The sequence below is a fragment of the Gopherus flavomarginatus genome, assembly GCF_025201925.1.
Source record: "Gopherus flavomarginatus isolate rGopFla2 chromosome 13 unlocalized genomic scaffold, rGopFla2.mat.asm SUPER_13_unloc_2, whole genome shotgun sequence".
In the NCBI taxonomy this organism is placed as follows: domain Eukaryota; kingdom Metazoa; phylum Chordata; order Testudines; family Testudinidae; genus Gopherus; species Gopherus flavomarginatus.
This window is the reverse complement of record NW_026114610.1, coordinates 2,827,248-2,892,987: the sequence shown is the minus strand read 5'-3', so window position 1 is coordinate 2,892,987 and position 65,740 is coordinate 2,827,248. Positions and strand designations below refer to the sequence as shown.

The 65,740-nt window shown below is 51.3% G+C and overlaps 1 long non-coding RNA gene and 7 other non-coding genes across 9 annotated transcripts; 4 read left to right on the top strand and 4 right to left on the bottom strand.

Moving 5' to 3' along the window:
• The first annotated feature begins 6,179 nt into the window (after window positions 1-6,179).
• On the top strand, window positions 6,180-6,252 carry TRNAF-GAA (transfer RNA phenylalanine (anticodon GAA)). The gene has a single exon. It is a non-coding gene; the product is annotated as a tRNA-Phe (tRNA).
• Window positions 6,253-25,147: 18,895 nt separating this feature from the next.
• Window positions 25,148-25,220, bottom strand: TRNAF-GAA (transfer RNA phenylalanine (anticodon GAA)). The gene has a single exon. It is a non-coding gene; the product is annotated as a tRNA-Phe (tRNA).
• A 4,815-nt stretch (window positions 25,221-30,035) lies between these two features.
• Window positions 30,036-52,252, bottom strand: LOC127041348 (uncharacterized). 2 transcript variants are annotated; one of them, XR_007771632.1, is made up of 3 exons: window positions 51,886-52,252; window positions 49,990-50,092; window positions 30,036-30,567 (listed from the first exon to the last, which is right to left on the bottom strand). It is a non-coding gene; the product is annotated as an uncharacterized LOC127041348 (long non-coding RNA). The 2 variants fall into 2 exon arrangements; XR_007771633.1 differs by having other exon boundaries at window positions 49,990-50,072.
• TRNAS-ACU (transfer RNA serine (anticodon ACU)) lies at window positions 35,335-35,416 on the top strand. The gene has a single exon. It is a non-coding gene; the product is annotated as a tRNA-Ser (tRNA).
• On the bottom strand, window positions 40,961-41,033 carry TRNAK-UUU (transfer RNA lysine (anticodon UUU)). Its single transcript has one exon. It is a non-coding gene; the product is annotated as a tRNA-Lys (tRNA).
• On the bottom strand, window positions 44,633-44,704 carry TRNAC-GCA (transfer RNA cysteine (anticodon GCA)). Its single transcript has one exon. It is a non-coding gene; the product is annotated as a tRNA-Cys (tRNA).
• TRNAS-AGA (transfer RNA serine (anticodon AGA)) lies at window positions 46,670-46,751 on the top strand. Its single transcript has one exon. It is a non-coding gene; the product is annotated as a tRNA-Ser (tRNA).
• Window positions 52,069-52,150, top strand: TRNAS-GCU (transfer RNA serine (anticodon GCU)). The gene has a single exon. It is a non-coding gene; the product is annotated as a tRNA-Ser (tRNA).
• Window positions 52,253-65,740: the final 13,488 nt, after the last annotated feature.

The following is a 65,740-nucleotide window of genomic DNA, read 5'->3' as shown; positions in this document are numbered from 1 at the left end:
CATTGGAGAGTGTCACTAGGGGTAGTGCATAATATGAAGTGTCCTATCATGTTTACTCAGAGCAGATTATGACATAATAGAATAGCTGAAATAGTCTCTTTTATTTGTGTTTTTTTATTTTGAAATTGTTAAGAGCAGCAACTACTTAGCTCAGAGTGAAGCATCTTAACTCATGTTTGTAATCTAAGTGTCTCCTCTTTGCGTGCAACGAGGCAATTTAACACACTCTGACAAACAGGAGATGTGTTTGTTTTGCAACAAAATATTTTTGCAAAGAAATTTCATCCCACTTGTTTTGATTTCGAGAAAGAAAGTGGTTTAGTCTGAATGGAATTTTCTAACAGAAACAGTTTCAATTAAATCTCCCCAGCATCTCAATTCCTGAGCTCTATCCCTGCCTCTGGGGAGTGGGGGTTTGCTGGTTGTTAGAACAAGAGTCAGGACTGGTGGCTTCTATTTCTGGCTCGGCCACTGCCTTGCTGTGTAGGCCCTTGGGTAGGTCACTTCCCTTCTCTGGACCTTAGGCTCCTCCCCATCTGTCCAATGGGAACAGGGACAGTTCTCAAACTCTGGGCAGTTGTGAGCCTGGGTGAGATAAGGGGCGTTAAAACCCTCTGTGAAGGAGAAAAGGGAGTTTCACGGTATTTAGCACCAAGGAATTCTAAAGTTTGCTAAAATGTCTAGTCTGTAGAAACAAGAAATGGTTGGGGCCAAACTTTTTAACCACTTCCTTTTTTAAAGCCCATTCAGGGATGTGAGTCCCTGTCTCTTAGGTACCTGAGATTCTTTGCCAGCAGGAGAGAAGAGGTTCCTGCCTCTGTTTTTGTGGCCTTCTGTGGCCTTCTGTGGCCAGGTGTTGTACCCCAGTTCTTGTCTAAGATCCCTGAAGAAGAACATCTTCCCACCCTTCAACAAGACTGGACCTATCTTTAAAAGGGAACTAAGAGAACTCTGAGACTTACAGGCCTGGTCTACACTATGTGTTTATACCGAATTTAGCAGAGTTAAACCGATTTAACCCTGCATCCGTCCACACAATGAAGCCCTTGATATCGATATAAAGGGCTCTTAAAACTGATTTCTGTAATCCTCCCTGACGAGGGGAGTAGCGCTGAAATCGGTATTGCCATGTCAGATTAGGGTTAGTGTGACTGCTCTGGAAAGCCATCTGAACTCGGATTCACTGGCCAGGTAGACAGGAAAAGCCCTGCAAACTTTTGCATTTCATTTCCTGTTTGGCCAGCGTGGAGCTCTGATCAGCACAGGTGACCATGCAGAGCTCATCAGCACATGTAACAATGCAGTGACCTGAGAATCAAAAAAGAGCTCCAGCATGGACCGCACGGGAGGTAATGGATCTGATCGCTATATGGGGAGAGGATTCCGTCCCAACAGAACTCTGTTCCAAAAGACGAAATGAAAAAACATTTGAAAAAATTTTGAAGGCCATGATGCAGAGAGGCCACACCAGGGACTCAGTACAGTGCCGTGTGAAAGTTAAGGAGCTCAGACAAGCCTACCAGAAAACCAAAGAAGCCAACAGAAGGTCCGGGGCAGGGCCGAAAACATGCTGCTTCTACGCTGAGCTGCACGCAATTCTCGGGGGGGGGGGTCCGCCATCACTACCCCACTCATGTCCATGGATTCCTAGGTGGGATGGTAATCTCAGCCATGGCTGAGGATTCTGCTGACGGGGAAGATGAGGAGGTGGAAGAGGAGGACGAGCTTGCAGAGAGCACACAGCACTCCATTCTCCCCAACAGCCAGGAGCTTTTTCTCACCCTGACGGAATTACCCTCCCAGCCCTCCCAAGCCGCTATCCCACACAATGAAGCCATGGAAGGGACCTCTGGTGAGTGTACCTTTGTAAATATAAAACATGGTTTAAAAGCAAGCGTTTTTTAATGATTAATTTGCCCTGAGGACTTGGGATACATTCGCAGCCAGTACAGTTACTGGAAAAGTCTGTTAACATGTCTGAGATGGAGCGGAAATCCTCCAGGGACATCTCCAGGAAGCTCTCCTGGAGGTATCCAAAAGCCTTTGCAGAAGGTTTCTGGGCAGGGCAGCCTTATTCCGTCCTCCATGGTAGGACACTTGACCACGCCATGCATGTAGCAAGTAATCTGGTATCATTGCATGACAAAGTCTAGCTGCGTATGGTCCCAGTGTTTGCTGGCATTCAGGCAACATCCATTCTTTATCTCGCTGTGTTATCCTCAGGAGAGTGATATCGGTCATGGTAACCTGGTTGAAATTCATGAATTTAATTAAGGGGACAGAGATGGCCATTCCTACTGGGCTGGTTGCCTGTTGCTTAAAAGAAATCCTTCCTTGCAGGTAGCCAAGCAGGGGGAAGGGGAGCGGGTGATTGGCACTAAGCTTTTTCGCGTTTGGCTAGCAGGGATCTTCCCTGCTACCAGCCACGCAATGTGGGGGGACGTGGGGGGGAGGTGTTTAGCAGTGATCTTCCATGATACCAGCCACGCCGTGGGAGGAGGGGTAAAGCGATCATCCCAGAGAATTGGATGGGGGGGTGTGGCTTCTGCTGCTGCATGTTAAGAGGAAAGAAGCAGCACTGAACGGGCTTTGCTTGCTATTTGGTAAAGGAGGGTGCTGGATATATGAAGGTTGCAGAAGCCAAAAGACAATGGCTTACCATGGATGCATGCAAGCTGAATTCTGCTGCCCGGACCTGCATCTGTGAGATCTCTAACACCAGAGACGCAGGCACTCAATATTAAGATGCAAAATGTGACCTTGTAGTGAAATCACATGTGCTATGTAAGGTGAATAGTGTTGTTCACCGTGAAAGAGTATAAGCATTGCTCTGTAAAATGTATCTTTTTAAATACTTCTCTTCCTTTTTTCCCTAGCTCATGCAGCTGCAAATTTTTCAAGCCTCCCTACTCCATCCTGAAGGCTATCTCAGATAAGGCAGCGGAAAAAAAAGATGCGAGACAAAATGTTCTCAGAAATCATGGAAGTGACCCGCACTAGGGTGATGTTCTGCACCCCCTGATGCTGCCTTGACCCCAGACTCACGTCTGCTCACCGCTCGGTTCCAGGATGGCCAGGCTCCTGAGGATGTTCAGGAAGAAGGCTCTGCAGGCGGCCCCAGAGCCTGAGGGAAGCAGCTGCCATCTTCCCCTGCAGCGGAGCGGCCCCACCGTCCCCACTGGCGGGGAAGGAGCTCGCGGCCAGGCCAGGAGGTGGAATTGCCCAGCCTTCTGGAAGAGGAAACCTGCTCCCGGCGCAGGCGCCGAGGTGGGAGAGGCACCATCAAGGCCAAAATGGAGCTGGGCCAGGATGCAGCTGGGCAGGCAGGACCCAGCCCAGGAGCGGAACAGGGCAGGGTGGTTCCGGGGCTTGTTGTGTGGGCAGCAGTGGCCCCAGGAGCCCAGCCCCAATTTCCAGCAGGAGGCATCGCCCTGCCCAGTCAGTGGGGACCGTCCAGCCTTCCCAGGGCAGGAGGTGGAGGATCCCTCTCCCAGCCCCGGCAGCTCAGCCCGCTCCCCATGGGACAGCAGCAATGCCTGGAACTCGGACAGCAGCGAGGCCGACGGACGCTTCTGCTTTATTCCAGATGAGGAGCCAGGCTGGGCTCGGAGGGGTAAGGAAGGGGCTGTGAACACTCCGGGCTCAGGCCCTCGAGCAGTGCTATGGGGGTGGGTCCCCAGCTCAGGTGTCTGGCCTGAGCCACTGAACCCCACTGACACTAGATGCTGCCACTTTAATCCTTGATGCGCCATTGGGTTGGGGGGTGTGTGTGGGAGGCACCTCCCAGGGAGTCCATGATTGTAGGTGGAGGGGTCTCTTTGCTATGGACTCCTGAAGGAGTTGGGGGCTGATGACACTGAGGCTACTTGGAATCAAATACATTTGAGATACAAGTACATAGCCCATATTCATAACTTCAAATACAAAAATGGTACACACATACAGCCAGCATAATTATAACCAGCAAATCATAACCTTGTCATAGACACCTCACACGACAACCTTTGCACAATATTTGCTGCACATATATAACAGTGGTGGCAACAATGATCCCTACGGTCCCAGTTCATATTAATAATGTCACAGAAGGCTATAGAGAAGTGGGAGAGAGACGTCTTCTACCCGGTGTGTCTCGTCCGTTTCTCCCTTGCCGCTTGGGCTGAGGTGGGAAGGGAGCGAAACGTGCCTGGCTGAAGGTTTTGCACTCGGCCTTGAAGGTTAAGCCTGACCCCCCGGCATGGCTAGGTCGGGGTTGTCCTGGGCTCTGGGGGCAGAGGGCTGAGCTGGGAGAAGGGGCAGACGAGGGGATTTTGTCTCTGATAGATAAGGGCTTTGTCAGGAGGAAGTTGTAAGTCACATGCTGGGGGTGTCAGTGAGATTTGAGCTGGGGTAGCAGCAGCAGGGAAGCAGTGTGTGTGGGGGGGGGGGGGCATTCACTTGGTAAAAATGAAACTCCCAAGCCGCTCCCTTTGCTGGAGCAAAAGCCTTTCATTTATCTCCTCAACTCCCCTCCATGAATATCTCCACCCCTCCCCCGGTGCTGAGAGACCCCCCCTTTACTCCCATGGAGATTTGTAATTGTTCTAACTCTTCCTTGGACTTGTCCAAATAGTTTTCCCAGAAAAATGATCAAGGACATTTCAAATGAGAAAAACAAATGAAACCAGAGAAACCCCCACCACACACAGCTTGGGTCTGAATTCTTCTGCTGAAATTTGGAGATAATAAAACTCCTTCCTCTGTTGGCCAGAAACCAAAGCTAGACCTCCCCTGCTGTAGCTGTGACTTCTGCTACCAAACCACCAATGCGCTGACTCCTCTTGTGAGACATTTCTCTGCACAATACTGCTGCTAATCCAGTTATTGACTCCAGGAAACATTTTCCTTAGCCTGGTTCCGTGTGTCACTGGTTTCTATAGCAAAGGCCAGTCCCTGCCCTGTTGCCCAGACATCCTCACTCACATCAAGCTTCAAGTTGAGAATCATTTCCTATTCCTGCTCTGTGGGAGGAGAGACTTTAAAACGTGCTCTCTGTGCGACTGCACATGGCTAAGCAAAGAGAACAAGCCCAAATCCCCCCTGTGCTTTGGGAGCCAGGTTTGCGGTGGGAATTCTGTAGTTCAGATGACTTCACTCCTGGGCATTGTGATCCTTTACCAGTTTCTCTGACATTGGGGCACTTTTATGCTGATGGCTGAGTGGTTAAGGCGTTGGAGTTGAAACCCAATAGGGTTCCCCTATGCAGGTTCAAATCCTGCTCACAGCGAGGCGTGTGTTTTAGCCAGTGTCTTATCCGGGCAATACCTCTGTACAACCCCCTGAGACACTCTCAAGTCTCTCCCCACCCCAAGTAAATCCTCTTCTGCTTCTTTCATAGAGATCCCTGGGACACCACCTCACACTGTGTCCCTGAGGGGTCAGGCAAACTCTCAGCGCCTGTAGCCTCTGCCACTCACCTAGTGCCCCATAGATCAGCCATAACCCCGGTTCTGCTCCTCTCTCTAGTGTGTGAAAGGAGCCAAGTCAGTGACTCCATGGGATTTGTCCCGGACCCCTTTAGGGCCGGCCCTGAAGTGAAGCACTGACTATCACAGTGACAATACAACTGGCCAGCATTGCGGGGAGACTGAGGGAGAACAGGTCTCTTCTCTCCCCTAAGTTGAGCCAGACACTGCTCTCTCCTGACTCTCACTCTAGCAGCTGGACACTAAGGAGCCATTTCCCCACAGGATGTGAATTGAGTGCCCCTGTGGTGCTGGGAGGGGGGCTGGCGCTGCTGCTGGCTCTGGGGCTGGCAGGGGGGTTGATGTCTGCACAGATTCTCAGCTGCCAGACCAGAGGGGACACTTGGGACCTTACCAGACTGTCTCATTGAAGACGAGGTGTTGACAGAGCAATACAGACACTCTCCAGAGCACGGAGCAACATCCGCCCATGCAGCCAGGAAATGAGCATTTCTCACAGCCTGGAGCCAAGGGTGAGGCAGCAGCTACTGTTCCAGCTCCTGGGGGACGGGCCCTGTCAGCCAACAGACACTTCTTACTCACCACAGCTAAGGGCGCCGGGTTCCTCCAGTGGGAGTGTGAAGCAGCCATTCTTTTACTGTCCTTTTTGTGTGCGACTGCTGACAAAAACATCCCAGACAGAGAAGCAACAGGCCAAAATACTCTCATGCAACTGCCAAAGTAGCTCAGTTAGGAGTGTGTTAGACTGAAGATTTAAAGGTCCCTGGTTCAATCCCAGGCTTTGGCAGGCCCTACCATTAGGCTTTGTGCAGAGTTGGCTTGCCCTCTGGGAGCACAGCAGTACCTGCACCCAAGGTGAGTTCCTGACCTTGGGACCTACAGTAGGAAAACACAGAAGGGGCTTGTTGGCCCATCTGGCCTTTAATGATGAGAACTGTCTTTCCCAACATGGTGGGAAGAAAGTGAGGCAGGGCAGCCCTCAGGAATGGTGCCAGAGGGCTGCTAAGCAGGGATTGGGGATGAAAACTTCTCTGTGCAGCTGAACAAGGGCAGTACCAGGAAAGGGGCATCTGTAAAAGTGACCCCACACACCTCTCCTCCTCTGGGCAGCTGGTGCTGACAACTCCAAGGGAAGGCTTAAAAGCCACAGAGCAACTGAGGTCAGGCCTAGAGGAGGGCAGGACCATGCCTAGGTGTGGCCTTGAGACAAGCACAAAAACACCCAACCAGCATGCTCCCTGCCATGCCAAACACCCACTGAAGGTCATCAGCACACAAGGTGACTACTGATGCTCTGTAGCCAACATCACAAGATAGTAGGAAAGCAGGGCCAGCCCCCATGGTGGGGCCTCTGACTGGTCCCACTCAAGGTGCTCACTTTTGCTGTGGGGCAGGAGATTTTACCCCAAGAGGCTTTTCTCGAGCTGGCAAGAAGCAGAGAAACACCCAGGCTCCCAAGATGCTATGTAGGAAGTACCCTCCAGCACAGGGACAGGTGCCCAGGCAGCCGCCCACTTTCTTTGGCAAGTGCCTGGAGCTGCCCCTGTCCCTGTCCCAGGGCAGAGGATATTGGAAGCTGAACATCCAGAGCTTGCAATATAATGGAGCAGGGGGGTGAGGCCTGGCGTTGTTGGCAGAACGGGAAAGCATCAGAGGGTTCTATGGCAACCAGAGGGATTGACGGGCGTCGGTGAGGGAGGAGTTGGGGGCTTTGTTCCAGCTGTCAGGCAAACACCGCAATATCAAAGAGACTAATGGTGCCAAGTTCTGCAGTGTTGCCTGTGGGATTTCCACAAGAGCATCCAGGCTGCGGAGCTGGTCATCCTGTGACTGTACAACCGGATCAAGTGACAGCTGGCCGAGTTCCAGGAGATGAGGCTGCAGCTGGCCGATATGAGCGGGAGCTCCGAGTGAAGGGAGGGGCGGCCTCCCCTGACATTTTTGCAGCCTGCAGGGAATGGAGACCAAGCAGGGGGATGTGGGGACTCAGGGCAGGATGCGCGGATCCCATAGTGCAGGACAAGTGGTTGAGGGCACCAAAAAGTGCACTCAGGGGAGGCGGTGGAGTGGAGGTGAGCTGGGGCAAGGGGCTGGGGGGAGGGCTGCCTGCAGCAAGTAATGGGGGCAGGGGCCTGCAGAGGAACCGCTCCCTGTCCCAGCTCACCTCGTGCTCCCCTCTCTCATTCTCCTCCCCTCCCAGGCTTGCTGCACTAAACTGCTGATTGGCATTGCAAGCCTGGGAGGTGGGAGAAGTGGAGTGGCGCCGGCGTGCTCAGGGGAGAAGGCGGAGTGGAGGTGAGCTGGAATTGGGAGCTGCTGCAGGAGGGGCTGCCTGGCTCTTCCCCATGGCTCCCGTCCCTGCTTTGCCGCAGCCCCGCCACCCCCCCACCCTGCACTCACTGCATGGTAAGTGAAGTGACCCAGCCCCAGCCTGGTCCACTCCCCTGGTTCCCAGCCACTCCGCCGGTGAGTGCTGTGGGGCGGTTCCCCCTCTCCCCCCAAATTTGGGAGCCAGGGGAGGTCTATGGCTCTGGGTCTCTCATCCCTCCATCCTCTCCCCTGCCCCCAATATCCTCTTCGGCTCTGTGGGGCTGGGTCTCTCTCCCTGCCCCTGTGCTCCCCCCTGCACAGCATGTCCTGGGAGTGACTCAGTTTCCCTGGACCAACATTTCACCACTCCACACGTGTCTCTTCTATCCCCCAGCTCCCTCCACTCCACCCCATTTTCCCTGCACCCTAGGCTGGGTCTCTGCCAACCCCCTCTCCTCTCCTCCTGACCCCAATATCCCCTGCCCCTATGGGTCTATGGGGCTGGGTCTCTCCCTCCCCCATTCTCCCCCATCCCCTCCCCCAATATCTCCCTGCCCCAATATCTCCCTGCCCCAGGCTGTGACGTGCCATGATGTGTGTTCGGGCTGTGATGTGTGCTGGGGTCAGGGCTGGCTAATGGGTTTTTACCACCCCAAGCAGCAGGGAAAAAAAACAACCCACGATCGCAATCGGCGGCAGCTCCACTGCGCTGCCTTTTTCTTCAGCGGCAATTCTGTGGCAGGTCCTTCCCTGCGAGAGGGACTGAGGGACCCGCCTCCGAATTGCTGCCGAAGAGCCCAACATGCTGCCCCTTCCTCTTGGCCTCCCCAAGCACCTGCTTACTGAGCTGGTGCCTGGAGCCGGCCCTGGCTGGGGCTGTGACGTGCGCTGGGGCTGTGACGTGCTGTGACCTGCTCACTCCCCAAGGGCAACTCACTCCCTTGAAACCAGCAGGACAGAAGGTGTCATGTGTCCATGGGCGGGGTTATGCAGATGAGCAGTATCTGGTGGCAGTATGGAGAGCAGCGAGATGAACCGAAGGAGCCGGGCAGAGAGAATTCTCTGTGTTTGGACAGAATCCGGTGTAGGGAGTTCGTGTGGGGAGTGCCTGCACCGGAGTCACTTCAGGGCAGTGATTGCCACTGAGCTACGAAGTGACAAAAGGTGTGTGAATGGGGTGTGGTGCCTGGCTGGGAGCAGCTTATGGTGATAAGAAAAGGGGTGGGAGCAAGAGGTCCTGTCCTAGCAGGGGGCGTATACCCTGAAAAGGTGTTTTGTGGGTGCAAGTAGGTTTGGGGGCTTCTTGCAATGACAAGGGGTGTCTGCAGCTAGAACCCTTCTAACCCCACTAGTTTTCTATGTATTGAGGGGGGCAGATTCTGTGATGTCACAGTCCCTGGGAGAGGATTTTGAATCATAACTCCAAAGTGGGAAAACAATTCCCCAGACTCCTGCTCAATCTCCACTAGGAGGCTGGGCTGGGATCTTTAGGGAGGGAAGCACGGGGAAAAACAGTCTCCCCTATGGAACCCAGGAGTCCTGGATCCCAGTCCCCCTGCTCTAGACCCCTTCCACTTCCAGAGCCAAGGATAGAACCCAGGGGTCCTGGTGCCCAGCCCCCTCCCTGCTCTAACCACTAAACCCCACTGCCCTCCCAGGGTGGTGCAGGGGTCATTGGGTCCGTGTCTCAGCTCTGCTAAGAGCCTTGACTGATTTTCCCAAAGTGCTTCCTTCTGAATCTAGCCGACGAAGTGGGGATTCACCCACAAAAGCCCATGCTCCAAATCGTCTCTTGGTCTATAAGGTGCCACAGGACTCTTTGCTGCTTTTACAGATCCAGCACATCTGCCCCCACTGCCCGGTCACTGCCCACCCCGTGTGGGGGCACCAGCACTGCCGAGTCATGATGGGAAATTGTCCAAGCTGGCCCAGGGAGACGTATGTGTCCCTGCTGCCCTCTGCTGGAGGGGCTGAGCCCTGCTCTGTGTGTGTGTGAGTCTGTGACACTGTTTGTATCAGTGTGTTGCTGGGCTAACCAGTAAGAAATGGCTTTGCAGGATTTTGTACACTGCAGCAAGTGACACACACACACACAAAGGGACTCACACAATCCCAAGAACACTCACACACAACACACCCAGAGGGACATGCTAGCCTAATCCCCAAAGAGAGAAACAATCACACCCCCGGCCACACTCACAATCACCCCCCCACACCATAATATTCACAATTGTGCTCAGAGACACGACTGCACGCAGTTCACTCCCACTGCTCCAAATACAAGGACCTCCTGCCCCACACAGCTGGACAGCTACGAATGAGAATGATCCCCTCATGCTAGATCATCTGCTTGGCCCCCCACTCCCTCTCGGGGCACGCTGTGTGGCGTGGCTGGGGATTGTGCAATGGCCCAGCACCAAGCAACACAGAACGGACACCACACGCCCTGCCTCGCCTCACCTGAGCTGCTCTCCAGGTGCATTGGAGCCCAGCACCCCATACCTTGGCACTCCTGCCCCACAGGGGGTGAGCTGCAGCCCCTGCCACACTCTGCAGAGGGGAGAAGGGTCAGGCCAACCAGCTGTTGTAAGATGGGGAAATCACCATCAGGGTCGACAGTATGGGGGCTGTAACATACGGAGAAATGGTTGTCGCACCGGCAGAGGGCAGCAGAGTATGCATATACACACAATTGCAAACAAACACATGCATGAATCCAGCCACACACACACAATTGCTAATATACACAATCACCCGCACAAATCCAGCCAACACCAACACAAGCCTGGGAGCCAGGGGAGCAGAGCAGCCTGGGGCTGGGTCACTCCACTTCCCACAAGAAGTAGCCAGCCCCCCTGGTCCCACGGTGGCCTGAGGCCAGCCCCCTTCTGCTTCCCCCCATGGAGGCCTGGGGCCCCAGCCTGCTCTGCTCCCCTGGCTCCTAAGCTTGGAGGGAGGGAGGAAACCACCCCACAGCACTCGCCGGCAGTGTGGCTGGGAGCCAGGGGAGTGGACCAGGCTGGGGCTGGGTCACTCCACTTACTATGCAGTGAGTGCGAGGTGGGGGGGGACTGGGGCGGATCAGGGGCCAGGGCCATGAGGAAAAGCTGAGCAGCCCCCGCTGCAGCAGCTCCCCACCCCAGCTCACCTCCGCTCCACCTTCTCCCCTGAGCACTCTAGCGCTGCTCCACTTCTCCCGCCTCCTAGGCTTGCTGTGCCAATCAGCTGTTTAGTGCGGCAAGCCTGGGAGGGGAGGAGAATTAGAGCGGGGGCAGCGTGCTCAGGGGAGAAGACGGAGCAGAGGTGATCTGGGACAGGGAGCGGTTCCCCTGCACACACACCCGTCCGTTACTTCCTGCAGGCAGCCCTCTCCCTGCCCCCCCCCAGGCCCCTGCCCCAGCTCACCTCCACTTCACTGCCTCCCCTGAGTGCACTTTTTGGTTCCCCCAACCACTTGGCACCCTAGGTGGCTGACTAGTTCACTTAGTGGTTGCACCGGCCCTGGCCACTGCCTATCAGCAGGATTACTACTCTCCTCCTCCGTGAGATTAAATCTCCGCACCTAGACAGCTAGTCCGTCTGCTGCACCACAGTCCCGCATGCCTGAGCCTCCCTGCCAAAGCCCTGCATTCGGCTCCAGATAATTAAGTCTCACATCTCACTGGGAACTCCACTTCTTGTGCCCCGAGAGTTTCGGCTCCCCTCAGTAGCTGACCTGAGAAACACAGTGTCTGCAAAAGCAGCAAATAATCGTGTGGCACCTTATAGACTAACAGACGTACTGGAGCATGAGCTTTCGTGGGTGAATCCCCACTTTGTTAGGTGCATCAGTGTCTGCCTTTTCCAAAGAAGTGCCTGGAGGGCCTTTTCTCACGTGGCCTAATGGACAAGGCATCTGACTTCAGATCAGGCGACTGAGGGGTCGAGTCCCTTCGTAATTGTGCTTGTGCACTTTTACCATTGTGCTGAAAGTCCTGCTCCCTTCAGGGCTGGAGCCTCTTCTTGGCTGCTCAGACCAATGCTCTGCCTTCAGCTAGAGCCCTGGGAAGGAGTTGGGGGGTGGGCGTCACAAAGGCTGGGGCAGGAGCCCCAGGTGCTTCCAGTCTAGCCTTTGCCCTTCCTGACTTGCCAAAGAAAATGGGCGGCTGCCCGGGCTAGTGTGTAGAGCAGTTTCCCTCTTCCAGATGTGCGCCTGTCCCTGTGCTTGAGGGGGTTTGCTAAATAGGACCTTGGGAGCCTGGGTGTTTCTCTGCTTCTCGCCAGCTGGGGAAAAGCCTCTTGGGGTAAAATCTCCTGCCCCGCTGCAAAAGTGAGCACCTTGAGTGGTAACGGTAAGAGGCCCCACCAGGGGGGCTGGCCCTGCCTTCCTACCATCTCCTGATGTTGGCCACAGAGCATCAGCAGCCGCCCCGCATGCTGGCCTGCGGGTCGCCTTCAGTGGGTGTTTGGCATGGCAGGGAGCAGGCTGGCCGGGGGTCTTTGTCGCTGTCTGCTGGCCACACATAGGCATGGTCCTCCCCTCTCCTGAACAGCCAGAGTTAGTCTGTGTTTGAAAGCAGGGACACAGAAGACTCAAGACAAGAGGGTGAGAAAGACTGAGAAAGGACCTATGAAGACAGCACACACTACAGGGACAGTGCCTGGTTAAGGGATGTGGAGACACCAAATTGCCCCATTTTTCCTGGAGCCCTATGCAGCTGCATACTGCTCCAGCGGCCAGCCTGATCCCTCGGCTGGCTGAGCCGGCCAGGAAAGCTGCCCCTGCTCCGCCTCTTCCCCAAAGCCCCCACCCCTGTTCGGCCCCCATGCCACCTCTTCCCACCCCTGCTCCACTCCATTCCACCCCCACTCCGCCCCTTCCCCTGAGCTACATCCCGGTGGACTGCAGGAGGGATCAGTCTCATCCTGCGCGCACCGGGCTGCGGGAAGTGGAATGACCTGGCCCCAGCCTGCTCTGCTCCACCAGCTCCCAGCCATGCCACTGGTGAGTGCTGGGGGGGCATTTCTACCCACCCCCCAAGTTCCAAGGCTAGGGGCAGAGTGCAGCAGGCTGGGGCCGGATCACGCCACTTCCTGCCGCCCCATGAGTGTGGGGTCGGGCCTGCCCTGCAATTACCGGCCGGCGGGAAGTGGAGTGACCTGGCCCCAGCCTGCTTCACTCTGCCAGCTCGGGCTGGGGGACGGGGGTGCTGTGTAGGGAACCAAAATGTCTAGGGACAACCATGAATAGATCATTTTTCCACAGGGACCGATGGCTGTTAGAGTACAGATATTCAGGCTGCCTATACAGGCCTAGACTTCAAGAACTTAGGTATATTTTTATTACTTAGCCAATGACGGGGTATAAATCGAACCAAAATCCCAGTCTGCCTGTGTCTGGGCCTTCTCTCCCTAGGAGAGTCTGAGCCCTTGTTTGTAGGCTAAGGCCTTTAGCTAAGCAGCAGGGGCAGCCATATGCTGGGAAGCGAACGGTCACATCCTCACCTCCCAAACCCATCACACTGAACTAAGGTGGAGTTGGGCTCTTAGGAAGACGATCCTGTCCCAATAGTGCCCATCATCACCAGATAAAGAAACAGAACTTAAGGAGCAAAGAGTCCTGTGGCACCTTATAGACTAACAGACATATTGGAGCATTAGCTTTCATGGGTGAATACCCACTTCATCGGATGCATGATCTTAAGGGAGCATCTAATTTGGCAAGAAATCCCTTCTCCATGGTTGTGGTTGTGAAACCCTCATTTCTGTAGGGTTTATCTTTATGGCTCCCACTTTTCTATTGTCAATCTGTTTGGTTCTCTAATTGTTTCTGTCTGCTGCAGAATTAATTTTGCTGGGTGTAAGTTAATTAGGGGAGTGGGATGTAATTGGTTAGAGAATTCTGTTACAATAGGTTAGAATTGGTTAGTTACATTTCAGTAAAATGATTGGTTAAGTTCTAGCTGAAAATATTACTATATAAACTGAGGTCAAACAGACAGGGGGCAGAGAAATTAGACTCATGCTTGCTAATGGGAGGAGATGGGAATAGGGAACGGGGAACAGGGACACAGACAAGGCTCTGCAGTGTCGGAGCTGGGAAGGGGGATGTGGGGTAAACACTCTGCAGTGTCAGAGCTCATAGACTCATAGACTTTAAGGTCAGGAGGGACCATTATGATCGTCTAGTCCGACCTCCTGCACAACGCAGGCCACAGACTCTCACCCACCCACTCCTGTAACAAACCCCTGACCTATGTCTGAGCTATTGAAGTCCTCAACTCATTGTTTAAAGACTTCAAGGTGCAGAGAATCCTCCAGCAATTCACCCATGCCCTATGCTGCAGAGAAAGGTGAAAACTCCCCAGGGTCTCTGCCAATCTGCCCTGGAGGAAAATTCCTTCCTGACCCCAAATATGGTGATCAGCTAAACCCTGAGCATGTGGGCAAGACTCACCAGCCAGCACCCAGGAAAGAATTGTCTGTAGGGATGTGAGGTAAACGCTCTGTGTTGTCAGAGCTGGGTAGGGAACACAGGGGAACAGACTCTGTCGATGTATAGAGATAAGCCTGGTGTGAAGGGCTTTGGAATCTGCTTGCTTGGAAACTAACCCCAGTAAACATCCCTTTGTCTGCACTTCGGACTTATGGTCTTTTGCTGCTTGCTGTCTGTGTGACAAGAGCCAGGGAAGTGCCCAGGGGAAGGGAAAGCCAAAGCCCTCTAACTATGGCTCCTTGCTCCTCTCCCTCCAGGCTCAGGGATGGGCAGGACTCCAGGCTCTGCTTGATGGATCCTGGCACAGGGGCTGGTGGGGGAGAAAGGATTGTAGATTCTGACCTGCACTCTGGAGAGGAGGTAATAAGTGAAGGGGCATTTTTGATTCCTACCCTGCTTCAATGTCCCCAGGGCTAGAATTCTACATTCCATAGGGCCAAATGAGGGGGTGAAGCCATCTGGCTAATGAAAACCAGTGCTCTAGGTGAGGCTTGAACTCACAACCTCAGCATAACTCCTCTCAGCACTGCCTTAGAAATACTGTGTGCTAACCAACTGTGCCACTGGAGCACCTGTTAATTCCTAGTCTCTCAGTCTCCTAGGTTGATAAAGGCAAGGAGTCACCCCAAAACATTCTCAGTGGGGTTCAGAGATGGTATCAACAAGCATTGTACTTGGTGGGGTGGATTCTTCTTAAGGCTTCCAGGCACCATTTGACCCTTTTGTTCGTCCCTGTGTAATAACAGAGGTGACTGAGATGCACTGTAGAGTCTTACTGCAGACCAACAGATCTGAGATCACTGATCACCAGCTCTAAGCATTAGTCCTGCTTTGGGACAGTGTCTCTCATCCAACAAACTACTCAGTCTGCGCTAGCAGTGAGGCTCCCTCACTAACAGCTGAAATCAGGGAGAGCTGTGTGAAGTGCAGGGACCTAGGGGTGCCTGAACAGGGGCGAACAACGCCCCAGGACTTTTAAAAATGGGAGGGCTCTGCCTTGCCACTCTGTAATGACCGTAAGGGTGAGTGAGGTTGGGGAGGGGGCCGAGAGCAGTGAGCGGGAGGAGGGGTCTTGGGGGAAGAGGCAGTGTAGAAGTGGAGGTGAGCTGGGGCAGGGGACTGGGGGGTGCAGGGAGAGGGCTGCCCGCAGCAAGTAACGGGGGTGGGGGCATGCAGGGGAACTGCTCCCTGTCCCAGCTCACCTCTGCTCCGTCTTCTCCCCTGAGCAAGCTGCCCCTGCTCTAATTCTCCTCCCCTCCCAGGCTTGCGGCACTAAACAGCTGATTAGCACCGCAAGTCTGGGAGGCGGGAGAAGTGGAGCGGCGCCAGCGTGCTCAGGGGAGAAGGCAGAGCGGAGGTGAGCTGGGGTGGGGAGCTGCTGCAGGGGGGGCTGCCTGGCTCTTTGCCATGGCCCCCGCCCCTGCTCCGCCCCAGCCCTGCCCCCCCACCCCGCCCCTGCACTCACTGCATGGTCCACTCCTCTGGCTCCCAGCCATGCCGCCAGTGAGTGCTGTGGGGCAGTTCCCCCCTCCCCCTAAACTTGGGAGCCAGGGGAGCAGAGCAGCCTGAAGCCCCAGGCCTGTGTGTGGGGAAGCAGAGGGGGGCTGGTCCCAGGCCTCTGTGGGGGACAGGGGGCTGGCTACTTCCTGCAGGAAGTGGAGTGACCCGGCCCCAGCCTGCTATTGCACAATCCCCAGCCAGGCCGCACAGCGTGCCCCGAGAGGGAGTAGGGGGCCAAGCAGATGATCCAGCACGAGGGGGTCATTCTCACTGGTAGCTGTCCAGTGGCAGTGAGTTCAACAGGCCTTGGCACATGCTGTGTGGGGCAGGAGGTCCTTGTATTTGGAGCAGTGGGAGTGAGCTGCGTGCAGTTGTGTCTCTGAGCACAACTGTGAATGTTATGGTGTGTGTGTGTGGGCGTTATTGTGAGTGTGGCTGAGGGTGTGATTGTTTCTCTCTTTGGGGGTTGGACTAACATGTCCCTCTGGGTGTGTTGTGTGTGAATGTTCTTGGGATTGTGTGAGTCCCTTTGTGTGTGTATGGCAGTCACTTGCTGCAGAATACAAAAATCCTGCAAAGCCATTTCCTACTGGTTAGACCAGCAACACACTGATAGAGTGTCACAGACGCACACACACACAGAGCAGGGCTCAGCAGAGGGCAGCAGGGACACACACGTCTCCCCTTGGTCAGCTTGAACAATTTTCCATCAGAACCCAGCACAGTGCTGGTATCCCCACACGGGAGTGGGCAGTGACCTAGCAGGGAGGGCAGACGTGCTGGATCTGTAAAAGCAGCAAAGAGTCCTGTGGCACCTTATAGACCAATAGACGTATTGGAGCATGAGCTTTCGTGTGTGAATTCCCACTTCGTCGGCTAGATTCAGAAGGAAGCACTTTGGGAAAATCAGTCAAGACCCTTAGCAGAGCTGGGACAGAAACCCAGTGACCCCTGCATCACCCTGAGAGGGCAGTGGGTTTTAGTGGTCAGAGCAGGGAGGGGCTGGACACCAGGACCCCTGGGTTCTATCCTTGGCTCTGGAAGTGGAAGGGGTCTAGAGCAGGGGGACTGGGATCCAGAACTTCTGGGTTCCATAAGGAGACTGTTTTTCCCTGTGCTTCCCTCCCTAGAGATCCCAGCCCAGCCCCGTACTGCAGATTGAGCAGGAGTGAGGGGAGTTGTTCTCCCACTTTGGAGTTATGATTCAAACTCCTCCCCCAGGGACTGTGACATCACAGAATCTGCCCCCCCCAACAGAGAAAACTAGTAGGGTTAGGAGGGTTCTAGCTGCACCCACCAGACAACCCTGGTCATTGCAAGAAACCCCGAAACCTACTTGCACCCACAAAACACCCTCTAAGGGTATACACCCCCTGCTAGGACAGGACCTCTTGCTTCCACCCCTTTTCTTATCACCACAAGCTGCTCCCAGCCAGGCACCACACCCCATTCACACACCTTTTGTCACTACGTAGCTCAGTGGCAATCGCTGCCCCGAAATGACTCCAGTGCAGGCACTCCCCAAACGAACTCCTCACACCGGATTCTGTCCACACACAGAGAATTCTCTCTGCCCGGCTCCTTCGGTTCATCTCGCTGCTCTCCCTATTGCCTCCAGCCACTGCTCATCTGCATAACCCCGCCCATGGACACGTGACAACTTCTGTCCTGCTGGTTTCAAGTGAGTGAGTTGCCCTTGGGGAGTGAGCAGGTCACAGCACATCACAGCCCCAGCGCACGTCACAGCCCCAGCCAGGGCCGGCTCCAGGCACCAGCTCAGCAAGTAGGTGCTTGTGGCAGCCAAGGGGAAGGGGTGGCACGTCGGGCTCTTTGGCAGCAATTCGGCGGTAGCTCACCTCCACTCCACTGCCTCCTCTGAGTGTGCTTTTTGGTGTCCCCAACCACTTGGCACCCTAGGCGGCCGACTAGTTCGCCTAGTGGTTGCACCAGCCGTGGACACTGCCTATCAGCAGGATTCCTCCTCCTCCTCCTCAGTGAGATTAAAACTCCGCACCTAGACAGCTGCTCCATCTGCTGCACCACAGTCCCCCATGCCAGAGCCTCCTTGCCAAAGCCCTGCACCTGGCTCTAGAGAATTAAGTCTCACATCTCACTGGGAATTCGACTTCTTGTGCTCAGAGAGTCTCGGCCCCCCTCAGTAGCTGACCTGAGAAACACAGTGTCTGCAAAAGCAGCAAACAGTCATTTGGCACTTTATAGACTGACAGACGTATTGGAGCATGAGCTTTTGTGGGTGAATACCCACTTCGTTGGATGCATCAGTGTCTACCTTTTTCAAAGAAGTGCCAGGAGGGCCTTTTCTTATGTGGCCTAATGGGTAAGGCTTCTGACTTCAGATCAAGCGATTGCAGGTTCAAGTCCCTTCATAGTTGTGCTTGTGCACTTTTACCTTCGTGCTGAAAGTCCTGCTCCCTTCAGCGCTGGAACCTCTTCTTGGCTGCTCAGGCCAATGCTCTGGCTTCAGCTAGAGCCCTGGGAAGGAGTTGGGAGATGGGTGTCACAAAGGCTGGGGCAGGAGCCCCTGTTGCTTCCAGTCTTGCCTTTGCCCTTCCTGACTTGCCAAAGAAAATGGGCAGCTGCCCGGGCTAGCGTGTGGAGCAGTTTTCCTCTTCCAAATGTTCACCTGTCCCTGTGCTGGAGGGGGCTTGGTGAATAGCACCTTGGGAGCCTGGGTGTTTCTCTGCTTCTTGCCAGCTGGGGAAAAGCCTCTTGGGGTAAAATCTCCTGCCCCACGGCAAAAGTGAGCACCTTGAGTGGGAACAGTAAAAGGCCCCACCGGGGGGCTGGGCCTGCTTTCCTACCATCTTCGATAATGGCCACAGAGCATCAGCAGTCGCCCCGCATGCTGGTCTGCAGGTGGCCTTCAGGGGTGTTTGGCATGGCAGGGAGCAGGCTGACTGAGTGTTTTGGTGCCTGTCTGAAGGCCACACATAGGCATGGTCCTGCTCTCCTCTTGCCCTGACCTCGGTTGTTGTGTGGCTTTTAAGCCTTCCCTCGGAGCCATCAGCACCAGCCGCCTCTGCTCTAGGTGCCCAGAGGAGGAGAGGTGTGCTGGGCTCCAGCCTGGGAAGCCTGGCCCTGGCACTCCTTCCTTGAAATGCCATGTGGGCAAGAGGAAGAGTTGAAGCTGCAGGGACCAAAGTTGTGGACATCAGATGAAGCAGCAAGAAACCCAACCATCAGGTCAACCTGCAGCAATCTCTAGCCAGACTGTTAAGTTCTAGGACCCCACCCTATAGCGGCCAGCTGGACCAAAGACCTATCTCCAATGGGCATCAGTGACCCAGGAGGAGAAGAAAAAAACCTCACTGAAGTTCACCCAGGCAGAGGGTAACCATATACATTGAGCTCCAAGGCTTTGCAGCAAACCACACTATCTCCAGGAGGTCCCACTGAGATTTGAACTCAAACTCCAGGATTCAAAGTCCTCAGTGCTGCTCATTACACCACAGAACCTGCTGCTATTTCATCTTCTAGACCCCTGTGTCTCTCGGCTGACTGGTTTGCACTCTGCACTTACTGCTTCCCACCAGCGGCTTCCTCTCGCAGGACTCTCTCTCCTCCTCCAGCGACTGTTGTCCTGCACTATGGGATCCGCGGGTCCTGCCCTGAGTCCCCACATCCCCCTGCTTGGTCTCCATTCCCTGCAGGCTCCAAAAATGTCAGGGGAGGCCGCCCCTCCCTTCACTCGGTGCTCTCGCTCATATCGGCCAGCTGCAGCCTCATCTCCTGAAACTCGGCCAGCTGTCACTTGATCCAGTTGTACAGTCACAGGATGACTGGCTCCCCAGCCTGGGTGCTCTTCTGGAAATCGCATAGGCAACACTGCAGAACTTGGCACCATTAGTCTCTTTGATATTGCGGTGTTTGCCTGACCTCTGGAACAAAGCCGCCAACTCCTCCCTCACCGACTCCCGTCAATCCCTCTGGTTGCCATAGAACCCTCTGATGCTTTCCTGTTCTGCCAACAACGCCAGGCCTCACCCCCCTGCTCCATTATCTTGCAAGCTCTGGATGTTCAGCTTCCAATATCCTCTGCCCTGGGTCAGGGACAGGGGCAGCTCCAGGCACCAGTGCAGCAAGCGCATGCCTGGGACGGCAAGCTGCAGGGAACGGCCTGCCGGTCACTGTGAGGGTGGCAGTCAGGCTGCCTTCAGCAGCATGCCTGCAGGAGGTCCTCTGGTAATGAGGATTAGGTGACATGCCTGCAGGAGGTCCTCTGGTAATGCGGATTAGGTGACATGCCTGCAGGAGGTCCTCTGGTAATGCGAATTAGGTGGCATGCCTGCAGGAGGTCCTCTGGTAATGCGGATTAGGTGGCATGCCTGCGGGAGCTCTGCCAGTCCTGCGGTTTCAGTGGCAATTCGGCAGCGGGTACACTGAAGGAGCGGGACCGGCAGACCTCCTGTAGGCATGCCACCGAATCCGCGTTACCAGAGGACCTCCTACAGGCATGCCACTGAAGGTTGCCTGAATGCCGTGCTTGGAGCGGCAAAATACATAGAGCCGCCCCTGGTCAGGAAATTGTCCACACTGAGCACATGGTGAAAGTGGCGTGATCCGAACAGTCCATAGGCACCACCCTGCACTGGGCTGTCGACGTGCTCTCCTTCACGTAAATCCGGTCAGTGTGACTCCTGGCCCATCCCCGCAGAAAGGTGAACCCCCTCTGGGGCTGGTGTGAGCTCCTCCGACCTCACTACAGACCTGCGCCAGGTAGTGCTCAGTGTAAAAACGTTTCCTCTGACAGTCAGGAAAACAGGACCAGCGATCCTCAGGCCGGCTGACACAATTCAAATCCCCCCAACACCAAACAGTCCAGAGGAAAGGAGCCAGTTCCTTTCACTGATCTTTCCATTCATGTCTTAACTGGGGACTATACACACTAATATAGCTGCAACCAGTGCTGCAGAGCACAAAGCCCACCAGTAATGCCTTCCCTGATTGGAGCTCCAGCCCCTTCTGTATTCACACCACAAATGTGAAGAGCAAGACTCGAACTCCATCATTCTTCCCTGGCATGGAGGACCAGAGAGATTGGCCCTTCTTGCAATCACCCTCTGCCTATCAATCTACGCTAAACTCATCAATGTGCATTTTCCCAACACCCACCATGTCCAAGTCCAGCTTCTCTAAGACACTGAACCTCAAGGGCTTCCTCCTGGGCCACCAAATCCCTTCCACATTTCACACAGCTGTTTTCACAGATGAAAGGTAGAGGGGAAAAAAGAGGTTCTCCTCGCACACAGATTTTGACAGGTTTTCCTCCTGATCAGCAAGTGGATTAAGCACGTCTTCAGGGGGGTTTGGCATGCCAGGGAGCAGGCTGGCCGGGTGTCTTTGTGGCTGTCTGCTGGCTACGCATAGGCATGGTCCTCCCCTCCTCTGGCCGTGACCTCAGTTGCTCTGTAGATTTTAAGCCTTTCCTTGGAGCTGTCAGCACCAGCCACCTCTGCTCTAGGTGCCCAGAGGAGGAGAGGAGTGCTGGGCTCCAGCCTGGGGCTCTTCCTCCCTCCTGCCTAGCCCTGACTATCAAGCCTGGCCCTGGCCCTCTATTATTCAAGCACCATGTGGGCAAGAGGAAAAGTGTGGCAGGAAGCACAAGGGCCAAACTTTTGGGCCCAGTGTGAAGCAGCAAGAATCCCAACCACCAGGTCAAACCACAGGACTGCAGGCATCAGCAACCAGGGTAACAAGTTCTAGAGCCCCAACCAATTTTGGCCACCACAACCCAAAACCCAGCCCTAGTGGGCAAGTCACCCAGCAGGAGGGGAAAGCTCTGCTCTTGTACAGCTGGAAACAAGGAAGTTGAGCACTGTGAGTCCAGGGCTTTACCACAAGCCAACATAAGGTCCCACTGAGCTTTGAACTCAAATTGAATGACTCAAAGTCCTGAGCATTGCCCATTACACCATGGGACCAGCTAGATCTGCTTTCTCCGCACAGTGGTGACCCTCACGGGGCTGGCTCATGTAAGGGACTGTTGGCCCCTTACTAAAACTTAGTGGGGTTTTGGTTGGCTAGTTCCCAGTCTCAACTGATGGGGGAAGGGCCAATGGGAAACAAGGACCCAGAGACTGACAGTCCCCAGGGGCAATGGGGAGAGGCCAAATCTCCAAGTTAGCTGGACTGACAGGCCAGACAGTGTAATGAGGGAGTCACCAGGCCAGGGGGTCCCATCCTCTGTGTGAGCTGGAATTGCCTGGGCCAGAGCGGGGTGGAGCTAAGGAGAGAGCAAGAGCCCGAGAAGAGCCAGGGAGCAGAGCTGCACCAGCCAGGGAGAACCAGGCAGATCTGTGCTGGGAGCCGAGCCGCAGCAGCACGAGCCATAGAAGCTGCCCAGGGAGCAGATCTGTGCTAGGAGAAGAGCTGCAGCAAGCGGAGCCAGAGGAGCAGCCCAGGGAGCTGGAGGCAGAGCCGCAGCAGCACTGGGGCTGGAGGTGGGTGCGGTGAGCAGTGTGGGAGAGCGAGGGGGACCCTGGGCAGAAGGCCCAGTGCAAGGAGATGCCACCCATCAAGAGATCCCCTACATGAGGGCTGACACTGGGAGCAAGGGTCCTGTCACCTAGAGCATGTGGCCACTGCCAGAGCAAGTGTCCAGCCTGTGGTGTCCCTGCAGCACAGCCAGAGCCTGGGAAGGAGGCCTGGGACATGTGAGGGAGAGACTGTGACCTGCCCTGACCCTCCAGAGACGCTGGTTGTGATCTCCCTGCACCACAGAACAGGGTAACATGTTTTCCTTTAATCTTTCCTTATGTTTTACATTGATTGCTGGGTAATAAATGATGTTTGCTTGAAGCACATGCAATGAGGAGTGGGTCAGGGAAGTGCCCAGAGTGCAGACACTGTAGTCCTGTTCAAGTGATCATGACAAGATTGGGGGTCAAACAGTGATGAGCTGCCAGAATCTTAACAACCGGCTCCCTATAAAAATTTTTGATTTAAGGGGGGGAAGCGGGGGAGGGGCCGGGGCTGGAGGAGACATACTTGTGGGGCAAGGGGCCCCTGCAGGGGCTGAGGAAAATTGCCTCCCCCACAGCAGCGCTGGAGCTTGCAGCCTCCTCCCCTTACCTTGCCTGCAGCTCAAAGCAGCAGGACGACTCAGAAGCTCAGCTGAGCTGCCCAGCTGGTGCACGTTGCTGGTCACACCGCAGCTGATGGGAAATGGGGGAGGGGCCGGGGGAACCTCAGCCTCCCTAGCTGGGAATCCTGAGAACAACAGGATGATCCAGCCTGCAGACTGGAGTTCTTTGCCCATCCCTTGGCCCTTTAACAACCGGTTCTCCACAGAGGTCTAATTTAGCAACCGGTTCTTGGGAACTGGCTCCAGCTCACCACAGGGGTCAAACCCTCCAGGATTCCTGGGCCCAGCCTTGTTGGGGTTACGAGGACTCTGCCACACATGAGAGTAGAAAGAGCGTCCTTGGGGTCAGGCAGACCTCTGGCTAAGGGGGTGGGGACTCAGATCCTTTCTCTGGCCAATTGCACCAGGGTCATGTATAATCCAGGGAAGTTCCCCACAATAGCTGGACCTGAACCCCCTGTACACTGTCCTCATTATAGACTCATAGGTCAGAAGGGACCAATATGATCATCTAGTCTGACCTCCTGCACAAGGCAGGCCACAGAACCCTACCCATCCACTTTTATACAACCCCTAATCCAGGACTGAGTTATTGAAATCCTCAAAACTGCTTCTCTGTCTCTCTTCCCCTCATCTCTGCTGCTCTCCCTCTGAGCTTTCTCAGTACCTGGCCCCACAGCACTTCCTGCCAGCCAGAGACTGTATGTTCTAGGCCTGTTCCTGTGGATGCGGCCTGTCTCCAGATACCTGAGGAAAGGAACCTTTCCAGGAAATGGCCATGGATTCTGGGAATCTGCATGTGGCTGGTGGAGAAGCACCAGGAATCATTTGGCTCCTGGCATCTTAAAACTGGGTGCCTAGACAGGGGCTTGAATCCTGGATCCTCAGACTAAGAACTTGATATGCTACTAACTGAGCTAGTTGAGATCATCTTCACTGTTCACCACAAGAGCAAGCAGGTAGGCAAAAGAGAGGCAAAAAATGTCCCCAGAACCCCTCCTCTTTTTCTGCACAGCCACTGACTGTCAGCAGGATTACTCCTCCTCCTCCCTTCTGTGCCTCAGTGTGACTAAATCTCCACACCTAGACAGCCGGTCCGTCCGCTGCACCCCAATCCCCCCATGCCTGAGCCTCCCTTCCAAAGCCCTGCACCTGGCTCCATAGAATTAAGTCTCACGTGTCGCTGGGAACTCGACTTTTTGTGCCCAGAGAGTCTCAGCTCCCCTCAGTAGATGACCTGAGAAACACAGTGTCTGCCTTTTCCAAAGAAGTGCTCGGAGGGTCTTTTCATATGTTACCATGTGGCCTAATGGATAAGGTGTTGGAGTGTGGATCAGAAGATTGAGGGTTTGAGTCCCCTGGTGGTTGAGTTTCTGCAGTTTTACCATTGTGCTGAATGTCCTGCTCCCTTCAGGGCTGGAACCTCTTCTTGGCTGCTCAGGCCAATGCTCTGGCTTCAGCTAGAGCCCTGGGAAGGAGTTGGGGGTTGGGTGTCACAAAGGCTGCGGCAGGAGCCCCAGGTGCTTCCAGTCTAGCTTTTGCCCTTCCTGACTTGCCAAAGAAAGTGGGCGGCTGCCTGGGCTAGTGTGTGCACCTGTCCCTGTGCTGGAGGGTACTTGCTACATAGCGTCTTGGGAGCCTGGGTGTTTCTCTGCTTCTTGCTAGCTTGGGAAAAGCCTCTTGGGGTAAAATCTCCTGGCCCACAGCAAAAGTGAATACCTTGAGTGGGACCAGTCAGAGGCTCCACCATGGGGGTTGGCCCTGGCCCTGCTTTCCTACTATCTTGTGATGTTGGCCACAGAGCATCAGCAGCCACCCTGCATGCTGGTGACCTTCAGTGGGTGTTTAGCATGGCAGGGAGCATCCTGGCTGGGTGTTTTTGTGCCTGTCTGAAGGCCACACCTAGATATGGTCCTGCCCTCAGTTGCTCTGTGGCTTTTAAGCCTTCCCTTGGAGCTGTCAGCACCAGCTGCCCAGAGGAGGAGAGGTGTGTGGGGTCACTTTTACAGATGCCCCTTCCCTGGTACTGCTCTTCCTCAGCTGCACAGAGGAGTATTCATCCCCAAACCCTGCTTAGCAGCCCTCTGGCACCATTCCTGAGGGCTGCCCTGCCTCACTTTCTTCCCACCACGTTGGGAAAGACAACTTTCATCATTAAAGGTCAGATGGGACAACAAGCCCCTTTTTTGTTTTCCTACTGCAGGTTCCAAGGTCAGGAACTCACCTTGGGGGCAGGTACTGCTGTGCTCCCAGAAGGCAAGCCATCTCTGCACAAAGCATAATGACAGGGCCTGCCAAAGCCCGGGATTGAACCAGGGACCTTTAGATCTTCAGTCTAACGCTCTCCCAACTGAGCTACTTTGGCAGTTGCATGACAGTATATTGGCCTGTTGCTTCTCTGTCTGGGATGTTTTTGTCAGCAGTCGCACACAAAAAGGACAGGAAAAGAATGGCTGCTTCACACCCCCACTGGAGGAACCCGGCGCCCTTAGCTGTGGTGAGTAAGAAGTGTCTGTTGGCTGACAGGGCCTGTCCCCCAGGAGCTGGAACAGTAGCTGCCACCTCACCCTTGGCTCCAGGCTGTGAGAAATGCTCATTTCCTGGCTGCATGGGCAGATGTTGCTCAGTGCTCTGGAGAGCATCTGTATTGGTCTGTCAACCCCCCGTCTTCAATGAGACAGTCTGGTAAGGTCCCAAGTGTCCCCTCTGGTCTGGCAGCTGAGAGTCTGTGCAGACATCAACCCCCCTGCCAGCCCCAGAGCCAGCAGCAGCGCCACCCCCCCCACCCCAGCACCACAGGGGCACTCAATGCACTTCCTGTGGGGAAATGGCTCCTTAGTGTCCAGCTGCTAGAGTGAGAGTCAGGAGAGAGCAGTGTCTGGCTCAACTTAGGGGAGAGAAGAGACCTGATGAGTACGGTTCTCCCTCAGTTTCCCTGTAATGCTGGTCAGTTGTATTGTCACTGTAATAGTAAGTGCTTCCCTTCAGGGCCGGCCCTAGAGGGGTCCGGGACAAATCCCATGGAGTCACTGACTTGGCTCCTTTCACACACTAGAGAGAGGAGCAGAACTAGGGTTATGGCTGATCTATGGGGCACTAGGTGAGTGGCAGAGGCTACAGGCGCTGAGAGTTTGCCTGACTCCTCAGGGACACAGTGTGAGGCGGTGTCCCAGGCATCTCTATGAAAGGAGCAGAAGAGGATTTACTTGGGGTGGGGAAAGACTTGAGAGTGTCTCAGGGGGTTATACAGAGGTATTGCCCGGATAAGATACTGGCTAGATCACAGGCCTCGCTGTGAGCAAGATTTTAACCTACACAGGGGAACCCTCTTGAATTTCAACTCCAACACCTTAACCACTCGGCTATCACAGCTGAAGCATAAAGGTGCCCTAATGCCAGAGAAACTGGTAAAGGATCACAATCCCCAGGAGTGAAGTCATCTGAACTACAGAATTCCCACCAGAAACCTGGCTCCCAAAGCACAGCGGGGTATTTGGATTTGTTCTCTTTGCTTAGCAATGTGCGGTCGCACAGAGAGCACGTTTAAAAGTCTTCCCTCCCACAGAGCGGGAATAGGAAATTATTCTCAACTTGAAGCCTGATGTGAATGAGGATGTCTGGACCACAGGGCCAGGGACTGACCTTTGCTATAGAAACCAGTGACACACGGAACCAGGCTAAGGAAAATGTTTCCTGGAGTCAATAACTGGAATAGCAGCAGTATTGTGCAGAGAAATGTCTCACAAGAGGAGACAGCGCATTGGTGGTTTGGTAGTAGAAGTCACAGCTACAGCAGGGGAGGTCTAGCTTTGGTTTCTGGCCAACAGAGGAAGGAGTTTTATTATCTCCAAATTTCAGTAGAAAAATTCAGACCCAAACTGTGTGTGGTGGGAGTTTCTCTGGTTTCATTTGTTTTTCTCATTTGAAATGTCCTTGATCATTTTTCTGGGAAAACTATTTGGACAAATCCAAGGAAGAGTTAGAACAATTACAAATCTCCATGGGAGTAAGGGGGGTCTCTCAGCACCTGGGGAGGGGTGGAGATTTTCATGGAGGGGAGTTGAGGAGATAAATGAGAGGCTTTTACTCCAGCAAAGGGAGCGGCTTGGGAGTTTCATTTTTACCAAGTGAATCCCCCCCACCACACACACTGCTTCCCTGCTGCTGCTACCCCAGCTCAAATCTCACTAACACCCCCAGCATGTGACCTACAGCTTCCTCCTGACAAAGCCCTTATCTATCAGAGACAAAATCCCCTCATCTTCCCCTTCTCCCAGCTCAGCCCTCTGCCCCCAGAGCCCAGGACAACCCCTACCTAACCATGCCGGGGGGTTGGGCTTAATCTTCAAGGCTGAGCAAAAAACCTTCAGCCGGGGACGTTTCGCTCCCTTCCCACCTCGGCCCAAGCGGCAAGGGAGAAACGGACGAGACACGCCGGCTGGAAGACACCTCTCTCCCACTTCTCTATAGCCTTCTGTGATGTTATTTATATGAACTGGGACCGTAGGGATCATTGTTGCCACCACTGTTATATATGTGCAGCAAATATTGTGCAAAGGTTGTCGTGTGAGATGTCTATGACAAGGTTATGATTTGCTGGTTATAATTATGCTGGCTGTATGTGTGTACCATTTTTGTATTTGAAGTTATGAATATGGGCTATGTGCTTGTATCTCAAATGTATTTGATTCCAAGTAGCCTCAGTGTCATCAGCCCCCAACTCCTTCAGGAGTCCATAGCAAAGAGACCCCTCCACCCACAATCCTGGACTCCCTGGGAGGTGCCTTCCACACACACACCCCAACCCAATGGCGCATCAAGGATTAAAGTGGCAGCATCTAGTGTCAGTGGAGGTCAGTGGCTCAGGCCAGACACCTGAGCTGGGGACCCACCCCCATAGCACTGCTCGAGGGCCTGGGCCCGGAGTGTTCACAGACCCTTCCTTACCCCTCCGAGCCCAGCCTGGCTCCTCACCTGGAATAAAGCAGAAGCGTCGGTCGGCCTCGCTTCTGTCCAAGTTCCAGGCGCTGCTGTTGTCCCGCAGGAAGCGGGCCGAGCTGCTGGGGCTGGGAGAGGGATCCTCCACCTCCTGCCTCGGGAAGGCTGGAAGGTCCCCACTGACTGGGCAGGGCGATGCCTCCTGCTGGAAATCGGGGCTGGGCTCCTGGGGCCACTGCTGCCCACACAACAAGCCCCAGAACCACCCTGCCGGGTTCCGCTCCTGAGCTGGGTCCTGCTTGCCCAGTTGCATCCTGGCCCAGCTCCATTTTGGTCTTGATGGTGCATCTCCCACCTCGGTGCCTGCGCCGGGAGCAGGTTTCCTCTTCCAGAAGGCTGGGCACTTCCACCTCCTGGCCCGGCCGAGAGCTCCTTCCCCGCCATTGGGGACGGTCGGGCCGCTCCGCTCCTGGGGAAGATGGCAGCTGCTTCCCACAGGCTCTGGGGCCACCTGCAGAGCCTTCTTCCTGAACATCCTCAGGAGCCTGGCCATCCTGGAACCGAGCGGTGAGCAGATGTGAGTCTGGGGTCAAGGCAGCCTCTCACTAACCAACTTGTTTGGCCTCTCCTCATCCCTGCCCCAGCCAGAGCAGCTCCTCCCCCCACAAGGGTGCAGGGAGTGCAAGCTACACACACTGGCAGGAGTTCATTGCATGATCTGCTCCCCCTCAACCTTCCCCCTCGTCATCCCTGGGGCTGCAAGAACCGGGGAGTCTCGTCCTTTTCGAGCACTGGGGTCAGTCACAAAGACCATTGGTCACTTTGGACAAGCAGCTCCATCCTGCCATCCCAGGACACACTCACACTTCCTCCCCCCCACTCCCTGCCCAGACTAGAGAAGGAACAGAACCCAGGAGTCCGGACTTCTCCTGGGAAACCATTCCCCACTTCAAAGTCCCTAGACATAGCAAGGCCAGGGCCCCTTCATTTCCCATTGATTTCCATGCTCAGCAGCTCACCGGGTCTGGCCCAGCTCAGAGACTCTCAGCCTGGGGAACAGTCTCCCACAAGGGAAGGGCTGGGAGCCCCATTGCTGGGACCTTGTCAAACATTTGGAGATGGCTCTGGAGAAGCCCCTCCCCAGTCTGAGAGTGAGGGGCTCCTGGGGGCTGTTCGCAAATCCAATCTCCTTTGGGAGAGATTCTCTCCCCTCTTTCTGCCTCTCCCCAGACAGACAGGGGATGCCACTGAGGAACCCTAATGCCACTCACTTACTCTGGTGATGGAGCGATCAATGGAGGATGTTCAGTGTCATCCTTCGCCCTTCTCACTTTCCAAGCCCAAGACAGGCTGGAGAGCAGGGTGGTGACCAGAGGAGTTACCCTGCCCAGCCAGCAGACAGAGTGATGACACTGGGCAATCGGTTGGCTGTGAAAACAAGAGTCTGTCTTATTGCCAAGGAAAGGAGAAACTTGGCCAGCAGCAGGGGGTGCAGAACATCACCCTAGTGCAGGGGTGACAGTGCCTCTGGGATCCTGAAATCCCAGCACTTTGCACACCTTCCTGGAGCCTCCCAACCCCCCTGGGCTGTCGGGACTGTGCCCCCAACCCTACTGATGAGAAACAAGCCTGGGGAGGGGAAGCTACTGACTCAGGGTCACACCAAGTGTCAGAAGTATGGATAGGACCCAGCAGTCCTTCTTTCCAGGCCCCTTTGCTAACCACTGCTGCACACTCCCTCCCACAGCAGGAAATTGCAAGCAGGCCCTCATGGCCATTCCCCCTGCCTATGAGAGGGAGTGTGCTTCGCTGGAGACACTGGACTGGGGGACTGGGAGTCAAGACTCCTGAGTTCCATTGATGGGATTTCATACTTTCCCGCTATTGAAAAGTGCTGGGAGAATCTCCCAGACAAAACTTCTGACAGTGCTAAGCAGCATCTGATCATTCAAGGGCGGAGCGCACTGCTCAGGAGGAGGAGGAGTGTTTGGCTCTGGGGTTTCACTTCATCCCAGTCTAGAGAGAGGGGCCCAGCCATGGAGTTTGGCTCAAGAAGACCAATTCTCTAGTTTGTTAAGGGCATTTTGAATTCCAATCCTGTGATCCAAAGTGCTTGGTGTCATTTGCAAATTTTAGAAGCATGCTCTCCGCTCCATTTTCCAAATCAGTAATGAAAATATTGAATAGTACCAGAACCCAGACTGATCCCTGCTGGACCCACTAGGTACACCCTCTCCATTGGACAGCCAGACATGGAGAAGGGCTCTTGGAGTCTGAGCTTTCAACCAGCTCTACACCCACATCACACTGATTGCATCTAGACCACATTTCCCTTGTTTGCTTGTGAGAATGTCCTACGGGACTGTGTCAAAAGCCTTTGTAATACCAAGATAGATCCCATCTATTGTTTACCCACCTACACTAGGCCCAGAACCCTGCCAAAGAAGGAAAGAGGATTGGTTTGGAATGATTTGTTCTTGACAAATCCATGCTCACTAGTCCTAAGAACCAAATTATCCTGTAGGTGCTGCTGACAAACTGATTGTTTAAGAATGTACTCCAGTATCTCTCCAGCTATGGAAGTGAGGCGAGCTAGTAAGTCTCAGAGTTCTCTTTGTTCCCTTTTAAAGATAGGTCCTGTCTTGTTGAAGGGTGGGAAGATGTTCTTCTTCAGGGATCTCAGATGAGAACTGGGGCACAACACCTGGTTTGTTAAGGCCACAAAAACAGAGGCAGGAACCTCTTTTCTCCTCCTGGCAAAGAACCCCAGGTACCTGAGAGATAGGGACACACATCCATGAATGGGCTTTAGAAAAGGCAGTGGTTAAAAAGTTTGGCCCCGACCATTTCTTGTTTCCACAGACTAGACATTTTAGCAAACTTTAGAATTCCTTCGTGCTAAACACCGTGAAACTCCCCTTTCTCCTTCACAGAGGGTTTTAACGCCCCTTATCTCACTCAGGCTAATGACTGCCCGAGTTCAAGAACTGTCCCTGTTCCCATTGGACAGATGGGGAGGATCCTGAGGTCCAGAGAAGGGAAGTGATCTACCTAAGGGCCTACATAGCAAGGTGGTGGCAGAGCCAGAAAGAGAAGCCTCAGGTCCTGACTCCTGTTCTAACAACCAGCAAACCCCCTGTCCCCAGAGGCAGGGATAGAGCTCAGGAATTGAGATAGTGGAGAAATTTAATTGAAACCATTTCTATCAGAAAATTCCATTCAGACTAAACCACTTTCTTTCTTGAAATCAAAATAAATGGGATGAAAGTTCTTTGCAAAAATATTTTGTTGCAAAACAAAAGCATCTCCTGTTTGTCAGAGTGTGTTAAATTGCCTCGTTGCACGCAAAGAGGAGACACTTAGATTACAAACATGAGTTAAGATGTTTCATTCTGAGCTAAGTAGTTGCTGCTCTTAACAATTTCAAAATGAAAAAATACAAATAAAAGAGACTATTTCAGCTATTCTATTATGTCATAATCTGCTCTGAGTAAACGTGATAGGACACCTCATATTATGCACTACTCCTAGTGACACTCTCCAATGGATCCCCATCCTCCACCCACCGTGAGGTAGGTAGGAGCGGATCATTACTATCTCTACTTGAAAGAGGGAGAAGCTAAGGCTGAGAAAGGAGAATTGACTTGTCTTAGGTCACACAGCCAGCCAGTGGCAGAATTGGGAATAGGACCCCAAGAGCCCTGATTTTCAAAGTAACCATCAGATCTTGAATTGCAAACATTGACTGACATGAGTAAAGTGCTCTCAAATGAGTTGCAGACCAACACTGCACAGTAATTATTCAGCAAGTATTTTAGGAGAACTGCAATGTTAGAGAGAATCATGAACTGCTCAGAGACTATTAATGCACTGAAGCAGCAGAATTCATCAAATATATAACTGGTTCTGACTTATTTCCTTGGCCTTCAAAGAGAGCAACAAGGACCTGAGTCTCCTCCCTGTCAATAACCCCCTGCTCAGCCAATCAGGGTAGAGACTGAGAACAGGAGGCCGAGGGTTTTCACCAGAGAGCCCAAAGGATGGCCCAAGTCACCGGTGGGGATCACTGCCCGAGCACTATTTCAGCTCCACATTTCTGGGTGGACCTCCCACAGTGTGTGCTGCCGAGCACTCCCCCACAACACACACACACACACACACACACACACCGCTCCTGGTGTTGGGAGGGGAACAGCTGAAAGGACAAAAGAAGAAAGAGACAAAGAGAAAGGAGGGAGGGATGGATGGAGGAAAAGGTGAAATAAAAAGGACAAACCCTAATGTCCCCAGTGATTCTAAAGGACAAAATCCCAGGTGCAGAATAAAATTCTGCGTCCTTAAACTTGTATTTTCCATGCCTAGATTTCAACTGTCAACAAAGAGATCAGACTGAACAGGTTTTAAACCTCGAGGAGGCTCTTACCTTCTAAACAGGGACATCTGTTTTCTAGTAAAATCACAAAAACGGAAGGAGAAAACTCAAAAGAGGTTCCTCCTGGCGCTCATGTCCGTGAACATGAATACTCTCTCAGTCCTCAAAGAGAGACTTGGAGAAGGAGACTTGCTGATGCAAAGCCGCAGGGGTCTCTGAGGTTTCCCCGGCCCTTCGCCCCTGTCCTGCCTGGCTGATGTTGCATCTTTCTGTGAGGTCACCACCTCCCCACCATCTTTGACCAATAGTGTGAGGTCCTGCAAAAGGCCTTTGTTATGTCACTGCCATACCCCTCCCTTGCTGTGATAATGTCCTGCCCCTGCCCAGGCACTTTGGAGGTTTGTGCTACTCCCTGTGGATCACCTCACTCAAGGAGCATTCGTTCTAGGAAGCAAGCCGGCTAGACAGTAGTACATCAGACGCTGCTCCCAGCGCTATACTCAGTTTTTCAGAAATTAGTCAACTTTATGGCCAGAAGAGACCATTAGAGCATCTAACCTGACCCCCTGCATATCGCAGGCCTCCTGTATGACACAATAGCTACTTTGGGGGCAAACACATTCCACAAAGGCATCTAGTTTTCATTAGAAGACATCAGGAGATGGCAAATCCACCACTTTCCTTGGTAGCTTGTTCCTGTGGTGAATCATCCTCGCTGTTGCATATTTGTGTCTTATTTGTAATATGAATTTGTCTCTTTTCACCTTCCAGCCATTGGGTCTTGTTATGACTTTCTCTGCTAGACTAAAGAGCCCTTTCATACCCAATCTTTTCTCTCCATTAAGGCCCTTCAACACTTCAATGAAGTCACCTTTCAATCTTCTTTTGATAAGCTAAACAGGTTGAGCTCGTTCAATAGCTCACTAGAAGGCATTTTTCTCCAGCCCTCAGAACATTTGTTGGCTCTTTGCTCATCAGAATCCTGAACCCCAACTGGATGTGGTTCTTGTTCTTCTGCACAACATAGCTCCTAGAGAAGAGGGATCTGCAAATGCACATTCATATGATCCCTTTGTTTAATTGATGAAAACATAAACTAGACACTAAGAGGATTGGAACTGATTTCAGCTGATGGACAGCTTCGCTAGGTTTTTATGCATTTGGACAGTGAAATGTTGAATGTTTACATTCATATCTAGCCCCCTCCCCCCCGTATAGTGGAGCTCCTGAACATAATGGAGAATGGAAATGAAAATGTTTTCCTTTTTTAAAAAAAAAGAAAGAAAGTTATAGAAGAACACTGGGGTTTGAAGTGAGGATCACATGAGCTGCAAACAAACACTCTACCACTGAGCTATACCCCCATGACAACAGGTGCATGGAATCGTGATCTCCAGGACTTTCAAGGACAAACCCTGCTTCATCGACGTCCTTTACCATTCCCAGACCACAGATGGTTTTAAAAATGGGGTTTTATTAAACTTCTTAAATGTGGTAAACACCACAGCTTGCAAACCCACCGATATAGCTTCTCCTACTGACATAGCTGCCACCTCTTGGGGAAGTGAATCAACTACACCTACAGGAAAACTCCCTCCCCTCAGCATAGAGCAGTGATTCTCAAACTATGTCAGGACCCCAATGTGAGATGTGACCCTGTTTTAATGGGGTTGCCAGGGCTGGCATTAGACTTGTTGGTGCCTGAGGCTGAAGCCAAAAGTCTGAGTCCCACCACCCAGGGCTGAATCCCTCAAGCTCTGGTTTTCGCCCTCCCCCAACTGGGGCAGGGCTCAGGCTTTGTCTCCTCTGCCTCTGCTCAGTGTGGAGGGGCTTGGTCCCTCTTTCCAGGGCCATGTAGTAAGGTGTTTTTCAGCAGAAGAGGGTAGTAGTGAAAGGAAGTTTGAGAAACCCTGGCAAAGAGCCTCTGAATATGTCTAGACTTGGCTCCCTGTGGCACCATGGGGAATCAGACACTGAAAATACAGCCATGCAGACACCACACACCAACCTTGCCTAGCAGGCAAGAATCAAACCTCCACAGAGAGATGCCTGTTGTTTTTTAACCCAGCTCCCTAGGCACTCAGCCACAACCACTTAACAAAGGGGCTTTTCTACACTATGGTTCTGGTCTCACTGAAGGATCAGTTTCCAATTCTTTGCTCAGGACCAGCATTAGGGAAAATGGTGCCCTGGGCAAAACTTGTATTTTGGCACTTCCCCATTGCCCCTGAATGATCCCCACTCCCCCTTTACTGCTAGCTCCTGCACGCCCAACCCTTGCACCTCCTTCACCCCTAATCTTGCCCCCTCCTGTGCCCACTTTGTCCTTAACTCCCTGTGCCACCAGCCATTGCCCCTTTTCTACAGACCCTTCACATGCTTCCAGTGCTGCGGGCCCTGCACTTGTTCTCCCTTTCCCTGGGCTTTGGCATCACTAGCCCTGCTTAGTGTAGTAGGGTTCAGTGGTTCCCAAAATGTGGGGCATGACCCCTAGGGGGACACAGAGGAACATTCTTGGGGGCACCTCATGGCCTGAGCCAGCCCCCATGGAGGAAGCACCATTCAGCCTCACTCTGTCCCAGCTCTTCCCCAACCCCATCCTTATCCTGGAGCTCTGGCTTCCAGCTTGGCCTTGACCCCCTTACCCATCTGCACCCCTCTCCCCAGCAAGCAACAGCCCCACTCCCAGCCTCGGTTCTTGAATGCGGCTTCCAAGGGTCCACAGCCATGGATAAGAGGGCACAGTGTGAAATGTTTGGGGACCACTGGTTTAGGGTGATGTCCTCAATCACTTCTACAAAGTCCAATAAAAGCTATTCCTCATCCATCCACCCCTCCATCAGAACGGGCTAGGTATGTTCTGCTGCCCTTCACTCATACAGGAAGGATAATAACATTTCATTCCATTCAATCCTAAAGTGATTTGTAACCCACCACCAGCCAAAACTGGTCATTTTGGGAAAGCAGCCCCATGATGCTGAATACCTAAGCAGAGTAGGTGTATCTGTGCAAACACGGTCAGTTCCTGAAGTCTTTCCCCCAGCTCCGCACTATTTGTGAGGGGGGGAGCTAATTCAGCCCGCGCTTCCGCTTAGTATTTAAAAACTCCTTACTGTCCCTATCTCTCCTAGCCTTAGATTTCTCCTCCTGTCTCTTTCTTGACAGCTCAGATGAGGTGGCCAAATGGTTAAGGTGATGGACTACTAATCCATTGTTCTCTGCATGCATGAGTTTAAATCCCATCCTTATCGGATGTGTTTAGTCTTCACCCTTCTGTTGTAGAAAACCATCTTCCCCTTTTGGTACAATGACAGATCAAACAATGTTGCTTCTTGCAAACAAAACCTACTCAGAACTCCCTTCCTTTAAATAAAATGTCTAAATCCCAGTTTTCTTTAAAAAAAACAAATTCTCTAGTAGTGTATTTCTTAGTTTTTATCTCAAAAGGTAACATCCTCATCATCTCCCTAAAACACCCTGGGACCTGCCCAAATTATTAAAATACCCTCAACCTGAGCAAGGCCAGAGCAGTGAACCAGAGCTAGTGTCTAAGCCAAGCTGTTCTGAAGGAGGCAACTCAAACATTTTCTCCCTGCTTCTCTTGGCAAGGTCTGACTGAGAAAACTAAATTCCCCAAACTGAAAATTTTCTGCTGAAAAACCAGTACTAGTTTGTTTGGAGACTTTGATTTGAAAGTATTATTGTTATTATTCTCTTCTGATTTCTGAATCAGTTCAGTCTTTCTCCTCCAGGTGTGTTTCCAGCTGCTGAGTTGTGCAGGAGAGAGGCCAAGTCATGATGTCTTGTGTATAAGGGAGAAGCGGTGGATGTGATATACCTAGACTTTAGTAAGGCATTTGATATGGTCTCGCATGATATTCTTATAGATAAACTAGGAAAGTATAGTTTAGATGGGGCTACTAAAAGGTGGGTGCATAACTGGCTCGATAACCGTACTCAGAGAGTAGTTATTAATGACTCCCAATCCTGCTGGAAAGGTATAACAAGTGGGGTTCCGCAGGGGTTTGTTTTGGGACCGGCTCTGTTCAATATCTTCATCAACGATTTAGATGTTGGCATAGAAAGTACGCTTATTAAGTTTGCAGACGATACCAAACTGGGAGGGATTGCAACTGCTTTGGAGGACAGAGTCAAAATTCAAAATGATCTGGACAAATTGGAGAAATGGTTTGAGGTAAACAGGATGAACTTCAATAAAGATAAATGCAAAGTCCTCCACTTAGGAAGGAACAGTCAGTTTCACACATACAGAATGGGAAGAGACTTTCTAGGAAGGAGTATAGCAGAAAGAGATCTAGGGATCATAGTGGACCACAAGCTTAATATGAGTCAACAGTGTGATACTGTTGCAAAAAAAGCAAACGTGATTCTGGGATGCATTAACGGGTGTGTTGTAAACAAGACACGAGAAGTCATTCTTCCGCTTTACTCTGCGCTGGTTAGGCCTCAACTGGAGTATTGTGTCCAGTTCTGGGCACCGCATTTCAAGAAACATGTGGAGAAATTGGAGACAGTCCAGAGAAGAGCAACAAGAATGATTAAAGGTCTTGAGAACATGACCTATGAAGGAAGGCTGAAGGAATTGGGTTTGTTTAGTTTGGAAAAGAGAAGACTGAGAGGGGACGTGATAGCAGTTTTCAGGTATCTAAAAGGGTGTCATCAGGAGGAGGGAGAAAACTTGTTCACCTTAGCCTCCAATGATAGAACAAGAAGCAATGGGCTTAAACTGCAGCAAGGGAGATTTTGGTTGGACATTAGGAAAAAGTTCCTAACTGTCAGGGTAGTTAAACACTGGAATAGATTGCCTAGGGAAGTTGTGGAATCTCCATCTCTGGAGATATTTAGAAGTAGGTTAGATAAATGTCTATTAGGGATGGTCTAGACAGTATTTGGTCCTGCCGTAAGGGCAGGGGACTGGACTTGATGACCTCTCGAGGTCCCTTCCAGTCCTAGAGTCTATGAGTCTATGTCTCTTCCCCTCTTTCATAGTTTCTTCCAACTGGATAGGAAGCTCCTTTGCTACAATGTGAGTCAAGCAGTGTCCATTGTCTATGTGCTATCTCAGAGAAACCTACATTGTACAAGGTTCCTGGGATAGTCCTTGGGAATGTGGATACCTTCAATGGGCCAGCAGCGAGTCTGGCTCCTCCTTTGTCGCACCTGAAAGGCTGGTGGTGGGCATTTCTCAACCTCATAACATATCTGAGTAACGCACGCAAAGCAAAACTTCATAACTTCCCAACCAATGCGAGCACACACAATCCAACAAGATATTAATGTTCAACAGATCAAGACTTTTGAAATGATACCTCACCAGGCAGACTTTGTACAAACCATGTCATCATTATATGAGAGTGGTGAATATGGGGCTTCCAGGTGCTGCTTTGAGCACAGCGTACCACACCTGGGCTTCCACTGCAATGGAGACGTGCCCTCAGAGTCCATCTCTCCTGGGATAAAGATGGCAGCATGGCTGGCCTGGGTCATCTGACTTGGGCTCATGGACATAAAGCTCAGAGGCTAAAAACTGTGGTGCAGATATTTGTGTTCACACTGAAGCCTGGGTTCAGAAACCCTCACCCCTCGTGGGGCCTCAGAGGTTGGGCTCAAGCCCATATGTCTGCACTGTAATTTTATAGAGGTTTAGAGGGAGTTTAGCAAGTGGAAATAGTAAAACTGCATTGAGGGGAGTGGACCACTGACCTATCAGCTCTTAACACCCAAACTTTCAGCAACTCTATTAACAGTGCCTGTGAGTGTAATTTAAACCATAGGTCCATCTAGTTCTGAATCTTGTCTTCTGACAGTAGCCAATACCAGGTGCCCTAAAAGCCACTCCCCAAGACACCACTGCGAGTTGAACCCAGGATCTCCTGTTTACAAGACAGGTATTTTAACCAACTAAGCCACGCTGCCTGCTGTTGTTTAAAGCATTGTGTTTGCCCACACCTGACTCTCTGACAAGCCCCACTGGGCCCTGACAAGTGTTGCTAGTGTTTGGCTTCTGTAAAGCAGAGGAGAAGGTGAAGTTTTGCTCCCAAGGTGTGTGTGTGATTCTTTGGACAGGTCTACACTACAAAATTAGATTGGTCTAATTACATTACTTAGGCTGGCAATGCAGTTCTATCAAGGTAATCCCAGTGTAGATAGCAGCTCAGCTGTTAGAACTTTCTGGAGCTATGAAAAGGGAGGGGCCCAGCCTTTGCAGCAGGAATGCAGGGCAGGTGAGTTCATGGCGGGCATTATGGGATACTGGTGGAGGCCAGTTATGGCAATATGATAACCAGCAGCATTTACACTGACAATTTGTCACTTTAAGTTTGCTGCAAAAAGCTCCAGGCCTCTTGTCGAAGTGATTTTATTTTGTCACCAAAACAGGGCAGTTTTGTCGCCAGACGCGGCATTGCAGCGTGTACACCAGCCACAAGCTGCCAACCGAGGGAGTGTTGTGTGTTTTTCGCACATCTGAGCAATATAATGATGTTGAAATAACTTTGTAGTGCAGACCTGGCCAAAGATTCACACACACACAACCTGCAAGGAAAACCTCACCTGCTCTTCTGCTTTGCAGAATTCAAACACATTAAAAGTTTATCAGTCCCCAGTGGGGATGGCAGGGAGTCAAGTGTAAGCAGACACTGTATTTTAGCCACAGGAAGGTACCATGGCTTAGCTGGTTAAAGCCCCTGTTTGGTAAACAAGAGATCCTGGGTTCAACTCCCAGTGATGCCTTGTTGAATAACTCTTGGGGCACCTGGTATTGGCTACTGTCAGAGGACAAAACACAGAGCTAGATGGACTTTTGGTCCACCCCAGTATGGCTGTTCTTATGGTTTAAATTACACTCACAGGCACTGACAATAGAGTTACTGAAAGTTTGGGAGTTAAGAGCTGATAGATCAGTGTTCCAAGCTCCTTGCAGATGACCCCATCTCTCTGGGACAGGGGCAGGTCTGGGCTCTCACACCAAATGGCTCATTGTGGCTGCCAAAATCTGTGAGCAGCTCATTTAGTTTCCACAGAGGATTGAGTCCTGTTTTGTGCACCGTGTGTGAGAATGAAAATCCTAAACCACCCTTTGAAATAACAAATGCAGCAGGATGTGTTATTGTCCCTGCCTCAAAGCAGACAGACCAATGGAGAAATGCCATTGAATCCACGGTAGTACTCCACTGCCATTTTACCTTTTTTGCTTGCTAAACTCCCTCCCAACCTTGTGGAGTCCAGAGCCCGGTATTCAGCCTGAGCCAAGATATCTACACTGCAAATTTACCACCCCACAGCCCAAGCCCTGGGAGCCTGAGCTTGCATGGGACAGCCCTGGGTGTTTCATTGCAGTGTGGACATAGCCTAGCATTATGTCTACACTGCCATTAACACACCCAAGTCACTATTCTCAAACACTGGGTCAGCTGATTGAGGCTTGTGGGGCTTGTGCTGCAGGGTTATAAAATTACAGTGCAAACCCTTGGGTTTGAGCCAAGCCTCCGAGACCCCACGAGGGGTGAGGGTCTCTGAGTCTAGGCTCCAGTTTGAGCCCCAGGAATCCAAATCAGATCATCCAGGCCAGACAGGCCACAGGGATTTTGTCACAGTATAGATGCCCTCTCACGGTATGCCTACATTGCAACGTAAGCCCAGGGCTAGCAGAGGTCATGTCAGCAGCCCCAACACATAAACATAAACCATGAGGAAAAGACCCACTCCCAAATAAGCTGGGCAGTGTCCTTCCCCCTATGGTTCGTAAGTCCAGCAACCAAAAGTCCTTTAACATGAACCATCCCCTCTCTGCACCCTACTCACAGCTGTTGTCCTTAGTCAGTGCAAGCCCAGAGGTGCCTTTGTACAGTTAACCTGCCATCCTGGGTGGAAAAGGGGGAAAATAAAAAGGCACCATACTCACTGTGCTGTCTAGGGACTCACTCATCCCTCCAGAGGCACCCTATCCTAAAGTTGGTCTAACATCTAAATTTTAGTATGAGGACCCAAGCCCTAGCCCACTTGGCTTTGAAACCCCTGTCCACCGCCTAGCAAGTGCTACTGAATTGAGAGTGAGTCCCTCAGTCGGGGTCTGCCAAGTACAGTTGTGCTGCCCTCGATTCACACAACAAGGATAACAATGCTTTATTTCTCCTTCCCCAAAAACAAGGAGACTGGGAATCCAACACCAGGCAAAAGTGATCATTTCGGCAAGCAACCCAACATATTTCCAACATACCGTAAAATCCACATGCAGATTCATACATGAAACCTTGCAAGAAAATCTTCCTGAGGCGGGGGTCTGAAGCACCTGCTGCTGGAGGGAAGGAGGGAGCTGTGGGTTGGGATTGAGGGGCACTGGGAATAGGAGGGGGCTGTGGGTTGGGACAGAGGAGAAGGGTGAAGAGGAGTAGGCTCTGGTGGGGAGAGAGGAGCAGTGTGCATAGGAGGGACTAAGGGTTGGGACTGAGGGGCACTGGGAAAAGAGGGGACATGGGTTTAGGCTGAAGAGCATCCTCATTTGGGGATCCAGCAGGAAAGGTGAAGGCAGCAGGTGATTCTAGTTCCTTAGGGATATTCTGTGTTTGTATGTGTGTGTGTGCAGGGAAGGAACATGCTATATGCCCAGAGGCCTTTATTCTTCCAGGCTGCAAGGACAAAGGGGCTGTCAGGAAGTTGCCCCTTCAAACCCAGACAGAAGAAGGCCCTTCTGAGGAAAGGGAAAATCCTGAAGAGAAAAAGTAACATCAAAGAGGACTCCAGAAAGACAGTCAAGATCCTGGTGAGTAATTTATTTCCTGACCAGGGACTTGAACCCTGGACCCTCAGATTAAAAGTCTGATGCTCTACCAACGGAGCTAGCCAGGCTCACAAGGAACCAGAGCAACTTGGTGCAGAGGAAAAGCTAGTGAGAAAACAAGTGCAAGAAACAATAGGGGAAACCTGCTGCTCTCACTGGCCTGGTCAACACTACGAGTTTATATTGAATTTAGCAGCATTAAATCGCATTAACCCTGCACCCATCCACACAACAAAGCCCTTTATATCGATATAAAGGGCTCTTAATACCAATATCTGTACTCCTCCCCGATGAGGGGAGTAGCCCTGAAATTGGTATTGCCATGTTGGATTAGAGTTAGTGTGGCTGCAATTCGACGGTATTGGCCTCCGGGCACTATCCCACAGTCTACCATTGTGACCACTCTGGACAGCAATCTGAACTTGGATGCACTGACCAGGTAGACAGGAAAAGCCCCATGAACTTTTGAATTTCATTTCCTGTTTGCCCAGCGTGGAGCGCCGATCAGCACAGGTGACCATGCAGTCCCAGAATCAAAAAAGAGCTCCAGCACGGACCGTATGGGAGATACTGAAGCTAAGCTTTTTCTCAGCTCATTTCACCACCCTCTATCCTGCTGGTGTTGATTTTAGCGCAGGTTTTACCCAAAATTGGGCAAGCTAGTATGTGTAGGGAGGACTAATGACCCACTAGAGTTTGGCAGAAAGCAGCACATTTATTATACTCTCAGCTAAGCTCAAAAAAAGAAGGGGCGGGAGTGTCACACTCACACTTACATACTCACGCTCCCAGGACAGGCACAGCACTGGAGATGTCAGGATTCTGCAAGGTAAGTGTCCCACAGTGCAGCTATGGACAGTGCGATGAAGGTAAGTCTTCCTGAGGCACAGTGAAATACAACGCAGAAATCCACTGGCCAGGCGGTCCAGGCAAAGGGCATTCACTGGAGGTACAAGCCTGTGAGTGCTCTCCTGAGCACATGGCTCCTTCTCCTTTTAAGGACCTGCACCTAATGGTCTGCAACTAGAGATGACTTGGCTGCATCTGGTTGGTCACACTCCACCTTGGGCAGTGTCCATGCTCTGGGGTTGTGAGTGCTGCCTAATTAGAGTCCCAGACACCTTGTCTACCTGGAAGCTTTTCTGCTCTTCAACCAGCCCATTCATCCCTCCAGTAGTCCAGGAGTGAGCGGGAAGAGTAAAGCCACTTCACTGGCATTCAGAGAGGGAGAGGAGACAAAAGTGGGAGCAGGGGAAGTATAACAGACCTTTTGAGCATAGAAATCACTGCTGCTCCTACAACAGCAGGGACAGGCCAGTAGGAGCTGGGAAAATTAAGCCCTCATTGTTTCTGCCTGGATTCAAACCAGAGGCCTTTTACACGTTAAGTAAACGTGCTAACCACTACACTACAGAAACTCTGTCACAGAGCTCTGCCCCGCCCTTCATGAGAACATAAGAATGGCCATACTGGGTCAGACCAATGGTCCATCCAACCCCACATCTTATCTGCCAACAGTGGCCAATGCCAGGTGCCCCAGAAGAACTGACCCTAACAGGTAATGATCAAGTGATCTCTCTCCTACCATCCATCACCACCCTCTGACAAACAGAGGCTAGGGATCCCATTCCTTACCCATCCTGGCTAATAGCCATTCATGGACTTAACGTCCATTAATTTATCTGGAAAAAGAAGGAAGAGTACTTGTGGCACCTTAGAAAATGAACAAATTTATTTGAGCATCAGCTTTCCTGGGCTAAAACCCACTTCATTGGATGCATGCAGTGTAAAATACAGTAGGAAGAGATATAGATATAGATATATATACAGAGAACATGAAAAAATGGATGTTGCCATACACACTATAACAAGAGTGAGCACTTAAGGTGAGCTGTTATCAGCAGGAGAAAAAACCTTTTGTAGTGATAATCGGGATGGCCTATTTCCAACAGTTGACAGGAAGGTGTGAGTAACAGTAGGGGGCAAATAAACATAGGGAAATAGTTTTACTTTGTGTAATGACCCATCCACTCCCAGTCTTTATTCAAGCCTAATTTAATGGTGTCCAGTTTGCAAATGAATTCCAATTCAGCAGTCTCTTGTTGGAGTCTGTTTTTGAAGTTTTTTTGTTGTAATATTGCGACTTTTAGGTTTGTAATCGAGTGACCAGGGAGATTGAATTGTTCTCTGACTGGCTTTTGAATGTTATAATTCTTGACATCTGATTTGTGTCCATTTATTCTTTTATGCAGAGACTGTCTGCTTTGGCCAATGAAGGAAGGGGCTGGATTCAATGGTTCCTTCCAGTGCTAGGAGATAGGGTACATCCATTATCTTTTTTTTTTTCTTACTGCACATCAGACCCAGGACTTCCACCCAGCAGTTCTTGGGGCTGTGGGACAGAACTGAGTTTCCCTGGCAGCAGTGAGGAAGAACGGTTGGGACTGAGCTGTCTGGGGAATATTTTAATCCTTATTTAATTTTCAGAGGATTAAATCAATGCAACTTCCACTTCTCCGTCTTTCCCAAGGAAATAATGTTTCTGTGTGAAGTACTCAAACCTTTTAATAAGAAGAAGTGAAATGAAATGGCCACATGATAGCAACAGAATCTAAGAAATTTGTTAGTTTCTAGGGTGCCACACATACTCCTGTTCTTTTTGAGGAAACAGACTAACACAGCTGCTCCTCTGAAACCTAAGAGATGAGAAGCCATGTTCTTGTTCAATGAGCATTGAAGCTGAAAAGGGAGATGTTTTCTCTTTGACTTCTAGGCCCCCACTTCAAATCCACTACACACCTCTTTCCTCCTGCAGCCAGAAAGAGAACCCCACAATCATGCTAGTAGCACCCTCTGACCCTGCGATGAAAGAGAAGCTCTGAGACCCCTGTGCTGTCCCATCACCTCTTTGCTCAAACTGCCCTTGAAACCCAATGGGGTTTCCTTGGGCAGTTTTGACTCACTCCCAGAAAGGGTGCACTTTTAGGAGCAAGTTACAAATAGTGCAATTAACCAGCCAGAAGGGGCAGCAGATGTCAGTGTAGGAGCCATTGAAATAACTCTGCACTTACTTAGATGCAGACATAACAAGCTCTATGGTTGGTAAACTTACAGAGGCTCTGCTCTTGCTCATGAACTAGCAGCCCATGACCTGTAAACAGCTGCCATTTGAATACATCTGAAAGTTACACAGAACAACGATCTGTGTTACAGGAAGGTTAACATTTGTTAGAGCCCCAATTGATACTGTGCGCACTAAGAGAGGTTTGAATGTGTTACAGGGAGTTTGGTAAATCTTGGTTATTTTATTTTTGTAACAGGCTCCTATCCATCTCCAGTAGAGTTTTCAGTCCCCGTGGCAACTTATTTACCAAATGTAATAGAAACTAGTCCATTCCTCCCAAGTGGATGTGGTTCTTGTTCTTCTGCACATTGCAGCCCATGGAGGCCAAGGACCTGCAAATGTGTCTTCATTTAATTGATGAAAACAAACCTAGACACTTAGAGGATTGGAAGTGATTTCAGCTGGGGGACATGTTTGCTAGGTTTTTACACACTTGTACAGGAAAGCATTGAGTGTGTTTATTCATTTCAGGGACCCCTATTTAGTGGAGCTCCTGAACATACTGGAAACAAAATTATTGTTAATTGGAAGAACAGGTTTGTAAGGGAGCACTTGGATTTGAACCAAGGACCACTTGATCTGCAGCCAAACACTCTACCACTGAGCTATACCCCCAGGCCATTTACAAAAGCAAGTCAGTGATCTTAAGGATTTTGAAGGACAGGCTCCGCCTCAGAGAGCTCCTTTTCTATTCCCAGACCACAGGGATTTCAAAAATGGGGTTTGATTAAACTTTATATATACATGTAGACACCACAGCTTGCACATACACCAGCATAGCTTCCCCCAGTGACATAGCTACCACCTCTCGGGGAGATGGATTAACTGCACGGACGGAACAGCTCTCTCCCCTCCACTTAGAGCATCTTCATTATTTATAAATAGGTGGGAAATAACCTCCTGAATGGACAGGAACCAATTTATCAAATATTGCTGTGTCTGCATTCAATATGGGGAACTGGTCAGATTGGGCTAAGTTAGTAGGAGCATTGCAAGCAGATCGAGGGAAGTGATTATTCAGCACTAGTGAGGCCACATCTGGAGCATTGTGTCCAGTTTTCGCGCCCCCCTCCCAATACAGAAACAAATTGGAGAAAGTCTAAGGGAAGGGCAACAAAAATGATTAGGGGACAGAGGACTTACAAGAAGAGGCTGAGGGCAGGGCCGCCCAGAGGGGTGGCAGGTGGGGCAATTTGCCCCAGGCCCTGCAGGGGCCCTCATGAGCATATAGTATTCTATAGTATTGCAACTTTTTTTTATGGAAGGGGCCCTGAAATTATTTTGCCCCAGGCCCCCTGAATCCGGTGGGCGGCCCTGCCCAGACCATGGTGCTGTCCCCCCACTCCACCCCCTTCACTCATTCTCCTCCCTCTGAGGCCCCACCTGTGCTCTGCCCTCACTCCCATTTGGACACTTCCCACACCTGCTCTTCCTCTTTGGCTGAGGCCTGCTGGTCCACCTTTTGCTCACTCCTCTCCTCCCACAAGGCCTCCTCGCGCCTCTCCACCCTCTACCCCAAGGTCTGCCTGCTGCCCACACCTCTCTGCATCCTCCCCTGAGACTCACCCTGCCCATTGCCCACACCTCTCTGAGCCCTCCTCCGAGACCTGTCCTGCCCACACCTCTGTGCCCTCTCCCCTGAGACTCACCCTGCTCATTGCCCACACCTCTCTGCCCCCTCCCCTGAGACTCACCCTGCCCATTGCCCACACCTCTCTGAGCCCTCCCCTGAGACCTCCCTGCCCACACCTCTCTGCCCCCTCCCCTGAGACTCATCCTACCCACTCCTCTCTGCCCCCTCCCCCGAGACTCACTCTGCCCACACCTCTCTGAGCCCTCCACTGAGACTCACCCTACCCACTCCTCTCTGCCCCCTCCCCCGAGACTCACCCTGCCCACTCCTCTCTGCCCCCTTCCCCGAGACTCACCCTGCCCACCACCCACACACCTCTGCCCCTCCCCTAAGACCTGCCCTGCCTACTTCTCGTACCTCTCTGCCCCCTCCCCTAAGACTAGCCCTGCCCACCACTTGCACCTCTCTGACCCTCCCCTGAGACCTGCCCTGCCCACTGCTTGTGCCTCTCTGACCCCTCCCCTGAGGCCGGCCCTGCCCACCACCCACATCTCTCTGCCTGCTCCCCTGGCCTGACCTGCCCACCGCCCACACCTCTCTGCCCCTCCCCTGAGACCCACCCTGTCCACCTCTTTCTTTGGTCATCTGTTGTTATTCCTTGAAACATCAAGGATGGAATAAAAAGCTGAGTTTACTCCAGGGTGAGGAAAGAAAGGAGCCACCAACCCCCTGGCAAAGCCCTGGGGATATGGCGGGAAGGGGACTGTCTGAATTAGCAAGGCAGAAAATGGACAACAAGCTACAGCAACGTCATTAACCATGAACACACTCTCCTCATGCTCCAGCCAGAAGGGAAAGGAGCAGGAATTCTTGCTGTTGAGCCATGGACACACTTACACAACAGCACAGCAGTGTGTGTGTTGTAGAAGCTGGTCTGAGGAAACAACTGGAATTGATCACTCAGTGAGAACAGAACTAGAGAGCAGTGAGAGCCACATGTCAAGCAAGTAGTTGTGGCTGAGTGGTTAAGGTGATAGGCTAGAAATCCATTGGGGTCTCCCTGTGCAGGTTCAAATCCTGCCAATTACAGAAAAAGCTGTCGTTCTTCTGTTTTGATGGAGCTGAGTCTTGTCTCATTCTTAAGCTATGTCTAGATGAAAGAGTAACATGGCTTTAGTTAAAGTGTTTTAATTGAACAGCTGTTGCATGTCCACCCTATGCCCTGTGTCACCAGAGCACGTCCATGCTAGCATCTCTTGGATGGCCACAGAGAGCAGTGCATTGTGGTAGCTATCCCATTGTGCAACTGGCTGCAGGGTGCTTTGGGAAGGGTTTGCAATGCCTCACAGGCTGGTACAGCATCACATGATACAGTTTTCTGTTCCATGGGCATCCTACTAGATTTCCAGCTGCTTTTCCACTGCAATGTGCGTGCTGGGGTAGAGAGCATGTGTGTGTGGGGAGGAGAGACAGTGTGTGCATTGCAGAAGAGTGAGTGTGTCGGCACACTGTCTCTAAGTTCAGACAGCTGCTGGAAGCAACCAGTCCTGAGGCAGGGGACAGCCCCGACATCAGCCCCCCTTCTCTCACTGGCTCAGCTCAGCACAGCCCAGCACTCTCTGTCACACACACACACACACACATACACGTGCACACTGCTGCCTGCTTAGCTCTGTGTCAGGGGTGCTGGAACGGGGGGGTTAGAGGGCCATGGCCCCACCACTCTTTATTGGTTAGGACAAATGATGGAGGCGGGGAAGGGTGCAGTCTTGGGGAAGAGGCGTTCTGTGGGTGTGGCCTCGAGGGGAGAGGAGCTGTGAGTGGAGGTCCTTAGGGAAGGAGTGTCATGGGGGTGCCACAGTTCGGATAACAGTGCCCCCCCCACTGTAAGGAAGCTTCTGCCGCCCCTGCTCTGTGTTCGCAGAGCGGGAGAGAGCAGCATCCACGGCAGTGATTTGCTCCCCGGAGCTCCGGCAGGGGGGCTTGGGAGGTGATTTAAAGGGCCTGGGGTCCAACTGCACCAGGGAGCCCTGGGCCCTTTAAATCACCAGCCTGGGGAAGACGGGCCGGGCTGGCACAGCGTACTGCCTCTTGCCAGTACCTCATACTGTAACATACCGGCTTACTTTCACCTCCGGAAGGTCCTCACGTGGATCAATAACTGGTTAAAAGATAGGAAACAAAGGATAGGACTAGATGGTCAGTTTTCAGGATGGAAACAGGTATCTTGTGGTGTCTGTACAGGGACCAGGACTAGTCAACATATTAATAAATGATCTGCTGAACAGTGAGGTGACAAAATTTGCAGATGATCCAAAACTACTGGCTTGCTTCCTAGAACGAACGCTCCTTGAGTGGGGTGATCCACAGGGAGTAGCTCAAACCTCCAAAGTGCCAGGCCAGGGGCAGGACATTAGCACAGCAAGGGAGGGGTGTGGCAGTGACATCACAAAAGCCTTTTGTAGGACCTCAGACTATTGGTCAAAAGTGGTGGGGAGGTGATGACCTCACAGAGAGATGCTGACATCAGCCAGGCAGGAGAGGGGTGAGGGGCCAGGGAAACCTCAGAGACCCCTGTGGCTTTGCTTCAGCAAGTCTCCTTCTCCAGGTCTCTCTTTGAGGACTGAGAGAGTATTCGGGTTCACGTACGTGAGCGCCAGGAGGAATCTCTTTCAAGTTTTCTCCTTCCCTTTGCCTGATTTTACTAGAAAACAGCCATTCCTGTTTAGAAGGTAAGAGCCACCTCGAGGTTTGAAACCTGTTCAGTCTGATCAGTCTGGTGACAGCTGAATGCTAGGCATGGAAAACATGAGGTTAAGGAGGCAGAATTTTATTCCACACCTGAGATTTTGTCCCTTAGAATCACTGGCGACATTAGGGTTTGTCCTTTTTGTTTCACTTGTCACTTTTGTTTCCTCCTTTCTCTTTGTCTCTTGCTTTTGTCCTTTCACCTGTTCCCCTCCCAACACCAAGAGTAAAGTGTGTGTGTGTGTGTGTGTGTGTGTGTGTGTGTGTGTGTGTGTTGCGGGGGAGTGCTCTGTAGCTCCCACTCTGGGAGGTCCACCCAAAAATGTGCGGCTGAGATAATGCTCAGGCAGTGATCCCCACCGGTGACCTGGGCCATACTTTGGGCTCTCTGGTGAGAACCCTCAGCCTCCCATCCTGAGTCTCTACCCTGATTGGCTGAGCAGGGGGTTATTGACAAGAAGGAGACTCAGGTCCTTGTTCTTCTCTTTTAAGACCAAGTAAATAAGTCGTAACCAGTCATATGTTTGAAGAATTTTGCTGCTTCTCTGCATTAATGGTCTCTGAGCAGTTCGTGATTCTCTCTAACATTGCAGTTCTCCTCAGATACTTGCTGAATAATTACTGTGCACTGTTGTTGGACTTGAGCTCATGTGAGAGCACTTTACTCAGGTCATTCCATGTATGAAATTCAAGATCTGATGGTTAGTTTCAAAATCAGGGCTCTTGAGTCCTTTTCCCTACTCTGCCACTGACTGGCTGTGAGACCTAAGACAAGTCAATTCTCCTTTCTCAGCCTTAGCTTCTCCCTCTTTCAAGTAGGGATAATAATGATTCGGTCTTACCTACCTCAACACACACACTGTCTCTCCTCGCACACAAACAGTCTCTGCAGTTGAAAGGCAGCTGGCAATCTAGTAGGATGCCCGTGGAACAATGGGGTAGAGAAACCTGCATCACTGAAAGTACAGCCATGAAGACAAGACACACCAGCCTTTCCTAGCTGGCAAAAATCAAACCTCCACAGAAAGAGCCCTATGGTGTCATACCCCAGCTCCCTAAGCCCTCAGCCACAACCACTTAAGACAGGGGCCTTTCTACACTCTGGTTCTGTTCTCACTGAAGAGTCATTTCCAATTGTTTGCTCAGACCAGCTTCCCCAGCACACTCACTGCTGTGCATCTCTGTACATGTGGCCATGGCTGAACAGCAAGAATTCCTGCCCATTTCTCTACTGGCTGGATCATGGTTAGAGTATGTTTGTGGTTAATGATGTCACTGTAGATTGTTCGTTTCCTGCCTTGGGAATTCAGACAGTCCCTTTCCTAACATATCTCCAGCACATCAGTCCCTGGCTGGGTCTCCTAGGTAGTGGAAAACATCCCTTGTTTGGTGCTGCCAAGGGGAACGTGCAGAGCTGAGATGTCCCTCGGCTTGGATCAAAGGGAGATGTTAGATGGAATTTATCACACAACGCTCCCTGCTCCCCAGAGCCCCACGGGGAGAATCCAGAGAAGGGGGAGTCATTTCTCCCCTGCACTCCCAGAAGAGCTGCTAGGACTCCTTCCTGCCAGCTACTCACCCCTGGATTCCTCCTCAGCTCCTGGGATCTTTCTGCTCCAAAGGCTCCAGAGGCCTGGGGTGGGGAGGGCGTCACTGCACAGTCTGAAACACAAGGGAGGTTTCTGGAATTGAAGGAAGGGGCAGAAAATGGAGAGGAAAGAAACAGAGAGAAAACGCCTCATCTCTCTCCCCTCCCCCACCCCTCCCAGCAAGAAATGTTCTCAAGGATCAGCGTTAGGGGAACTGGTGCCCTGGGCAAAACTTGTACTTTAGCACTTCCCCATCGCCCCTGGATGATCCCCCTCCCCCTTTCTCCGCAGCTCCTGCACTCCCAACCCTTGCACCTCCTTCACCTCATCTCCTGCCCCCTCCTGTGCCCTAACCCCTACACTGTATCCACTTTGCCCTTAAGTCCCACACTCCCTTCCTGTGCTACCAGGCACTGCCCCCTGCTGCATCCCCTACACCCCTAACCCCTGCACCCCCTCCTGCACCCACGTGGGGACAGTGACATGTGTGCATGGAGCAACTCGCGTTGCTGCCCGCTCCTCCCTGGAAGGCTGCTCCTCCGGGCACCCCTAGGACCTGCGGGGGTGGGGTGCGGGGGCAAGAAGCGACATCATCCGAGCTCCCTGCATCCAGGTCGCTTTCCTCAGTCAGGCTGCATAAGGGGAGGGCAGAGAGCAGCAGCTTCTGATGCTCCCCTCACAGCACAGCCCAGGTGGGGAAAGTGACCAGGATGCATGGAGCACATAGTGTTGCTCCTCTCTCCCCCCAACCCTCTATGGGGCCATGGAGGAGCACTGGAGCAGGGGAGAGCAGTGAGCACCTTAGCACTGGCACACAGTGCCCTTTGACCCCCTGGAGCCCTGGGCAGCTGCCGGGGGGCCCCACCCCTAAGGCCAGCCAGGCTCCCCAGCACATATAGCAGAGAACACAGAGAGACTGGCCACACACTGAGCAGCGGTAGCCTGGGCAGCACATAATGGAGACTCGGGGGGGCTCAGCCTCCCCAAACCTTGTGTCACCAAGGGGCAGTGGAGCCCATGACTAGGGGCCCTGGAGAAATTAGGTCCCCCTGGAAAAGTCTCCCCCATGTCAGCCCCAGGGCTGGAGGAGCTCTCACTCCGTGCTACGGCCCGGGGGCTGCAGCAGGGGCACAGAGCTTCTCTGGTCTTGGGGCCACAGCGGGGCAGGGGTAAAGGAGTGACAGGGTGGGGCTAGTGGGGGAAGGGGTGGAACAGAAGTGACATAGTGGATGGGGCTGTGGGTGGAAGGTGTGGCAGGGGGCAGAGCCACAGACAGAAGTGACGGGGCCTAGTTCCAGTGCTGGGGGCCCTGCAATTGTTCTCCCTTTCCCTGGGCTTTGGCATCACTAGCCCTTGCTTAACGTGTAGGGTTCAGTGGTCCCCAAAATGTGGGGGCATGACTCCTAGGGGAACAAAGAGGAAGATTCATAGGGGCACCTCAGGGGCTGAGTCAGCCCCCATGGAGGGAGCACCAGTCTACCCAACTCTGTCCCAGCTCTTTTCCAACCCCACCCTCAGCCTGGGCCCCTGACTGCCAGCTCGGCCTCGACCCACTTGCCCCTGTCTGCAACCCTTTCTTCAGCAAGCAACACCCCACTCCGAGCCCCAGTTTTCAACTGTGGCTCTGAGGGCCCACAGCCATGGATAAGAGGGCACAGTGTGAAATGTTTGGGGACCACTGCTTTAGGGTGACGTTCTGAATCACTTCTATGCAGTCCAATAAATGCTATTCCTCACCCGTCAGGACCGACTAAGTATGTTCTGCTGCCCTTCACTCATGCAGGAAGGATAATAACATTTCATACCACTCAGTGCTAAAGTGATTTGTAACCCGCCACCAGCTAAAAATGGTCATTTTGGGGAAGCGGCCCCATGATGCTGCATACCTAGGCAGAGTAGGTGTGTCTATGCAAACATGGTCTGTTCCTGAAGCCTTTCCCACAGCTGGTCAGTACGTGTGAGGGGGGAGCTCATTCAGCCCCTGCTTCCACTTAGTATTTAAGAACACCTTAGTGTCCCTGTCTCTGCTGGCCTTAGATTTCTCATCCTGTCCATTTCCTGACACCTCAGATGAGGTGACCGAGTGGTTAAGGTGATGGACTGCTAATCCATTGTGCTTTGCACGCATGGGTTCGAATCCCATCCTCATCGGATGCATTTAGTCTTCACTCTTCCTTTGTAGACAACCATCTCCCCCTTTGGTACAATGACAGATCAAACAATGTTGCTTCTTGCAAACAAAACCCTGCTCAGAAACTCTCTCGCTTTAAATAAAATGTCTAAGTCTCAGATTTCTAAAAAAAAAATCTCTAGTCCTGTGTGTCTTAGTTTTATCTCAAAAGGAAACAGCCTCATAATCTCCCCCAAACACCCTGAGACCTTCCCAAATTATTAAAATACCCCAGTTGTCAGCAAAGCCATGACAGTGACCCAAAGCTAGAGTGTCTAGGCTAAGCTGTTCTGAAGGAGGCAACTCAAACATTTTCTCCCTGCTTCCCTTGGCAAGGTCTGACTGCGAAAACAAAATTCCCCAAACTGAAAATTTTCGGCTGAAAAACCAGTACTTGCTATTTGGGGACTTTGGTTTGAATGTTTTGTTATTGTTCTCTTCTGATTTATAAATCAGTTTTGTCATCCAGGTGTGTTTCCAGCTGTTGATTTGTGGGGGAGAGATGCCAAGTCATGATGTCTCTTCCCCCCTTTCATAGTTTCTTCCAACTTTCTAGAAAGCTCCTTTGCTATGATGTGAGTCAAGCAATGTCCATTGTTGCTGTGTTATCTCGGCGAAGTCTGCATTGTACACGGTTCCTGGGATAGTCCTTGGGACTGTAGCCACCTTTAATAGGCCAGCAGTGAGTCTGGCTCCTCCCTTGTCGCACCTGATAGGCTGGTGGGGGGCATTTCCCAACTTCATAACATATTTCTGTAATGCACACAGAGCAAACTTCATAACTTCCCAAACCAATGTGAGCACATAGAATGCAAGAAGACATTAAGGTTCAACAGATGAACAGTTCAAGATTTTTAAAATGATACCTCACCAGGCAGACTTTGTTCAAAACGTATCATCACTATATGAGAGTGGTGAATATGGGGTTTGCAGGGTGCTGCTTTGTGCACAGCGTGCCACACCTGGGCTTCCATTGCAATGGAAACGTACCCTTAGAATCCATCTCTCCCGGGATAAAGATGGCAGCATGGCTGGCCTGGGTCATCTGACTTGGGCTCATGTAGCTAGAACTGAGAGGCTAAAAACTGTGGTGCAGATATTTGTGTTCACACTGAAGCCTGGGTTCAGAAACCCTCACCCCTTGTGGGGTCTCAGAGGTTGGCTTTGAGTCCATATGTCTGCACTCTAATTTTATAGTCTTGCAGTCCAAGTCCCATAACCCTGAGTCAGCTGACCTGGGCTTTGAGACAGGTGACCTGGGTGTTTTAATCATAGTGTAGACATAATATTAGGGCAGGTCTAGGAGCCCAGAAGGTTGGGAGGGAGTTTAGCAAGTGGAAATGGTAAAACCGCAGGGAAGTATTACCCTGGACTCATGGCAGTTCTCCATTGGTCTGTCTGCTTTTGAGGCAGGGATAATAACTGCCAGTGGTGCCCTGTTGAGTGGCTTTTGGGGCACTTGCTCTTGGCTGTTGTCAGAAGGACCTTTGGTCTAGCCCAGTGTGGGTTTTCTTATGGTTTAAATTACACACACAGGCACTGATAACAGAGTTACTGAACGTTTGGGAGTTAGGAGCTGGTAAGTCAGCGGTCCAGTCCCCTCATGGATGACCCCTTCCCTCTGGGACAGGGGCAGGTCTGAGCTCTCACACCAAATGCTCATTGTGGCTGCCAGAATCTGTGGCCAGCTCATTTAGTTTATGCCGAAGGTTGAGTCCTGCTTTGTGCCCAGTGTCTGAGAATGAAAATCCTAAACCACCCTATGAAATAATGAATGCAGCAGGATGTGCTATTGTCCCTGCCCCAAAGCAGGCAGACGAATGGAGAAATGCCATTGAGTCCAGGGTAATACTTCATTGCGGTTTTACCTTTTTTGCTTGCTAAACTCCCTCCCAACTTTGAGGGGGCCCAGAGCCCAGTATTGAGCCTGAGCTGAGACATCTACACTGCAAATTTACCACCCCACGGCCAAAGCCTCGGGAGCCTGAGCTGGAATGGGGCAGCCCTGGGTATTTCATTGCAGCGTGGACATAGTGTAGTATTATGTCTGCACTGTCATAAACACACCCAAGTCACTATTCTCAAACCCTGGGTCAGTTGATTCAGGCTTGTGGGGCTTGTGCTGCTGGGTTATAAAATTACAGTGCAGACAGTTGGGCTTGAACCCAGCCTCCAAGATCCCACAAAGGGTGAGGGTCTCCTGACCTGGGCTCCAGTCTGCACCTAAATGTCTGCACTGCACTTTATAGCCTCACAACCTGAGCCCCAGGAGTCCAAGTCAGATGATCCAGGCCAACCGGGCCACACTGCTTTTATTACGTTATAGATGCCCTCTCAGGGTATGTCTACATTGCAATGTAAGCCCAGGGTTAGCAGAAGTCATGTCAGCAGCCCCAACACATAAACATAAACCAAGAGGAAAAGACCCCCCCCCAAATAAGCTGGGCAGTGTCCTTCTCCCTACGGTTCATAAGCCAGCAACCACAAGTCCTTTAACATGAGCCATCCCCTCCCTGCACCCCAGTCACAGCTGTTGTCCTTAGTCAGTGCAAGCCCAGAGGTGCTTCTGTAGAGTTCACCTGCCATCCTGGGTGGAAAGGGGGGAAAATAAGAAGGCACTATTCTCACTAACTTGTCTGCGGACTCACTCATCCCTCCACAGCCACCCTGTCCTAACACTGATCTAACCCCTAAATTTTAGTATTAGGACCCATGCGCCAGCCAATTTGGCTTTCAAACCCCTGTCCCCTGCCTAGCAAGTGCTATTGAACTGAGCGTGAGTCCCTCAGTCGGGGTCTGCCGAGCACAGTTGTGCTGCCCTCAATTTACACAACAAGGATAACAACGCTTTATTTCTCCTACCCCAATAACAAGGAGACTGGGAATCCAACACCAGGCAAAAGTGATCATGTCAGCAAGCAACCCAGCATATTTCCAATATACTGTAAAATCCACATGCAGACTCATACACCACACCTTGCAAGAAAATCTTCCTGAGGGAGTCTGAAGCACTTGCTGCTGGAGGGAAGGAGGGAGCTGTGGGTTGGGATTGAGAGGCACTGGGAATAGGAGGGGGCTGTGGGTTGGGATTGAGGAGCAGCGTGAGGAGGAGGGGCCTGTGGGTTGGGATTGAGGGGGCTGCGAGTAGGGACAGAGGAGAAGGGTGAAGAGGAGTAGGCTCTGGTTCGGAGTGAGAAGCAGTGTGCATAGAAGGGACTGAAGTTTGGGACTGAGGGGCACTGGGAAAAGAGGGTATATGAGTTTAGGCTGAAGAGCATTGTCATTTGGGGATCCAGCAGGAAAGGGGAAAGCAGCAGGTGATTCTAATTCCTAGGGATATTCTATGTGTTTGTATGTGTGTGTGTGTGTGTGCAGGGAAGGAACATGCTATATGCCCAGAGGCCTTTATTCCTCCAGGCTGCAAGGACAGAGGGGCTGTCAGGAAGTTGCCCCTTCAAACACACACAGAAAAAGTCCCTTCTGAGGAAAGGGAAAATCCTGACGAGAGAAAGTTATGTCAAAGAGGACTCCAGAAAGACAGTTTAAGATCTTGGGGAGTAGTTTATCACCTCACCAGGGACTTGAACCCTGGACCATCCAATTAAAAGTCTGATGCTCTGCCAACTGAGCTTGCCAGACTCACAAAGTAAAAGAGCAACTTGGTGTGGAGGAGAACTAGTCAAGAAAACAAGAGCAGGAAACAGTAGGGAAAACCTGCTGCTCTCTCTGGCCTGGTCAACACTACAAGTTTATATCTAATTTAGCAGCATAAAATCGCATTAACCCTGCACCCGTCCACACAACGAAGCCCTTTATATCGATATAAAGGGCTCTTAATACCGATATCTGTACCGACGAGGGGAGTAGTGCTGAAATCGGTATTTGCCATGTCGAATTAGGGTTAGTTTGGCCGCAATTCTGCGGCTTTGGCCCCCTTTGAGCTCTGCTTGCAGAGGCAATAAAGTCAGTGTTGTTTCAAATTCCTGCATTCTTTATTACTTCATCACATAAACAGGGGGATCACTGCCACAGTAGCCCAGGAAGGGTGGGGGACGAGGGAAGCAATGGGTGGGGTTATTGCAGGGGAACCCCCTGGAATGGCATGCAGCTCATCATTTCTGCGGGATGCCTGGGGCTCTCACCCAGAGTGGCTGTTTGACTCTCTTGTTCTTTAGTAGGCTTGCCTGATAGTCTAGACAGGACTGACTCTCTCTTTAGACAAAACTCAAAGAAGGGAATGACCTGGGGAGTCATTCCCATTTTTGTCCATGCGCCCCGGCCAGCCTCACCGAGGCCGGCCAGGAGCATCCATGAGAGCAGCAGACGGTTCAGTATAACTGGTAACTGTCATTGTCAACTTGCAAAGCAGCAGACGGGACGGTATGGCTGGTAACCATCTGTCATGGTATAATTCCCACTCTGAACCTTAGCGTCCAAAAGATGGGGTACCAGCATGAATTCCTCTAAGCTTAATTACCAGCTTAGAACCTGTAGCGCTGCCACCAACCAGGAATTCCAGTGCCTGGTACACTCTGGTCCCCACAAAACCTTGCCCGGGGACCCCCCAGACCCAGACCCTCTGGATCTTAACACAAGGAAAGTAAACCCTTTCCTTCACCGTTGCCTCTCCCAGCCTTCCCCTCCCTGGGTTACCCTGGAAGATCACTGTGATTCAAACTCCTTGAATCACAAAACAGAGAGGACAATTCACCTTCCTCCCTCCTTCTCTTTCCCCCTCCCAGACTCTTCCTGAGAGAAAGTAATCCTGGCACAGAGAGAAATCAGCCTCTCTCTCCCTCTTCCCTCCTTTCTCCCCACCAATTCCCTGGTGAATCCAGACCCAGTCCCCTGGGGTCTCAACAGAATAAAAAACAATCAGGTTCTTAAACAAGAAAAGCTTTTAATTAAAGAAAGAAAAAACAGTAAAAATTATCTTTGTAAATTTAAAAAAATGAAATAGGTGCAGGGTCTTTCAGCTGTAGACACTGGGAATACCCTCCCAGCCTAAGTATACAAGTACAAATTAAAACCTTTTCAGCAAAATACCAATTTGAACTCCTTCCAGCCAAATACACATTTGCAAATAAAGAAAACAAACATAAGCCTAACTCGCTTTATCTATCTAGTACTCACTACTTGGAATCTATAAGAACCTGTATCAGGGAGATTGGAGAGAAACCTGGTTGCACGTCGCGTCCCTCTGAGCCCCCAGAGTGAACAACAACCAAAACTAACAGCACAGCACAAAAACTTCCCTCCCTCAAGATTTGAAAGTATCCTGTCCTCTGATTGGTCCTCTGGTCAGGTGACAGCCAGGCTCACTGTTCTTGTTAACCCTTTCCAGGCAAAAGAGATATGAAGCCCTTCTGTGCTATTAACTTTTCTTCTCTGTTTATGACACCATCTTTGCTAACTTGAAAAGGCAAGGGGATGCTGCTGTGTAGTGCTGCAGTACCGCGTCTGTCAGCACCATCCAGTAGTCATACGGTGACGGTGAAAAAAGGCTGAACGGGCTCCATGGTTGTCATGCTATGGCATCTGCCCAGGTAATCCAGGGAAAAGGGTGCGAAATGATGGTCTGCCGTTGCTTTCACAGAGGAAGGACTGAGTGACGACATTTACCCAGAATCACCCACGACACTGTTTTTGCCCCATCAGGCATTGGGATCTCAACCCAGAATTCCAGTGGGTGGGAGAGACTGCCGAAACTATGGGATAGCTATGGGATAGCTACCTACAGTGCAACGCTCTGGAAATTGACACTCGCCTCGGTATATGGACGCACACCGCCGAACTAATGTGCTTAGTGGGGCCGCGTGCACTCGACTTTATACAATCTGTTTCCAAAAACTGGTTTCTGTAAAATCGGAATAATCCCCTAGTGTAGACATACCCTGTGATTAACAACTCTGGTGGCTAATTGAAAGGCTGATGGTTCAAACGCAAGTGAAGATGGAGGTGGTTCTTTTTAGTGATGAGAATTCAGTTCATTTTAATGGGCAGAAAATCTCCTCAATGCTGCTCTAGCCTCATCGGGCAAGCATAAGTGACACTGCCACCAGATGCATTGGTGGAATAGTAGTGCACATAGCTGCTTTTCAAGCAGTTGACCAGGGATCAATTCCAATGCAGTAATATAATGTTTCCTCTGCTGGGAATTGGTTTAATTTCAGTCACATTGTATCAGTTTAGCAATGGAATGAGAGAATCAAAGTTCTGCAGGTCACTCAACACACAATGGAGGAAGAAAGGGGTGGGACTATACAATGAGCAGGTGGAGTTAACCTGGTATTACAATGTTTGGGTTTTTAAAAAAAAAACTTCCTTTACTTCCCTCTCCCTTTTAGACTCAGAGCCTTTAAGGTCAGAAGGGAGCAACGTGATCATCTAGTCCGACCTGCTGCACCTTACAGGCCAAAAGACCTCCCTCCCCTCCTGTAATAGACCCAGTAGTGGAGGCAGCTCTGTGCACTGCCCCTACCCCGGGCAGCACATGGACGACCTCTGCCCCCCTCCCCTAATGTGTGTGCAGAGATGTGCCAGCAGCACTAAGGTGGCGCCCTGCCCACTCTGCCTCCATCCCTCCCTGTCACTCCCAGAAATGGCCAGCATGTCCCGGCATCCCCTGGGGCGGGGGGAGTGTCTCCATTCATTGCCCCTGCCCCAAGTACCAACTCCGCAGCTCCCATTGGCCAGGAACTGCAGCCAATGGGAGCTCTGGGGGCAGCGCTTGCAGGCAGCGGCACACAGAGACCCCCTGGCATGGCCCACCTAGGACTGCTGCCGCAGGGTTGTGTGTACCAGTCACTTTGGGAACTGCAGTGCCCGGGGTAAGCGCCCCCCCTCCTGCACCCCAACCTGCTCCCCCAGCGCAGAGCCCGCATCCCACACCCAAATTTCCTCCCAGAGCTTTGCTTGTTTTCCTTGATGATGATGACCCAGAACCATCCTCCTTTCACCCAGAGCCATCCCTGGGAAGCCAAGAGGTAGGCACAGGATTCTACCTCCCAGCAGCCAACCACACCTCCCAAGGCTTTTAAAGCTTTGAAGAACAAATGAGCTTAGCTTCTGCCCTGCCTTCCTCAGCTAGACTTTCCTCTTTTGCCCCATTCCTGCCTCACTCCCTCCTTTGGCAAGTCACACAAAGGAAGCCAGCAGGAAGAGCCGGCCGCCATAGGCCAACCTCCAAGGGCAGAGGAGACTAAGCCACAAGGCTTCAAAAGGTGACTGGCCAAGGTCCTCTAGCTTTCACCTGCTGATGCTAAGGCTTTTTCCCAGTTCATTTCACCACCCTCTGTCCCGCAGGGATTGAGCTTATCGCAGCTGTTACCCAAAACTGGGCCAGCTAGTAAGCGTAGGGAGGACTAATGACCTACCAGAGTTTGGCAGAAAGCAGCACATTTATTATACTGACAGCTAAGTTCAAAAGAATAAGCGGGGGTGTCACACTCACACTTGCATACTCATGCTCCCAGGACAGGCACAGCACTGGAGATGTCAGGATTCTGCAAGGTAAGTGTCCCACAGTGCAGCTATGGACAGAGCGATGAAGGTAAGTCTTCCTGAGGCACAATGAAATACAACGCAGAGAACCACTGGCCAGGCGGTCCGGGCAAAGGGCATTCACTGGAGGTACAAGTTTGTGAGTGACTCCTGAGCACGTGGCCCCTTCTCCTTTTAAGGACCTGCACCTAATGGCCTGAGACTAGAGATGACTTGGCTGCATCTGGTTGGTCACGCTCCACTTTGGGCAGTGTCGATGCTCTGGGTGTGTGAGTGCTGCCTAATTAGAGTCCCAGACACCTTGTCTACCTGGAAGCTCTTCTGCTCTTCTAGCTGTTCAACCAGCCCATTCATCCCACAAGCATTCCAGGAGGGGGAGGGGGAAAGCCACTTCACAGGTATTCAGAGAGGGAGAGGAGACAAAAGCTGGAAGGAGGGAAGTATAACACACCTATTGAGCATACAGGTTATACATTGCATAGAAATCATTGCTGCTCCTACAACAGCAGGGAAAGGCCAGTAGGAGCTGGGAAAAGGAAGCCATCATGTTTCTGCTTGGTTTTAAACCAGGGACCTTTTGCGTGTTAAGCAAACATGATAACCACTACATTACAGAAACTCTGTTACAGTGCTCTGCCCCTCCCTTCATAAGAATATAAGAATGGCCATACTGGGTCAGACCAAAGGTCCATCCAACCCCATATCCTATCTGCCAACAGTGGCCAATGCCAGGTGCCCCAGAGGGACTGAACCTAACAGATAATGATCAAGTGATCTCTCTCCTGCCATCCATCTCCACCCTCTGACAAACAGAGGCTAGGGATACCATTCCTTACCCATCCTGGCTAATAGCCATTCATGGACTTAACCTCCATTAATTTATCTGCAAAAAGAACAAGGAGTAATTGTGGCACCTTAGAGACTAACAAATTTATTTGAGCATAAGGTTTCATGGGCTAAAACCCACTTTATCGGATGCATGCAGTGGAAAATACAGCAGGAAGATATATAGATATAGATACACACACACACATACAGAGAGAACATGAAAAAATGGGTGTTGCCACACACACTATTACAAGAGTGAGCAGTTAAGGTGAGATATTATCAGCAGGAGAAAAAACCTTTTGTAGTGATAATCGGGATGGCCTATTTCCAACGGTTGACAGGAAGGTGTGAGTAACAGTAGGGGGACAAATAAACATGGGGAAATAGTTTTACTTTTGTGTAATAACCCATCCACTTCCAGGCTTTATTCAAGCCTAATTTAATCGTGTCCACTTTGCAAATTAATTCCAATTCAGCAGTCTCTCTTGGGAGTCTGTCGTTGAAGGTTTTTTGTTGTAATATTGCGACTTTTAGGTCTGTAATCAAGTGACCAGGAAGATTGAAGTGTTCTCTGACTGCTTTTTGAATGTTATAATTATTGATGTCTGATTTGTGTCCTTTTATGCTTTTATGTAGAGACTGTCTGGTTTGGCCAATGTACATGACAGAGAGGCATTGCTGGCACATGATGGCATATATCACATTGGTAGATATGTAGGTGAAAGAGCCTCTGATAGTGTGGCTGATGTGATTAGGTCCTATGATGGTGTCCGCTGAATAGATATGTGGACAGAGTTGGCAATGGGCTTTGTTGCAAGGATAGGTTCCTGGGTTAGTGTTTATGTTGTTGGGTTGCTGGTAAGTATTTGCTTCAGGTTGGGGGGCTGTCTGTAAGCAAGGACTGGCCTGTCTCCCAAGATCTGTGACAGTGAGGGATCATCCTTCAGGATAGGTTGTAGATCCTTGATGATGCACTGGAGAGGTTTTAGTTGGGGGACTGAAGGTGATGGCTAGTGGGGTTGTATTACTTTCTTCCTTGGACCTGTCCTGTAGTAGGTGACTTCTGGGTACTCTTCCGGCTCTGTCAATCTGTTTCTTCACTTCAGCAGGTGGGTAGTGTACTTGTAAGAACGCTTGATAGAGATCTTGTAGGTGTTAGTCTCTGTCTGAGGAGTTAGAGCAAATGTGGTTGTATCTTAGAGCTTGGCTGTAGACAATGGATTGTGTGATGTGGTCTGGGTGAAAGCTGGAGGCACATAGGTAAGTATAGCGGTCAGTATGTTTCCAGGATAGGGTGGTGTTTATGTGACCATTGGTTATTAGCACAGTAGTGTCCAGGAAGTGGATCTCTTGTGTGGACTGGTCCAGGCTGACATTGTAGGTGGGATGGAAATTGTTGAAATCATGGTGGAATTCCTCAAGGGTTTTCTTTTCCATGAGTCAAGATGATGAAGATGTCATCAGTGTAGGGCAAGTAGAGTGGGGGCATTAGGGGATGAGAGCTGAGGAAGTGTTGTTCTAAGTCAGTCATAAAAATGTTGGCATGCTATGTGGCAATGCGATTACATAGTGCTGCTGACTTGAAGATATACATTGTCCCCAAATGTGAAATAGTTGTGGGTGAGGACAAAGTCACAAAGTTCAGCCACCAGGTTTGCCGTGACATTATCGGGGATACTGTTCCTGACAGCTTGTAGTCCATCTTTATGTGGAACGTTGGTGTAGAGGGCTTCCACATCCATACCGGCCAGGATGGTGTTTTCTGAAAGATCACCAATGGATTGTAGTTTCCTCAGGAAGTCAGTGGCATCTCAAAGATAGCTAGGAGTGCTGGTAGCATAGGGCCTGAGGAGGAAGTCTACATAGCCAGACTATCCTGCTGTCAGGGTGCCATTGCCTGAAATGATGGGGCATCCAGGATTTCCAGGTTTATGGATCTTGGATAGCAGACAGAATACCCCTGCTGCTTTTTTGGCCTGCTGCTTCTCTGTCTGGGGTGTTTTTGTCAGCCCTGGCACACAAAAATGGCATCATTGTGAGCGCCCACGAAGGCAAGATGAATTTTGGCTGCCTTGCTCAGCTTGACTTGCTTCCTCAACCCATTCCTGCCTTAGATCCTGGGTCACTTGGTGGCTGAAGATGGTCCATTGTCTCAAGCGGTTCCAGAGCCTGACACATAGCGTCCAAAATATGGGGGTTAGCATGAAAACCTCCAAGCTTAGTTACCAGCTTGGACCTGGTACTTGCTGCCACCACCCAAAAAATTAGAGTGTTTTGGGGCACTCTGGTCCCCCTGAAAAACCTTCCCTGGGGACCCCAAGACCCAAATCCCTTGAGTCTCACAACCAAGGGAAATAATCCTTTTTCCCTTCCCCCCTCCAGGTGCTCCTGGAGAGATACACAGACACCAGCTCTGTGAATCCAAACAGAGTGACTCCCCCTCTCCGTTCCCAGTCCTGGAAACAAAAAGCACTTTCCTCTTCACCCAGAGGGAATGCAAAATCAGGCTAACAAATCCAACACACACAGATCTCCCCTGATTTCTTCCTCCCACCAATTCCCTGGTGAGTACAGACTCAATTTCCCTGAAGTAAAGAAAAACTCCAACAGGTCTTAAAAGAAAGCTTTATTTAAAAAGAAAGAAAAATACATACAAATGGTCTCTCTGTATTAAGGTGACACAATACAGGGTCAATTGCTTAAAAGAATATTGAATAAACAGCCTTATTCAAAAAGAATACAAATCAAAGCACTCCAGCACTTATATTCATGCAAATACCAAAGAAAAGAAACCATATAACTCACTATCTGATCTCTTTGTCCTTACACTTAGAAACAGAAGATTAGAAAGCAGAACTACTTCTCCAAAGCTCAGAGAAAGCAGGCAGACAGACAAAGACTCAGACACAAACTTCCCTCCACCCAGAGTTGAAAAAATCCAGTTTCCTGATTGGTCCTCTGGTCAGGTGCTTCAGGTGAAAGAGACATTAACCCTTAGCTATCTGTTTATGACACGTCCCCCAAATTGCAGACAGTGGGGAAGCTCACTGGCGGCGATTTCCTTCTAGAACTTGAAAATAAACAGATTAATACAACACATGCACCTTTACATATACCCCTAAGTATATAACTAACAGACTTCTACATTTTAAGAACACTTTTTAACTACTGAATTCTGGGAAACTCTCACGGGAGAGTGCATCAGCTACTTTGTTAGAAGCTCCTGTGATGTGCTGAATTTCAAAATTAAAATCTTGGAGAGCTAAACTTCAACGAAGAAGTTTCTTGTTGTTCCCCTTGGCAGTATGAAGCCACTTTAGTGCAGCATGGTCAGTTTGTAGTTGGAACCGCCGTCCCCAAACATATGGGCGTAGCTTTTCCAGGGCGTACACAATGGCATAGCATTCCTTTTTACTGACTGACCAGTGACTTTCCCTCTCAGACAGTTTCTTGCTGAGAAACACGACAGGATGGAAGTTGTGATCTGTTGCTTCCTGCATGAGCACTGCTCCTATACCACACTCAGATGCATCTGTGGTTACTAGGAATGGCTTGTCAAAATCCGGGGCCCTAAGCACAGAGTCAGACATGAGCATCGCCTTAAGCTGGGTAATGGCCTTTTGACAGTCATCAGTCCACTTAACGGCATTTGGCTGGGTCTTTTTGGTCAGGTCGGTCAATGGGGCAGCGATTTGGCTGTAGTGTGGTACAAATCGCCTGTAGTATCCGGCCAAGCCTAAGAAGGATTGGACCTGCTTCTTGGACCGTGGGACAGGCCACTTTTGGATAGCATCCACCTTGGCCTGTAGGGGGTTTATGGTTCCTCGACCCACCTGGTGTCCCAGGTAAGTCACTCTGTTTTGGCCTATTTGACACTTTTTGGCCTTAACAGTTAGTCCTGCCTGCCTGATGCACTCAAAGACCTTTTCCAGGTGTAGTAGGTGTTCGGGCCAGGAGTCTGAAAAAATGGCCACATCATCGAGGTAGGCAACTGCAAATTCTCCCAGTCCAGCTAGTAGACCATCTACCAGCCTCTGGAAGGTGGCGGGTGCATTTCAAAGGCCGAAAGGAAGGACATTGAATTCATACACCCCCGCATGGGTGACGAATGCTGACTTCTCCTTGGCAGGTTCATCTAGCGGTACTTGCCAGTACCCCTTGGTTAAGTCTATTGTAGAGATGAACTGGGCACGTCCCAACTTCTCCAATAGCTCATCGGTGCGTGGCATTGGATAGTTGTCCGGACGAGTTACCGCATTTAGCTTACGGTAGTCCACGCAAAAGCGTATTTCCCCATTTGGTTTGGGTACCAGAACCACTGGAGATGCCCATGCACTGGTAGATGAGCGGATTATACCCATCTGTAGCATGTTCTGGATCTCCCGTTCTATAGCAGCTTGGGCATGAGGAGACACCCGGTATGGTGGGGTTCTGATTGGGTGAGCATTACCTGTGTCAATGGAGTGGTATGCCCGTTCAGTCCGTCCTGGGGTGGCTGAGAACAATGGGGCGAAGCTAGTGCACAGCTCCTTGATTTGTCGCCGCTGCAGACGTTCCAGGGTGGTTGAGAGGTTCACCTCTTCCACGCCACCGTCTTTTTTCCCGTCGTAGTAGACACCGTCAGGCCACTCAGCATCATCTCCCTGGACTGTAAACTGACAAACCTGTAAGTCTCTGGAATAGAAAGGCTTGAGAGAATTAACATGGTATACTTTAGGCTTTAGTGAGGAATTGGGAAATGCTATGAGGTAGTTTACAGTTCCCAGGCGCTCTTGGACCGTGAATGGCCCTTCCCATGATGCTTCCAACTTATGGGCCTGTTCCGCCTTCAAGACCATAACCTGGTCTCCTACCTTGAAAGAACGTTCTCTGGCATGTCTGTCATACCAGGCCTTTTGCTCTTCCTGAGCATCCTTTAGGTTCTCTCTAGCAAGGGCTAAAGAGTGTTGGAGGGTGCTTTGTAGGTTGCTTACAAAGTCCAGAATGTTAGTTCCTGGAGAAGGCGTAAACCCCTCCCATTGCTGCTTCACCAACTGTAATGGCCCCTTAACCTCGTGACCATACACAAGTTCAAATGGTGAAAACCCTAAACTGGGATGTGGTACAGCCCTGTAGGCAAAGAGCAACTGCTGCAACACTAGGTCCCAATTATTGGAGAATTCGTTGATGAATTTTCGTATCATGGCCCCCAAAGTTCCATTGAACCTTTCCACCAGGCCATTGGTTTGATGGTGGTACGG